General features: G+C 49.3%; 3 protein-coding genes and 1 long non-coding RNA gene across 17 annotated transcripts in view; 1 reads left to right on the top strand and 3 right to left on the bottom strand.

Moving 5' to 3' along the window:
* Nucleotides 1-14,478: 14,478 nt before the first annotated feature.
* On the bottom strand, nucleotides 14,479-33,421 carry LOC109259347 (zinc finger protein 416-like). 10 transcript variants are annotated; one of them, XM_019436908.2, is made up of 6 exons: nucleotides 33,345-33,421; nucleotides 26,596-27,113; nucleotides 23,006-23,436; nucleotides 19,099-19,137; nucleotides 17,115-17,241; nucleotides 14,479-16,324 (listed from the first exon to the last, which is right to left on the bottom strand). In XM_019436908.2, the coding sequence occupies exons 2-6, from the start codon at nucleotides 26,696-26,698 to the stop codon at nucleotides 15,012-15,014; spliced, it is 2,013 nt and encodes a 670-aa protein (XP_019292453.2). In that variant the 5' UTR covers nucleotides 26,699-27,113; nucleotides 33,345-33,421; the 3' UTR covers nucleotides 14,479-15,011. The 10 variants fall into 10 exon arrangements, with proteins under 10 accessions (XP_019292453.2, XP_019292458.2, XP_019292457.2 ...); XM_019436913.2 differs by having other exon boundaries at nucleotides 26,606-27,113; XM_019436912.2 differs by lacking the exon at nucleotides 19,099-19,137.
* Nucleotides 22,677-23,849, top strand: LOC128778070 (uncharacterized). Its single transcript, XR_008423457.1, has 2 exons — nucleotides 22,677-22,768; nucleotides 23,653-23,849. It is a non-coding gene; the product is annotated as an uncharacterized LOC128778070 (long non-coding RNA).
* A 3,845-nt stretch (nucleotides 33,422-37,266) lies between the features above and the next one.
* Nucleotides 37,267-47,435, bottom strand: LOC109259344 (zinc finger protein 548-like). Of its 2 annotated transcripts, XM_053906260.1 has the most exons (5): nucleotides 47,099-47,435; nucleotides 45,946-46,081; nucleotides 45,112-45,153; nucleotides 42,191-42,317; nucleotides 37,267-40,385 (listed from the first exon to the last, which is right to left on the bottom strand). In XM_053906260.1, exons 3-5 carry the CDS (start codon nucleotides 45,145-45,147, stop codon nucleotides 38,860-38,862), a joined length of 1,689 nt encoding a protein of 562 aa, XP_053762235.1. In that variant the 5' UTR covers nucleotides 45,148-45,153; nucleotides 45,946-46,081; nucleotides 47,099-47,435; the 3' UTR covers nucleotides 37,267-38,859. The 2 variants fall into 2 exon arrangements, with proteins under 2 accessions (XP_053762235.1, XP_019292450.2); XM_019436905.2 differs by lacking the exon at nucleotides 45,946-46,081.
* A 6,825-nt stretch (nucleotides 47,436-54,260) lies between these two features.
* LOC109259358 (zinc finger protein 547-like) overlaps nucleotides 54,261-70,211 on the bottom strand; it is a 16,354-nt gene continuing 403 nt past the window's right edge. The window contains exons 2-4 of one of the 4 annotated variants that reach the window (XM_019436955.2): nucleotides 68,409-68,657; nucleotides 66,437-66,563; nucleotides 63,596-65,290 (exon numbers count right to left, since the gene is read on the bottom strand). In XM_019436955.2, the coding sequence (XP_019292500.2) occupies nucleotides 63,843-65,290; nucleotides 66,437-66,563; nucleotides 68,409-68,441 (1,608 nt within the window). In that variant the 5' untranslated portion in view covers nucleotides 68,442-68,657 and the 3' untranslated portion in view covers nucleotides 63,596-63,842. Of the gene's footprint in view, nucleotides 54,932-63,595; nucleotides 65,291-65,886; nucleotides 66,017-66,436; nucleotides 66,564-68,408; nucleotides 68,658-70,211 lie in introns of those variants that run through there. The other 3 variants (XM_053906251.1, XM_053906252.1, XM_053906250.1) reach the window with 3 other exon arrangements.

Raw genomic sequence — 70,211 nt, 5'->3', positions numbered from 1 at the left:
CAGTGCTTAAAAGTGTCCAAATTCCCCTCTCTCCCTCCAGGATCAAAGCTCTCAGACACCAGGGAACACTACCTTTGCTTACCTGTACCATGACCCCAAGATCTGACCCTTCTCTCCCTCATGAACTCTGGATATGTTCAGAGCAGCAGAATTGTTTCATCGTGCCCCTGTGTCTTCATGTATATTTACCACACTTAACGATGAGCCCTTCCCCAGGCAATGTAGGACCCAGAGCTCTGTCCACATCCTCCCGCTCTCCAGAACACAGTGCTTAATGGGGAGAAAGGACGGGGGTCTTTTTTTTTTTTTTTTTTTTTTTTTAGATTTTGCCTTTTTAAAAAATATTTTCTAATGTTTTACTTTATTTTTGAGGGAGAGCATGAATGGGGGAGGGGCAGAGAGAGAGGGAGACAGAATCTAAAGCAGGCTCCAGGCTCTGAGCTGTCAGCACAGAGCTAGACTCGGGCCTGAACCCACAAACCACCAGATCATGAGTTGAGCTGAAATCAAGAGTCGGATGCTTAACTGAGCCCCCCCAGGCTCCCCAGGAGGACTTTCGAAGCACCCCAATGATAGCATCTTGAGAATAAGTGTATGGTGGTACCTGGGAAGCCCACGCTTAGCTGTGGCCACGCATAGTGGTTTGCCTGTGAGAGTTCCAGGAGCTTTACAACACTTCACAAAAAATTTATGAAATTAAGCAATGAGATTTCTTCTCCATGTTTGTGTTTTGAGTTTATCGGGAACCTTGCTCAGCTATGTGTTTCATTGTGGTGGTTGTAGCTGTGATTTGGCAGCTGGAAAACTGCTGAGGTTGACTTAGAAGCCCCCGTGTACTCAGGAGTAAAGCACCTGAGAAACACCAGGAGGAGGAAAGAATCTGGACTTGCCTGGCACGGCTGGAACTACAGCGTTCTCCCCAAGACTCGGGGGGAAATGCAAATCACCCAAACAATAGCTGAGCATCCACCAAAATGGCCCCCTCCCCAAACCACTCTAGGTCCACTATCCCTGAAGCCAACTCAGGCACGCCGACCCCTCCAGCAGAGTCTGTAACCACCCCCCACCCCTCGCTCTACCCCTGCCCCCTGCCAGCTTCGCACTGACTCCTGGGCCTTCTTGGCGGCATTTCCAAGTTAGGTTTTCTGCCACCTGCGCTTGGGCTGATTTGCTCCCATCATGTATCCTTCTGTGTTTACATTCAGGATTCAAACCTGGGTGAGTCTCCACGTTATGCCAAGGTGTTCATCCAGCTCCCGGTCTGACCAGCAGCAAAGCATCATCAAACCTGCGGGGATGGGGCCAGAATGGGGCGGGGGGGGGGGGGGACGGGGGACTCTCTCCAAGCCAGGTGGAAATCACCTTGTCACCCTCAGCCCATGGGGATTGTGTGATTGTGCGTGTGTATCTGCACACCAGGCTTTTGGGTGTCCCTGTGCCGTGGCTGTCTCACAAGTCTCCCCAGAGTATTTGTGCATCCGTGTCCTCATATCTGCGAGGGCGCATTGGCACCGCCCTCTGGGGCACAAGCCCCTGGTGCAAGTTGCACAAGCTGGCTGTGTGTCCCTTGTCTATTGCACCTGTTTTCTGCCAGGGCACGGTATAATGCGTGTGTGTGGCTTGTTGAAGGGCACCAGCACGCCTCGCTGGTCATGCAGGGTCCCTGGGATGTATGTAGGGGCTTCCGGGTTCTGCTGAGGGGTGTCCTAATCTCACACGTGTCACACTCCATGTATCTCCAGGAGTGTCACATTGCACAACTGTCCACCTGGCGTAGACCTGAAATACCCGTCTCACAAATACCTACTTTACAAGAAATACAGAGGAAGGTGTGTAGCAGTAAAAGCAAATTAAGGAGAAACCCTGGGCGCCTGGGTGGCTCAGTAGGTTGAGTGTGGGACTTCCGCTCAGGTCATGGTATCATAGTGCACGGGTTCGAGCCCCTCATCAGGTTCTGTGCTGACAGCTCAGAGTCTGGAGCCTGCTTCCGATGCTGTCTCCCCCTCTCTCTGTGCCTCCCCTGCTTGTGCATCTCTCCCTCCCTCTCTCAAAAGTAAATAAATAAATATTAAAATTTAGGAAAAAAAAGAAACCAATTCTCCTTGGTACAAAAAAAGGGAAGAGACTTCCCTAGTCTTCCCTTAGAGCATTGTAAGGGTTAAAGTGTAGCGTAGGGCTAACAGGTAGCTTGAAAAATAACAGCTTTGTTCTGACACTGAAGGTCAAGAGATAACAGCCTTGCTTTACTCTTGTAAATTACGCTTCACACTCTTGTAAATCAGGCTTCACCAACCAAGGAAACAAAAGCTCAAAGAAAAGAGCATCAGAGGCAAAGTCAAGGAGATCCACTGGTTGCAACTTGGTGGCAGAAAGTCTAAAATAATCACCTCATCCGGCAACTGTTTCTAACTTATCTGGGAACTATTTCTAACTCGTCTGGGAACTGTTTTTCTGTTCTGTTCCCAGGTGATGATCAGCCATAAAAACTCTGTACCCCGGCTGTTCAAGGCCGCACTCTGATCAAGAGTGTTGGTCCCGATCTGTCGGCCTTGCCTCTCATTGCAATAAACTTTGTTGTGACTGTCACTGGTGCCCGTAGCATTCTGTTTCAGGAGTCAGGTGGATGCAACATTTGGTGCATTGGCCAGGAAAGTTAAAGGTCTGAAACAGGGCCCTTTCCTCGGATTGCTCCGCCAACCCCTGGGAGGAGGCTCGGGATTGGGAGAGGTAAGGAATTCTTGGGGCGCGCCATTTGAATGACTCACGAGGGTCTGCCGGACGCAGCTATAGACCCAGGGTCAGGGATCCTACCGGGACACCGGTGGACCCCATTAGGTTTGGTGTTTGTCAAGAAGGATCCTATTTTCAGGTGGCTGCGATGGCCTACTGGCCTTGAGATCTCGAACTTGTGTTTTCTTCGTGTCTTAATTGTCTTCTTCCTGTTGACTGGCTGTGCGTCCTTGTCAGTTTTGCCTATCTTTGTCATCGTCCTTGTCAGTTTTGCCTATCTTTGTCATCGGTCAGAATCAGACTACCCCCACCCCGCTGAGTCTCATACTAACCCATTTCCAGGAGTATAGGAGAGCTGCCTCAGTTTTCGGCCTCCACGTTAAGAAGCCAGTCCTTCGAACTCTCTGCGAGGTGGAATGGAACAGCTTTCAGGTCGAATGGCCTCCACAGGGGACATTTAACCTTACTTTGGTATATAAAGTTCGTGATATTGTCTTTTCTAGGCACGAAGACCAAATCCCATACACTGGGGCATGGAGAACCCTCATCGAAAACCCTCCAGATTGGTTAAAACTTCTTCCCCTTCCCCCTCGCCTCCCTAAAGTACAGGCTTTGCCACTCAAAGGTCGCCCATCTGGAGCTCAGAATAAGAATCTTGATGAGACTAAGCGGCCGCCCCCTCTATCACCTGCACAGGAGGGGGGTAAAAAAAAAGGAACTTACCACCCACCGCCCTATAGTTCTCGCCCAAAGAATACAGGTCAAGATGCTTCAGATCTGGAGACGAGCCCGAGTCGGGACACTCCCCTGAGCCCATCTCACACCCGGTCAGGGACTCCCTTCCATCCGCCTCCCGCTGCCCTATCCCTTCTTCCAGGGCCACCCCTGCACCCCTGCAGGGTGATGTCCAACCCTTTATGACTTATGTACCCTTCTCCACTAGCGACCTTTATAACGGGAAGCTTCAAAACCCCTCGTTCTCAGAGAAACCCCAAGCATTAATTTCTCTTCTTGAAACTCTATTTGTGACCCAACAGCCAACCTGGGATGACTGCCAGCAGCTCTCGCAGGTTCTCTTCACCACTGAGGAGCGGGATAAGATCCGTCGCGAGGCCCGGAAATTAGTGATGGGGCTAAACAGGCAACCCACCGAGGATCCCGCTGGATTCAAGGAAGTTTTTCCTTCCTCGCATCCTGAAAATTGGGACCCAAACGCTCCTCACGGTAGGCGATCATTGACCCTATTTCACCAGACTCTACTGGGAGGTCTCCGAGCGGCCACCCGCCGGCCCACAAACATGTCTAAGGTAACAGAAGTAATTCAGGGGACCGAGGAAAGCCCCTCAGCCTTCTTAGAAAGGCTCACGGAGGTGTACCGCACCTTTACCCCGGTAGACCCTGAGGCACCTAAAAATAGAAGAGCATTAAATTTGGCCTTTGTCTTACAGGCAGCCCCAGACTTGTAAATGGACATTCATCCCACTGTACCCAACCCTTATACTCTCCTTAGTTTGCTTCCCCCTTCTCAGGTGTATTATACAGTTCTGGAATTAAAAGATGCCTTCTTTGCCATCCCGCTGGCCCCACAAAGCCAGCCACTATTTGTATTTGAATGGACTGATCCTGAAAAGGGACAGCTCACCTGGACGCAACTCCCCCAAAGATTTAAAAATTCTCCTCTTTTTAATGACGCCCTGCACCAGGATTTAGAGCCATTTCGAATCTCCAACCCGCAGGTAGCCCTATTGCAATATGTTGATGATATCTTGCTGGCGGCCCCCTCTCATTTAGAATGCCTGAGTGCCACCAGAGAACCCTTGAGTCTTTTGCAAAAACTGGGGTACCGAGTGTCAGCCAGAAAAGCGCAGATCTGTCGTACTGCGGTGACCTATTTAAGTTACAACCTTAAAAAGGTAAGTGCTATCTCGGTGAACAAAGAATTCGGGCTATACTCGATATTCCTCAGCCTAAAACTCGCAAACAAGTTCGCGAGTTCTGGGGGCAGCAGGCTACTGCAGAGTATGGATACCTGGTTTTGCTGAACTGGCAGCCCCTTTGTACGCCACTCTCAAGGGGTCTCCGCAGTCCTTCACGTGGGGGGAGACTCAAACTAAAGCCTTCCAAGCCTTACGAGAGGCTCTCGTGACCCCACCGGCCTCGGCCCTGCCAGATCCCACCAAGCCATTCCGTTTGTTTGTAGCCGGAAAGGGGGGGGGGGTAGCCGAGGGAGTTCTGACTCGGAGCCTGGGACCTTGGCGCCGACCGGTGGCCTATTTATCCAAGCGGCTGGACCCAGTTGCTTCCGGGTGGCCCCCACGCGTTCGACAAATTGCCGCCACCGCGCTCTTAGTTGAAGACGCAGACAAACTAACTTTGAGGCAGGCACTGTCTGTCACCGGGCCCCACGAAGTGGAGGCTTTACTGCGGGCTCCCCCAGAGCGACGGCTGTCAAATGCTCGGATTACCCAATATCAAGCGTTGCTACTCGACCAGACCTGAATACGTTTTTGTGCCCCCACAGCCTTAAACCCAGCCACTCTGCTGCCCGAAGGACAAGGTCCCCCTCTGCACTCCTGCCCAGAAACCTTGGCGACGATCTCGTCCCTCCGCTCCGATCTTATGGACGTTCCTTTACAGGACCCTGATATCAGCATGTTTTCAGGCGGCAGTAGTTTTGTGTTTCAAGGGCAAAGGCACGCCGGGCGCTGCAGTGACGACGGACCGCGAGGTTTTATGGCAACAGACCCTTCCCCCGGGAACTTCAGCCCAGCACGCAGAGCTCATCACGCTAACAAAAGTCCTCAAACTCGGAAGAAACAAGCCAGTTCATATTTATACGGACAGCCGCTATGCTTTTTGCAACCGCGCATGTACACGGATCCATTTACCAAGAGCGCGGTCTCCTCACGGCGGAAGGCAAGGCCATCAAAACTGAAGCTGAAATTTTAGATCTTCTAGCAGCCATCTGGGAACCTGCGAGGCTGGCAATCATTCACTGCCCGGGACGTCAGAAAGGCGACTCCCTAGAAGCAGTCGGAAACCGCCTGGCTGATGCAGCAGCCCGAGAAGCTGCCCCAACTAAAAGTAAAAGTGCCTTGGAGCTACCGATCTTGACCGAGGGAGCCCAGTTACACTCCTAAAGATTTGGAGTGGGTTTCAAGAAAAGGGGGAAGTGTGACGCCGGGACAAAAGTGGTCTCAGGATCCTGAAGGTAAGATCCTCTTACCCGCGGCACTCGGGCGGCGCATGGTGGGTCAGCTCCACCAAGGGACTCATCTGGGAAAAACGAAGATGGCGGAATTAGTGCGGAAGAAGTTCAGGGCGCAAGGGCTGGGAAAAGAGATCGAAGAGGTGGTTGAAAGGTGTGCAGGTTGCGCCCAAGTAAATCAGGGTGCGAGTAGGAAGGTTTCAGAAGCTAAAAGAGATAGAGGAACTGAGCCAGGCCGGTTTTGGCAAGTAGATTTTACTGAAATTAAACCAGGGAAATACGGATACAAATAACCTGCTTGTTTTTGTAGACACCTTCTCCGGGTGGGTCAAGGCGTTCCCCACTAAATCAGAAACGGCTCAGGCGACAGTTAAGAAATTATTAATGAAATAATTCCTAGATTTGGGCTGCCTCTGAGCATAGGATCGGACAATGGCCCGGCCTTTACGGCGCAGGTGTCCCAGGGTCTAGCCCGGGCATTGGGACTAGATTGGAAATTACATTGTACATATAGACCTCAGAGCTCGGATCAGGTAGAAAGGATGAATCGGACCCTAAAAGAGACCTTAACCAAATTGTCCCTTGAGACGGGCGAAAATTGGGTTGACGTCCTGCCTTTTGCCCTTTTGCGAGCGCGTTGTACTCCATTTGTCAAGGGATTTCCCCCTTATGAAATTTTATTTGGCAGACCTCCACCTATCCTGCCGAGGCTAGGAGGCGACGTAATGGAACAGTTGGAACAGGACCGCTTGCTGGCTTCACTCGTGGCCCTGCAACATGTACGAAAGGAAATAACCAGGGCCTTAAAAGAAGCCTTCGCTCATCCTCCTGTTCTTCCCCACCCCTTTCAACCAGGAGATTTAGTCTGGGTCAAGAGGCACGAGCTTAAAACCCTGGAGCCGCTCTGGAAAGGACCACACGCCGTGATCCTGACTACGCCCACGGCCGTGAAGGTAGATGGTGTCCGAACCTGGATTCATCACTCTCAGGTTAAAAAAAAAACAACCTGTGTGAAGGCAGGAACACCCGAGACTGATACAGAACCAGATAATGAACAGCAACGGAAGGTCCGAAGGCACTCAGAGGATCCTTTAAAGGTAATACTGATGCGGGCATACTAATAATAATTGTCCGGGTTTGTATAATGATAAGCGTGGGGGACTGTACGGAATCGCATCCCCTATCTTTTTGGCCATACCAACGGGAACTCAGGGACACTGTCACGGGGAAGGTGATAACATCTAATACCTCTTCCACTGTGCCTTGTTTTTTGTTTGCTTTATGCGACTTGGTGGGGGACTCATGGGGGACTTTTAATTACTAATTATAAACAGCCAACGGGCTTCGCTCCTCCGTCCCCGAAAACCCCTATATGGTTACCTATGGACGTGGACACAGGGATCAAGAACAAAAATTGGCTAACATACCAGGGTTATATGGTTGCCCTGCAAATAGAAAGGTCGAATGTGAAGGAAAAGGCCAGCAATAATTGGTATCAGAATTTATTCTCTTGGTCCCCCTGGCTCACATCACTGCTCACCACCATAGCTGGGCCACTGCTATTATTACTTCTCGGGTTAACCATCGGCCCATGCATTATCAACTGGTTAGTACAGTATGTCAAGAGGCGAGTTGGTGAAATAAAAATTATGATGATTAGGTCCAACTACGTCCCCTTAGTTCCTAATGATGAATCAAGGGATTGATTCACTGACAAGAAAAGGGAGAAATGTAAGGATTAAAGTGTAGTGTAGGGCTAACACCTAGCTTGAAAAATAACAGCTTTGTTCTGACACTGAAGGTCAAGAGATAACAGCCTTGCTTTACTCTTGTAAATTACGCTTCATACTCTTGTAAATCAGTCTTCACCAACCAAGGAAACAAAAGCTCAAAGAAAAGAGCATCAGAGGCAAGGTCAAGGAGATCCACTGGTTGCAACTAAGCGGCAGAAAGTCTAAAATAATCACCTCATCTGGCAACTGTTTCTAACTCATCTGGGAACTGTTTCTCTGTTCTGTTCCCAGGTGATGATAAAACGATGTGATCGGCCATAAAAACTCTGTACCCCAGCTGTTCGAGGCCGCACTCTTATCAAGAGTGTTGGTCCCGATGGGTCGGCCTTGCCTCTCATTGCAATAAACTTTGTTGTGACTGTCACTGGTGCCCGTAGCATTCTGTGTCAAGAGTCGTGTGGATGCAACAGCATTTCCCTTGGCAAACTTCTAATGGTAAGTCTTCTGAAAAGCTAAGTAAGCTTCTTGCCAGCTTTACCAGTGTGTAAAAATGTGCCCGCGGGATTTTAATTTACGGAGGTAACGGAGTGACAAGAAAGGCTAATGCCTTAACCTCTTACTACTCGCAGACCCCCTGGAAAGGAGGCGCACATCCACGCCATCCAGGGCGCACGAAGCCGGTCACATGCAGGATAAGGAAGCAGAAAGAGAGGAGCTGGGACTAGGCCAAGACGTGGTGGCCGGGAAGGAGGTAGGCGGGAATGCCCCCTACTTGGCAGGAGGCAAAATCTCACATCGTACGGTCTACGAGTCCGAGGTGGGGAGGGCGAAGCCTGGACGTCGAGGCGGCAGGCAGCGCGCCCTCGACGGCCGCGATCCAGATGCGTCTGGGGACGTTCGCGCCGGTTGTCGGGCGCCATCTGGTGGCTCCTCTTAGACGTTCCTCCCTCCGGAGCTCCGGCGAAATCGACAAGGGGTGGGATTTGGCGGCGGTACCCGAGGAAGGGTTCCAGGAGGCCGGAGGCGCTGGCGGGATCATCCCGGGGTCGCCGGCGCGTCGCCGCGCATCAGTTCGCTGGAGATTGAATGCGCCGTTCTAGTAGGGAGTGGCTGTAGGCCCTCCCGGGGAAAGGGGAACGTCGACCGGCACCCGCTGGTGCGTCTCTGCCTGCGGGAACCCAGTGTGGCGCCGCGGGGGAAAGGGAGAGGGTGCCCCGCGCCTAGAGGCCGGCCCGGGACGTTCGGGGAGGCCGGGGTAAGGTGCCCGGGGCCCGGCCGCGGCTCCTCGTGGGGTCCGGTGGTCGGAGGCGCCTCCGCCGAAATTCTCCCAAGTCCCAAACGATAGACGTGGATGCACCGGCCGCGCCCCGGGGGCCGGGGAGGGCGGACCCCGGCTGCACTTGTGCTTGCCTGGTTTCTTGCGCTCGATTTTTCGGAATCCTGCTCCGGAGGCGAGGAGCGTCACGGAACGTGCAGAGTGGCGGGGATAAGGTGCTCAGGGTCTGGCCGCGGTTCCCCACGGGGCCCGGCGGTCGGAGATGCCTCCCGGAAGTTTCTTTCAAGCCCCGGGCTTCTGTCCCGGACGGGCAGCTGCGCGTGGGGACAGACGGGAGGACGTAGCCGGCCCGCGGCGGCCCCCGCGCGTTCCGAGCGCCTCACAGACACGACCGACCGTTGAGTTGGCCAGGTGGCCCCAGGAGCTCCGGGGTTGCAGCGATGGGATCGTGTTGGGGGGCCAGTAGTTGAACCCAGGAGGCCCCCGTGATCCGTAGAGTCCTTACCCGGACCCGTAATTTTTTCACTCGAAGGCTAGTATTTTTTTTTATTTTAATTCTTTTAATTTTATTTATTTATTTTTGCTGCCAGGAAAGGGCTGGTATGGTTTCCAAAGCCCGTGCTTTGAAGTGGGAGTGCGGATTAGCTCAGAAGGTTGCTTTGTGGACGGTAACGCAATTTCCTTCGCTTGGAACCCTGGGTCTCTGCGGCAGTAACCGCGCATGCGCGAGCCCCGACCTCGAGGCTGCTTCGGTCCTCAAGCGCCTAAGGGCGTCCTCTGGCCCGTGTGATCCCCGCCGCAGGGACCAGGCAGCGGCCGAGGCCGGAGGCCCAAAGCAGGCCCGGAGGTGTTGTCCGTGCAGGCTCCCCTTGGAGCTCCTCGAGCCGAACTCCGTGGTGAGCCCGCTCTCCCGCGCTGGGCTCGGCTCCCACCAGACGCAAAACGGATGTTCCGGTGCGGGGAGCTGCTCCTCCCCCTCCACTAGCTCCTTCCCTGCAGGCGGGTGCGCGGTGCGCAGGCAGGGATGCGGAACCCGCCTGGCCTCGCCCTGCTCCACGGCTCCGTTTGGGCCGGGGCCGCTGGCCCCGCGGACACTCCTTCCTTCTCCGCGGCTTCGTAAGCGGTTCTCCCCACAGTGGAGAGGCCGTCCCTCCGCGCTGTGCGCCCCCGGATCACTCGAGGTCAGCCCCCAAGTGCGGGTTCGCCTTGGCCCCTGAGCGTCCGTCCACCCCAGTGCGCCCGAGGAGCCGGGGTGGAGTTGGGGAGTCGAGTGGGGGAGGGAGGCGCGCCCGACAGCGACGGTGGGGGTTCGAACCTGTGATGCATCGCAGCGGTGCGTCCCGGAGCAGCGCAGACTCCCAGGCCGACCAGTGGCTGCTCAAGGAGCCTTGTGCTTCCCTTCATCTCCAAGCCCCTGCCCGCGTGTCCGGGCATCTCTGCAACCCCGGCGGGCCAGGATTGGGGGAACGAAGTTCTGCGATCAAGGCTCTCCCCCGACGGCCCTGCCGCCGCTCATTTCTCGAGCGGAGTAGCCCTTGCGAGGCGTCCCAGCGCCTCCCCTCGGCGTGGAGCCCCCTGGTCTCTCCGTGGGGCCGAGCACCGCTTCCCGCGTCGTGAGCCGTGCGATAGCCTCCGAGGCAGGGGCGGGTCCGACAGCGGTCCCGCGATGGGCGCGGGCACGCGTGCGGGGCTCTTTTCCGAGACCTAGGAGCCCGTCTCCAGCACCCCGAGTCCCCTGTGGGTGCCTCTCGGCAGCTCACAAATCCTGAGATCATAACCGGAGCTGAAGTTTGGACGCTTAAGCAGCTGAGCCACCCAGGCGCGCCCCAATCCTCCTTGACACCTCCGACGAACTTTCGGCCGTGGAAGCAGGTGCCTCAGAGGGTGCTCGCCAGGGGCTCCCTGGGACCCGCTGTTCTGCCGCTTTGTGCACCCCGCACTCCTGTTGGCGGATGGTCGTGCCACAGGGTGGTGGTCCTCCGATCAAGCGCAGACCTGGTGCCTCCTCCCGCGCGCCCAGCTTCCCACGCCCACTCGAGGAACCCATCTGCTGGGAAACCAAAGATTTTGGCCGTGTTTTTGCTCTGGGAGTCTGGAGACAAGAAGGCGGTGGGAGTGGCAAGCCGAGCGGCCGCTGAAGGAATGAAAAACAACGCCAAGAAATCTGTTCAAAGCCGGGTGCCATTTCCATGAGAACTAAGCCTCGGAGAAGGCAGCGAACCCCTCGTCTCTGAGCGGTTTAATTTGGCGTCTGGCTGTAAGCTGTGACTTGCCCAGTTGCAGACCGAGGAAGGGTTCCATTCCTTCGGATAGAAGTGGTGAAGGGCCAACCCCACAGGGGACCCAGATTACCAGGTGCGATCAGAGGGTAAACGCTGTGAAGCAAGGGCGGATCGAGGAGCAAGGAGAAAGAGGTCTCGCTGCGAAGACCCAGGTTTTGCTGCTGATCTTGAGAACGCGTGCGTAGCCTATCATATTGTCTATCATAGAGACAATAGGCCGTCTCTATTGTCTGCTGTAGTTCTAGAATAAAGTGGTTTCCTCTACCTCGGTGTGTGGGGGAGTTTCTGAGGTGGCAGAACCCACAAGGGTTAGCACCCCTAACATATCGGCAGAGTTGCAATGAGCGAGTTTTAGAATGGGGGACATCGTAGATAATTTGGCAGTAACTTCAAATTAAAATAACCAAGCTTTGTATATATTACATATATAATGCTTTATTTTTTATATTATATATATTTTATTTTTTATATCTTACATATATATTTAATTTGTTATATACATAGATTGGAATGTGAATGTTTTAAAGACCTGGTTAGGCCTAAAAACACCGGGAGGTGGTGGCAGCTGTTCTAACGGCCCCTGGAAGGTGTGTGCTCATTCCTTGACCCCACGTAAGTGTTCCCTTTGACACACGATTTGGCAAATGTGGAATTTTTTTTTTTTTATTTGATGAGCTTTTTCTCTCTTTATGCCGGTGAAGGAGAGGTGTCCTTCTAGAAGTTGTAGGAAGAGGAGGGGGAGATTACTGCCATATAAGGAAGTTCTATCTGATGCCCGGAGACAAAGATGCTCCACAGAGGCCTTGCTGCCTTTTGAAGGTAAGTGCAGAAGTGATCTTCGGTCAAGGAGCAGGAAAGGAGGCAGGTCTTGGGGGAAAGGTAGAGGATGAGCATTCAACCCCAAAACCTGTGTCCGGGCCTGTGCCCCCATAGGGAGGGAGGGATGTGTAGATTTACCCTTATGTGAACAGACTGTTGTGACCTTTGTAATTAAGACCAGTTAATGGTGGTCTTTATACCACCACAAATCTGCAGTAACTGTTTTCAGCAGCTTCTAGGTAGAGAAGTAATACAATTTATACTTGTTTTGGTGATGGAATAATGAAATGCATGTGTTTGTTTTCTTTAGGTTTGCTTATTTATTTTGAGGGAGAGCATGAGTTGGGGGGAGGGGGCAGAGAGAAAAAATCCCAAGGCTCTGTGCTGTCAGCCCAGGGCTGACTGTGGGGGCTTGAACTCACAAACCCTGAGACCGTGTGACCTGAGCTGAAATCAAGAGCCTGAACCACCTACGTGGGCCCCATGAAATGCATTTTGAAAAATATTATTCCAATTTTAAGAATTCAGTGACATTGATAGGATGTCCCTCAGGATCCATGTACGTAAGTTGGCTGTGGGTGGAGGTGGGGTGGATAGAAAAGACCCCAGAAGAAAACAAGGATGGAACGTTGATTAGGGTTACATCATTGTATGTAATTATATATTTAAATAAGCTTATATAATTGAGTTTTAAGTACAAAATCTTGCTTAGAGTAGGAAGTACATGTGGCAAAGTGCTTAATTCTCTGGGTTTTTGTTGTTGTTTATCGGTATCCTGGGGCAAGGAGCCCTTGTGGGGCCGACCTTAGTCTCCAGCTGTTCCCCCACCACCTGGAAGTCACATTATTTAGCACAATCTGATAGGGGGCCCCAGGCCCCAAGTAGACAGAGGCATTGTTTATCAGGCAGCGCTGTGGAAGGGGGAGAACTAAACTGATTTTGAAGTTTAAACTGATTTACTCCTTTACTGCAGGGTAGTAGTAATATTTAAAACCTGTCCTTTCCTATTCCCGTACAGTATTGCTGGGAAAACAGACCTTTACCGCCTCTCTTCTCAAAGGCAGCACATCTGGTTGGCAACTTTCACGTTCGCAGCTAGCGACGGGGAAAGGTTACGATGGCTGGACTAATGCTCCTTTCAACAGAGAACCACACTCTCAAGTGCAGGGTGTACGTGGCCAACACACGGTCAACAGCACAGATGAGGGAGGAAACACGTGTAAGAACATTTTAAACGTTTTCACTGAACGTTTTTATTGCACTAGCGAGGTCATCAGCACCCACAACAAGTAGACTTGGCAAATACATACGGGTGGCACACAGTTCTCAGGGGAAATGCATGATTCGAGCAGGGGGAGATTGCACTCACACACCTTTGAAAACCACTCCTGGAAAAGACGGAACAAGTATGACCAGGCTTCTACTGGTGAGGACGCCGGCAGAACTCAGAGCAACCATTTCCCCCTTGGGAGAGCTTGGCCTGTTTCAGTTCGCTGGGGCTCAGGCCTCGCACTGCTAGGGGGATGGAGATGTACATTTGGCACAACTGTGCCTTGTGATGGCCAGGCTGGCAACAACCCCCAAACCCTATTTCGTCCTTTTTTTTAGATGAGTGGATGAGTGAATAATGGTGTCTTCTACTTGTTTAAAAAAAAAAAAAAATTCCAACTATTCAATGGTGATTGTCGAAGTAATTATATACTACTATGTACCCGTAAAAAGGAGCCACAGTAAGATTCCAACATGTAAAATTCTAGAGAACACAAACTAGCGAAGGTACGAAAAAGTGACGGTCTGCCTGGGAATCCAGGCAGAGGTTACAAGACAAAGGACCTGTGGTGGAGGACGATGGTTTCATGAGTGCACGTGCAGTAAAGTCTACCAGCAGCAGTTTTCGGTTTTCAAGTACACTTGAAGTCTATCGCATGCTGAGTGGAAATGCTTTTGCGGAAAAATCTGAACATCGGGAAAACCTTGGAAAATTGAAATCTCCCCCCCAGGACACAGCCCTGCGTCCCACCGGCCAGCAACCGCACCGGAGTTTACAAGCCACGCTCCGTGGGTCAGGAAGATCACATGCCTGCTGCCTTCATGTCTGCATTCCCAGGAGTTTGGTTTTCAACCCCCCCGCCCCCAACACCTTCTTTAACTGTAGTGCAATAGAACCCCGGCCACAGGAGCGCTGTCAGGTCTATAGGGCCTCAGAATGTCGTCCACAAGGCCCTTACCTGAAATTGGCTGTAGCCCCCAGGGCATTGGTGTAGGCATCGCAGCCCCTCCACTTTCCAAGTCCCCCCACCATTTTGCTAAGTGTGTCTGTACCGCACAGATGGCTCCTACCTGGTGCCTGGAATCCATGATACCAGCCCAGCAGATGTGATGGCACAGGGCTCTGTATTGCGAGAGCACTACTTCTCAACAGCGCTGGGGCACTGTCACATCCTATGTGAGAAAGAGAAGCTGATCCTTGGGGCGCCAGGGGGCTCAGGTGGGTAAGCGTCTGACTTCAGGTCATGATCCATGGGTTTGAGGCCCACATGGGGCTCTGTGCTGACAGCTCAGATCCTGTGTCTCCCTCTCTCTGCCCCTCCCCCACTCATGCCCTGTCTCTCTCAGAAATAAACATTAAAAAAACAAAAACCCACACGGTTCCTCTCAGGGAAACCTCCAGACTCAACCACAAACCAGTACATCTGGGACACAAGATTAGTCCCAAAAAATTGGGACTGCCCTTCATTCTATCGTAGGAGGCCTTGTGCCCAAAACTCTAGAGTGATAGCTACCCTGTGCCATGAAACCATCCGCACTGAGGCATACAGTGTTTGGGACACACGTGGGAGAAACCTGCACTGGCCAACACGAGGGTTCTGGACAGGTTAGAAAGTACAGCCTAGCCCCCTATGCCCCATGGGCTCAGACTGTGGTGAGGATGGGCTCTCGACATGGTGCAGCCCCCGCTCATTCTAAGGCCCTCCTCCCCTGTGAACTTTCTGGTGTCGCAGGAGGTTAGACCTGCGGCTGAAGGCTTTCCCACATTCAGTGCACTCATGAGGCTGAGCGGGGCTGTGGAGTTTCCGGTGGTCGATGAGAGCCGACCAGTGGCGGAAGACCTCTCCACAGCTCCTGCACTGGGGAGGGCTCTCTGTGGTGTGAACTTTCCGGTGCTGAGTAAGTTGTGTGCTGTGGCTAAAGGATGCCCCACACGCACGGCACTCGTAGGGCTTTTCTCCTGTGTGGACTCTGTGGTGTTGAGTGAGGCCAAAGCTCTGGCTAAAAAGTTTCCCGCATTCGTTGCACTTGTAAGGCCTTGCCCCGGTGTGAACTCTCTGGTGCTTAATGAGGGTGGAGCTTTGGCTGAAGAGTTTCCCACATTCGCTACATTCATAAGGCTTTTCGCCAGTGTGAATTCTCTGGTGTTTAATGAGGCTGGGGCTCTGGTTAAAGAATTTCCCACACTGGCTGCACTCATAAGGCCTTGTTCCGGTGTGGACTCTCCGGTGTTTAATCAGGTTGGAGTTGGAGGTGAAGAACTTTCCACACTCACCACATTTATAAGGCCGTGCCCCAGTGTGAATCCTCTGATGTTCACTAAGGCTGGAGCTTTGGCTAAAGAATTTCCCGCACTCGCCGCATTCATAAGGCCTCTCTCCAGTGTGAATTCGCTGGTGCCGAACGAGTGTGGGTTTGTTACCGAAGGCTTTCCCACACGCGCCGCACTCGTAAGGCCTCTCTCCAGTGTGGACTCTCCGGTGCTGGACGAGTATGTGTTTGTAGCTGAAGGTTTTCCCACACTCGCTGCACTCATACGGCCTTTCTCCCGTGTGGACTCTCCGATGCTGGGTGAGTCTGTATTTCCGGCAGAAGGCTTTCCCGCAGTCACCGCACTTGTAGCGCCTCTGCCCGTGGTGAAAGGGCTCTGCACAGCCGGTGTCCTCAGTGGGTGTCCCCCGACCGTGAGCGAGCCGGGGGAGAAGGCCTGGGCCAGCAGGGACGGGCTTCTGCGGTGGGGGGTGGTTGGCATGGCTCTTCGTGTTCCTTCGTGGGCGTCTTTCTCTACTGTGCCACTTCTGGTGCTCCTCAGGCTTCCCCCCCGTCCCACACGCTTTCTGTCCAGGGCTCGCTCCCGGGCTCTCGGCTGGATGCAAATCCCCTTTGGAGTCGGGGCTGTGCACCTCGTGGGGGGACAGAGCTGCCTTGGCGCTGCTGACCTGTGACACTCCTACGGGGACGCTCTGCTCGGAAGGTGACTCCTCAGCCCCTGCTCCGTGCCAGCAGCCTGAAAGCAGAGAAGAAATGCTGAGCAGCTCCGGCAGCAGGAGGAGGCAGTTCTGTGCTTCACACGGCAGAGGGGACTCAGCAGGTGAAGACACGGGGACGGGGACGGTGTGTGGTGCAGGGAGGAGAGGCTGGGTCCACAACTCACTTCTGGGGGGAGTGTGTTTTCACCAGGGCCTCGGTGACTGGCGTTCAAGTATTATTTTAAGGATACGGGCACAGACAGACCGCGTGGTGGGTCAAGCGTAGGCCGGGGGTGGCGAGCACAGCAGAAGGAGCAGTGATCTGGGGGCGATCCCAATGAAGGGTAGAAGACAGGTGAGGGAAGGGGGCAGAGTGTCAAGGAAGGGCAGGGAAGACACGAGAGCCTCTGACCTTGGCCTCAGAGCAGTGTTGTGAGCCCGGGACATGTTCCTGTCAGGATCCCCAGCCATTTCACATCCTCTCCCTGTCGCCAACTTCCACGCGCAAGTGTCCCCCACTTGGAGGCGTACCCACTTGGTCATGTACCCCGTGTCCTCCCAGCTCCAGCTGGATAACAGGGGACCTAGAAGATGCAAGTCCTTAAGGCAAACTCGGGACAGCTAAGTGGTCAGTGCAGGCCCAAGGCAACCAGCCCCCAAACCACCTCAGGAAACAAAAATGTCCCAGAAACCTTGACCGAAGGCCCCTCTGAACAGCTGGTGTTGGGGCTGCTTGTGAGGTATCGCCACGCCCCAGCCTCTGTGCCCAGGATGAAGAGGAAAGCCAGGAGCCAGCCCAGGATGTGGGGGTTGGGGGGAGGGCCTTACCCAATGACACAACAAGTGCAAAGACCTCCAGCATCACGTCCCGGTACAGGCGTCGCTGAGCCTCGTCAAGAAGCCTCCACTCCTCCTGGGAAAAGTAGACGGCCACGTCCTCAAAGGTCATGGAGCCCTGTGACGATGGGGACGGTTGCATCCATAAGCAGCCTCTCCCGGCAGGACCTGGTAACTGCCCCGAAACCCAACCTCCAGATTCACTCACTCCCTGCTCCTGACCCCCGCTCCCCCTCCCCCACACTGAGATGCAGGACTCCCGTCCCTTTCCTGCAAGACATCTGAGTCCCCAGCATCCTGCCTCCCAGATGTAAGCAGCTGGGGCCTAGCATTCTCTCTCAAGCTCCTACTCACACAGCTGGTCCCCACCATTGACTTGTGTCTGTGTGTGATGCTGAAGAAGTGCTGGGCAAGTGTGATCATAGATCCTAACCTCCAAGGGAAGGGCCTTCCCCACTTGACCTTGCTGCTGGTTTAGATCACATGCAGATCTAAATACCCTTGGTAACATTCTGCTTCTATAGGTATGTTGTGTCTCTTCGCCAGTCATTTAGGTCCTGGGAGGTCCTGTAAGTTCATCTGATGACCTTCTGAGTCAAGAGCCACCACAAGAGCCTGGTGGGAGGGGTGCATACACAGGTGAGCAAGTACCAGTCTACTCTACCAACTCACCCCCATTATTGCTCTGATCTCATATCCACTCCCATGAAAATCCGGCTACCTGTTGGACTTTCCCCTCCCCATACCTCCTTCTACATTCCTGGTAACAACTGTTATGCTGTCTTGTCTATGCACTGTCCACAGCTCTCCTCCCTTGTCCCCCAAGGGCAACGCCACTATGACCGGAACGTGCCCCCACCATATCAGATCCAGAGTTCAGCCTTGGTGTGGATGTCCTGAGAAGTGGGGGACCAGCTCTCCAGTGGTCACCTATACTTGGAAGTCTCTGAAACATTTGAGAATCAACATGGCCAAAAGAGAATTCCTCATATTCTTACAAAAGTTACTCCTACAAAAAACCATGGAGTCATCTGTGACCCCTCCACATCAGAAAATCTGCTCAGGTCATGATCTTGCGTTGCAGTTTGTGGGTTCAAGCCTCGCGTTGGACCCCCCAGTGGGTGTGAAGGGCCAGCTTGTGTTCTCTCTCTTAAAATAAATAAATATATTTTTAAAAAGAGAATCTGATCAGCCCTAACTTTTTTTAATGTTTATTTATTTTTGAGAGAGAGAGAGAGACAGAGACAGTGCATGCAAGTGCAGGAGGGGCAGAGAGAGAGGGAGACACAGAACCCAAAGCAGACTCCAGGCTCTGAGCTGTTAGCACAGGGCGTGACACAAGGCTTAAACCCACAACCTGTGAGATCACGACACAGCCAAAGTCGGATGCTTAACCAACTCGAGCCACCCAGGTGCCCCTGGTCAGCCCTACGTAAAGCCAAATCCTTCTCCTACCTCTGCATCTACCAGCTATTTGGCCCAGCTACAACCAGTACTGACCGATCTAGAACACTGTACTACACGAGCTTTGTTCGTGATCTCCTTGTCTCCCTCTCCCCCACTGTGGAGTGCACTCTAGCCAGGGGCAGCTTCTGAAGACCTGAGCCAGCTCGTTTTCTCCTCTACTCCAGAACTGTGTGGCCATCACACTCACTCTCAGAACAGAACCCCAGCTCAGCCTACACCCCAGGCCTGACTCTAGCCTCCTTGTCCTCTGTTCTCACCAGACATAACAGTCCTAGCGGACCTAGAACATTCCCCACCCACTCTCATCTCTGTCTCTCCTCCAAAGCCATGGCTCTGTACACACCAATTCCTAAACCTAAGACACCCTTTCACACTCACCCCATGACTTGCCACAAGTGGGGATCCCTCTGCATATAACCTCTGACCTGGACTGAGGGCTTAGCTAGAGGCTCTAGACACCAAGGGCAGGAAGGGTGGCAGCAGGAGTTCCAGGACACCTGACACTCACCAGTGCAGGGTCCATAAGTGCTTCTGCTGAAAGCAGAACCTGCAGGAAGAGCAGGGCCACGTTAGTTTAAGTCCCATCGCGGGTAGAGACAGAAAAGTGAAACACAGTATTTTTCGGTACAGAGGAAAGCCAAAGGGGGAAAATCCAGCCTTTATAAAAGAAGGCAGAGAGTGTTCAGTTGTGCCCAAAGCACGTGCATCTTGACTTTCCAGGAGAGGGAAGAAAGGAGTGAAAAGGCTGATGGGGTCGTGTTGTGTTGGAGTAGCTGCCCTCAGGCCAGCGAGCAGGAAGAATAAGGGATAAATTATGTCCGTGTCTCAGTGTGTTTCCGACCATTCCATTTTTATTCCTTCGTATTCTGCTTCTTCCTGTGCCCAAAATACACTCTTCTCTCACTGTATCTTGTGGTTTAGTTTAGCCCTAATAGCTGGTCACGGATGTGACTCTTTACACTTCCTTTTCCAGTTTTTCCATAAATGTTCAGAAAGAAATGGTGCAGATATATTCTCTCCACTGGGTAAGGTAACATATCAAACCACCGCCTACGTGATTGTGTGTCCAAAATGAAGCTCTGATAAAGGAATTGGTGCTGGGAGCCCAGTAAGGGTGTTCGGCCTCCAGCAGGTTGGGGTAACTGCATTTCTGACCGTTTCAACTTAAGAGAAAGGAAAGAAGCGAAGGCCTAGTTTCTGTTCCATCCCCATTCTATAAAACTGCTGACGCTGAAACATTACTTTTTATCCTTACAATGACTAATTCCTGCCTACTTTAGCAGAGTATCTTACTTGAAACATCCTATCATTTTCTCTTGCAATACTAGCAGAGGATGATACAGGAGGATAGCCAATCAAAAAACCACAAACCTTGTGGGCATGTATCCTCTAAAAGTTTTATGTAATGTTAATGTAAAATTAGTAATGGGGCACAAAATAAGATCAGAAAATGAAAATGTTGGTTTAAGCACAATAATTTTATATTAATTTTAACAAATATAAATCACAATTTAAGAAAACTACATCATGAGACAGAATCTCAAAAACTACAAACAAAAGAAATGACTATATACTTAAAGAGTAACACTAAATTTTTTTCCCCTAATGTTTATTTTTGAAGGAGACAGAGCATGGGTAGGGGAGGAACAGACAGGGAAAGAGACACAGAATCCGATGCAGGCTCCAGGTTCTGAGTTGTCAGCACAGAGCCTGACACGGGGGTTGAACTCATGAACCGCGAGATCATGATCTGAGCCCAAGTCGGACGCATAACTGACGGAGCCACCCAGATGCCCCATAAAGGGTGAGATCAATGATGAGGGAAGAATAAATCTGGACAACGTGCATCTAAGAAAAAGAAAGAAAATGTGGAGAAAAGACAACACCCCTAGATTTCATTACAACTGCAAACCCAATAGTACTAAAAGATTCAGAGCAAAGCCAAAACCTTGATATTACGCATGTTATAACCTTGATATTACGCATGTTATAAACACACGCTTGGTGTTACTGCAAATACAAAAGGACTACACAGTTTTGCTAAAATCCTTGAGTTTTCCTGAGAGCAGACCAAGTCATAGCTGCAAACATAAAACTCCCAAGTATTTTAGAACGTGAGAAGCTATTTCTAAAAAGTGACAAGGCTGGGGCGCCTGGGTGACTCAGCTGGTTAAGCATCCAACTTTGGCTCAGATCATGATCTCGCAGTTCGTGAGCTAGAGCCCTACTGTCAGGCTCTGTGCCGACAGCCTCCTTCGGATCCTTTGTGTCCCTCTCTGCCATCCTGAGCTCTCACTCTCTCTCAAAAAAAAAATTTTTTTAAGTGACAAGATTGTTGTAAATAAGAATAAACGTTAAACATCACTTTAACATACAAGAGTAATTGTTCCAAAAGATTAGCACATTATAAAGCTGTTCTAGTAAGAAAACGATTGTCATAGGATTTAGGTTGGAAAAACTACAGAGATCATGAAGTGGGTCATGCATGTGTGCATGGATCTGGATGCTTTAGTGGTGCTACAGAGCATTAAAATAGTAGCAGCTTATAAATTGTGTGGCAACATAAAAATTTACACCTCTACTTCAAACGAGGCACACAGGGACACCTGGCTGGCTCAGTTGGTAACGCGTGACTCTTTGAGTTCAAGCCCCAAGTTGGGTATGGAGCCTAATAATCTTTTTAAAAAATGACGTAATTTCAACTGGATAGGCTTAATTTAGAAGACAAAAAATTATGTCTCTTACAAGTTAACAGAAGAACAGATTTCTCAAACCAAAGTATCACAATAAAGAATCCCACTACATTGAAACAAAGGGCTCCTGGGGGCTCCTGTTACATTTTTTCATAAAAACTGAAATGACCAGTTACACAGTTGAGCAAAAATTACACAAATTCGTGAACCCTCCGTAATCGTTAAATTATTTAAAATTTTAATACTTAGTGAATTAAAGAATCTTGTGTATGTAAATGAGAATTCCAGTAAGCGCTTTTTAAAAATGCAAATGTAAAGTTAACAGTAATGAACAAAAATAAAGCAAAACTCAGTAAGGTGTGGGGTGCCTGGTCAGACTGTGGCTGACAGCTCAGAGCCTGCCTCAGATTCTGTGTCCCCCTCTCTCTCTGCCCCTCCCCCATCGTGCTCTGTCTCTGTCTCAAAAATAAATAAATGTTTAAAAAAAACCAAAAAACCAACTCAGTAAGGCTGACATCACAAGCCTGACGTTGCCCACTGCTACTAACACTATAGAAATTAGCTAAATATTGTAAACTATTGTATGTATGTAGATTGGTAACATTTTGAAAACCAATCTGGCATCATAAATGAAAAAAAATTTTTTTTACATTCATTTTAGAGGGAGGGAGACACAGAATCTGAAGCAGGCTCCCAGCTATCAGCACAGAGCCCGATGTGGGGCTCAAACTCAGAAACCGGGAGATCATGACCTGTGCCGAAGTCAGATGCACAACCAACTGAGCCACCCAGGTGCCCCTGGAATCATAAATTTAAACCTACGACTACTTGTGGAAAGTGGGCTATCTTTAATACAGAATGCTAGACAACTGTATGCTTGTATAGCCCAAAACATGTGGCTACAGTACCAGTGTTTATAAATGCAGAAAACCACGGGCAGAAACATATAAAAACATTTTGTTTATATACTCATATCCCAGAATACTACGCAGAAAAATGAACAGCTGTACAGTGCTGTGACTGCAGTAACCCATCAATCTTTCATCTAAACTACGATGCTGAGGACTTCCCACAGAGGTGCTGAAGCTCTCGGAAAATAAAGGGTGCTTGCTTGAGACATCGGACAACAGCTTAACCTTGGAGAAGGCCATGGTGGCCGCGGAAGAACCGCGGAGCTGGGTGCTGGGGTGCTGTCTAGACACCAGCTCTTCCCCGGCCAGTGGGAACGCGAGAACGGAGCGGTCGGCCGGCAGGGGGCGCGCTCACACCCTCGCTCACCTTGTCCTCCAGCTCGCAGGAAGACGGTGGCCGCGACCAGAGCTACCACCCTCAGCCCCAGCCCGGCCCACGAGCAGCCACTCCATTTGCCCCAGCGGGCTAATGTTTAGAACAGCCCTTGCCAGCTTCCCTCTCCCTGGAACGGATCAGGCTTTGGCGAGCGCAGCTGCACCGCGACGCTCGTGCTACTCGGGAAGAAACCCAAAGGTAAGAGGTTAACAGCAATGAGTACAAGCAATAAGCTCCTGGCCGTGTGCAGGTTAGCACTAATCTTACAGCCGGCTATTCAGCTGCACACGCATTCTGTGCCACTCTCCTCGGGCAGGCGACATTCCAGAATTCGGAAGACCAAGGTAAACAGGACCCTCGTAAGAACAAAAATATGAAATTTCAATGAATAAGAAGAGCTGAGGGGGTGAGGGCCCAGAGAAACGCAGCATTTACCTGGATGGGAACCGCCACGGCGACCGTGGCACCGCAGTGCTCAGCCCGCACGACAGCCACGCTGAGTCTCCGAGCAGCCGGCCCTGCGCGTCCCCGCTCCGTTACCTTGGGCAGTCCCAGCAACCTCAGCTTCCGAGCGCTGGACAGAACCAAATTTACAAGATGTCGCTGGAGGCCAACGCCGGAAGGCCCGCCTACATGCCGTCCGCTGGGCGGAAGTGCCTCGCTCCTTGAGCCCTCACTGGCCCAGTGTGGCGCACTGCCTTCTGGGTAACGTAGTCCTGATGGAGACGCCAGCCTCCGCCTGGGTCTCCATCCTGACCTCCGGCAGCTGTCCCGCACCATGAGGGGTGCTGGGAAGGGGTGTCTGAACGTTCTGAGTGGGGCTCCGGCTTCTTGGAGGCGGTCACACCCAGATTTTCGTGGAGTGTCTGCTGATCACAGAAATTATTTTAGATGTCCCCAAAGTGCAAACCCAATTGTCACTCAGACATAAAGTACGTCCACCCAGAGCTGGGATCTAAAATACCATCTTACTGCTTTTCATGTTAGACTGAAACTTTAGAATCAATTGTAGGAGTTTCACTGTTAGAAAAAAGGGCTAGTGATGTCCAACTCTTAACTCCATGCATTCCATTCTTTTTTAGAATTTAACACCCGATCTCAAAAGTGGGAGCGACTTACCACATTGGGACAGCGGGCTTCTGAACACGGAGACAGAGAAGCGGCAGGATTGGATTTTGTGATTTTTTTCCTTGCTGGGAAGTAAATATAATTCCACGTGCGACTGCAGTGACAATGCATGGGCACTTGAGATTATCCCAGAAGAAATGAAACTACTGAATATTCACCCGTGGCCAAAATAGCTCTTGGCCATCTGCACGAGGTTAGAGCTCACTGAAGTCTGAGAAGTGAGGGAATTAAGGTGAGCACAGGCTTACAAAGGAAATCGGAGGTTATGACTAAATCGGGACTTCTTTTTATCGTATTTAAAAATCACTGAGAAATACCAGCTTCAATGAAGCTGTGAAGACATAGCTTTGCACTTGAGGTATCTGTACATCATAACAAATACCCCGTAAGTGCCGGTAAGTCAGGGGAGACTGAGGAGCTATATTCCTCAGCAATGCCTGGAATATGGGACAGCCTCTGAGTACAAATGACCCAACTCATGCTGCTGCTGAATGCAAGGACTGCCAGGGAGACTGCCCTACCCCACCCTCGAGTAGACTAGCAGACTGGATAACTACAGATATTCTTTGCACCCCGAGTACAGAAGTCCTATAAACTTTCCAGGGATGCATCATGTAGCAATGCAAATTGAGCCAAATCTGGAGAGTTGTTCTTTATCCTATTTCCTCTGAAGCACACAAAAGAGAGGCCCCCCAAAACCCGTTCATTCTTTCATTCCATCCGAGTCCAATTCTGTTCTCACCCACAGCGAATACAGTAAATATAGTTTAAAGAATACTTTTAGGGGCACCTGGTTGGCTCAGTTGGTTAAGTGTCTGACTTTGGCTCAGGTCATGATCTTGTGGTGTAGCTCAGAGCCTGGAGCCTGCTTTGGATTCTGTGTCTCCCTCTCTCTCTGCCCCTCCCTCCCTCATGCTCTTTCTCTCTCTCAAGAGTAAATAAACATTAAAAAAAAAAAAAAAGAGTAAGACTTTTATTATCACAAAAGCCAGTGGGGTGACCAGGGAGTTCCTGTGTTGGGTAACCTAATGGCTAGAAAAATCCATTACAAGTCTCATGAGACAGTCAGAGACAATGCCCCCAAAGAAGGGAAACGTTGGGAAACCTCTGTGAGCTGGGAGGTGAAGCCAGCTCAAGTCCCCTTGTCCAAAGTTGGGTGATGTCCCCACCCAAACTGATAGGAGGTAAGGTGTAAGGAATGAGGCCTCACCAACCCTGGTGACTACTCCAGATGAAGAGAGCACAGCAATCTGCTGGGCTCCCTGACACCTGGTAGAAGAGGGATGGCTTCTCGGATAGAGAGGGGCAGTGCCACCCCAAGCAGCTCTGAAAGTGGAAGAGTTCATGAAACCAACCCACATATTTAGCCCGGGAGGTGCAATTCTGGCTGACTTCTAGCCTCTCACGATGCTGACATTGTGAACTTCCTGGTGCACAATGAAGACAGGCTACTGGCTGAAAACTTTACAACATTCACCACACACACAGTACTCTTCTGGGTGTGTAGATGTTGTGTAAGACTGAAAGGTCTTTAAAATTTTTTTTGTGTTGTTGAGGATGATGATGGCAGGTGAGAACAAATACCACTCACATAGATAAAAGGCAAAGCTCTTTGTAACTCACAGCTGGGAACAAGAGAAGGTCAGACAGAACCCAACAGGGGCTTAGTGAGGGGCAGCGTGACAGCAAGCTGGAGCTGGAAGGGGCAGTGTGTGCATAGCAAGGTAGGTGTCCCAGGATCTGGGTGGGCTGAATAATTTCTTAGACTCCAGGGCACAGGGGCATCCTTAGCTGTCTGGTACCTGGTTCTTAGGTGTTCAGGCCATCAGGACTGGTATGGGTGAGAGCCTGATATGGGGAGTATTTGGGGATGTGGAATTAATCAGATACTCCAAAAGGGGAGCTGACTGGCTTCATGCCAGGCTTCAAAGTGGAATTAAGACAGTATTTTATAAAAGTATATATCAAAACACTGTGATTCTGGTATGAGACAGTGATACACATACACCTATGAAATAGAATTCAGAGCATAGAAATAAATTCTCACAGATGGTCAAATGATTTGGACACGGCTGTAAAGGACTTCAATAGGGAAAGTCCAGTCATTTGAAAAGGCGCAGGGAAAACTGGACATACCACATGTGAAAACTGGGGGTACATTATAGTGTTATACAAAAATGAACTCAACATGGATTAAAGACTTACACATGGTTCTCAAACCATGTAACTTAGAAGGGAAGAAAGCTTTCTCACACTGGACTTGACAATGATTTCCTAGACATATAGCACACATACAATGAAAGATAAAAATTGACAAAGTGGACTATATCAAAATTTAAAATTCCTGTGCACCAAAGAAAACAATCAACATACGGGAAATGCACATATGAGTGAAAATGCAACATGCGGAATGGGGGAAGGGGAGAAAATATTTGCAAATCTGATAGGGGATTAATATCCAGAATATACAAAGGACTTGTATAAAAAACTCATAATTCAATAACAAAGAAAATACATTATCCAATTAAAACATGAGCAAAGGACTTGAATAGATATTTCTCCAAAATAAATATGCGCAACACCCACACATTAATCATTAGAGAAATGAAAACTAAAACTACAAAATATATCCTTAGAATAGCTATTATATATATATTTAAAAAAATCTAGATGTTGCAAAGGATGAAGAGAAACTAGAAACTTCACACACGGTGGGGCAGGTGCACAGGAACATAAAATGGCATCAGTATTATGGAAAACAATTGCTCAAAACATGACCATAATACCACATGAATCAACGATTCTACTTTTTTGGGGTAGGTGCAAAAGGAATTGAAAGCAAGGTGTCGAAGAAATCTGTGTTTGAAAGTTGGAGTTGCGCCTACAAAGCATCCTACCTTCACTCACCGGTCTCCTTGGTCTCATCCAGGGTGGACTTATGGCTGCTCCACAGTATGTGCTGTGGCTGAGGCTTCCCATGCTTAGTGCACAGACACCCATTCTGTCCACTTTCAAAGGCCTCCCTGCATCAGTGTCCCCGTGTGGCTAGCCACTGCGTGGCCGGAGGCAGGAGAAAGACTGCGAAGTCCTTCCTACCCTCCCTCCGGGCCAAGGTCAGATGAACTGTGTGGCCCCTAACAAATGAAGGGCTCTGCTCGTCCTTTATGCCAAGCTTCTCTCCATTCTGCTTTGTCTGATGCAGGTGTAGGTCTGCCCCACGAGCGTACAGGCCATGCTCAGGGTAGGTTCCACCCTGCTCAGCCGAGTGCAAAGTGTCTCTCCAGAGCAGGACACACATCTCACAGGGCTGGGCCTCGTGGACCGACGGACCTGGCTTTGGAGTCCTGACCCATGACGCTCCTATAGACACCTTGCTCTGAAGGGGCCTCCTCATCCTGGGCTCCATGCCAGCAACCTGTAGGCAGAGAAATGCTGGTCAAGCATAGGCAGCCTTGTCCGGAATGCCTGTCAGACACACCCACGGATAAGGCCAGGGGACTGCTGACAAGTCTGGGGGACTCGAGACGGTGAGAGGAAGGCCTTCTGTGCAGAGCTCAGCCTGGCCAGCGCCCACAATGGGACTCTGGGCAAGGAAATGAGAAAGGGGTGAGGGCAGGGAGGAGAGGTGGGCTCCCCAAGTGTCCTCTGCAAATGACTTTCAACAAGGCCATGGCTGCTAGTGACTGGTGAGCACTGGGTAGAAGACTGAGTCCAGACCCAGAAATGTGTGCTTGCACACTGGAAACTATAGAAAGAAATTGAAGAAGACACAAAGAAATGGAAAAAGATTCCATACTCATGGACTGGAAGAACAAATATTTTTTAAATGCCAATACTACCCAAAGCAATCTATATATTCAATGCAATCCCTATCAAAATAACACCAGCATTCTTCACAGAGCTAGAACAAACAATCCTAAAATTTGTATGGAACCAGAAAAGACCCCGAATAGCCAAAGAAATGTTGAAAAAGAAAACCAAAGCTGAAGGCATCACAATTCCAGACTTCAAGATGAATTACAAAGCTGTAATCATCAAGATTGACAAAGCAGGAAAGAATATCCAATGGAATAGAGAAGACAGTCTCATCAGCAAATGGAGCTGGGAAAACAGGACAGCTGGGAAAACAGGAAGAAAAATGAACCTGGACCACTCTCCTATACCATACACAAAAATAAACTCAAAATAGATGAAAGACCTAAATGCAGACAGGAAGCCATCAAAATCCTCGAGGAGAAAACAGGCAACAACCTCTTTGACCTCGGCCATGGCAATTTCTTACTCAATATGTCTCCAGAGGCAAGGGAAACCAAAGCAAAAATGAACTCTTGGGACCTCATCAAAATAAAAAGCTTCTGCACAGTGAAGGAAACAATCAGCAAAACTAAAACACAGCCTACGGAAGGGGAGAAGATATTTGCAAAACACCTATCAGATAAAGGGTTAGTATCCAAAATTTATAAAGAACTTATCAAACTCAACACCCAAAAAACAAATAACCCAGGGAAGAAATGGGCAAAAGACATGACTAGACACTTCTCCAAAAAAGACATCCAGATGGCCAACCGACACATGAAAAAAATGCTCAACATCACTCATCATCAGGGAAATACAAAGCAAAACCACCATGAGATACCACCTCACATCTGTCAGAATGGCTAACATTAACAACTCAGGCAATGACAGATGTTGGCGAGGATGCAGAGAGAGAAAGTCCCTTTTGCACTACTGGTGGGAATGCAAACTGGTGCAGCCACTCTGGAAAACAGTATGGAGGCTCCTCAAAAAATTAAAAATAGAACTACCCTACGGCCCATCAATTGCACTACTAGGCATTTATCCACAGGATATAGGTGTGCTGTTTCGAAGGGACACATGAATCCCAATGTTGACAGCAGCACTATCAACAATAGCCAAAGTATGGAAAGAGCCCTGTTCATCAATGGATGAATGGATAATGTAGATGTGGTGTACACACACACACACACACACACACACACACACATACATACAATGGAGTATTATTTGGCAATCAAAAGGAATGAAACTTGCCATTTGCAACTACATGGGAAGAACTGGAGGGTATTATGCTAAGCGAAATTAGTCAGAGAAAGACCAATAGCATAAGAGACAAAACGGATGAACATAAGCAAAAATAATATAAAAAGAGGGAGGGGGACAAAAGAGAAGAGACTCTTAAATATGGAGAACAGAGGGTTGCTGGAGGGGGGATGGGCTAAATGGGTCAGGGCCATTAAGGAATCTACTCCTGAAATCACTGTTGCACTATATGCTAACTAACTTGGATGTAAATTAAAAGAAAGATTGCATTACAGTAGCTCGTGTTCAAGGACCATTTAAGGATATGTGCAGACTTCACACCATCTGAAACGTTAGTCCTCCAAGGAAGCAGCGGAAGGGAAAGGATGAGAGCCGAAAGAACTGAAATGTTAGTGGGAAAGAAAAGGTATAAATAAGGCGGCCACTGCCCCAGGCATCATACAGTGATGGACACAGAACAGATGCTCCGTGTGAGGGCCACATTTTTTTGAGCATCTCTTGATGTTGCGGAAGTAACGTTCCTCTGTCAGGTGCCTGGGGCTCTACTATTGCTTAGTGCGAGCAACCACCGGGGCCTGGAAGAGGCATGTCCAGGGGAAAAGACAGAGAAAGAGAGTACCGGACATCCACCCAGAGTGACCCACACCACATCAACATCCCACCTTCTAAGTTTATGAGACCTTCAGAGGAAAGTCTTAAAACAAACCCAATGGTCCCTACAAGTGGTGATGACACGATCAGTGCCTGAAGTTGCTGGCATAGGCAGGCCCCAAGTACGTGAGCAAGAGGACAGGAAGGCCTGGGGTACCTGACCTCGGACAGGGAAGACAATGCCACCGTAGCCCCCAGGACCACACGGTAGGCATTTCTTTGACCCTCCAACATGCCCAGTCCGCACACGGAACCCAGGCAGTGCAAACGCAGCCGGCCTCCTAGTCTGCCGGAGTCTTCTATCATAACACCAAAGTATCCTCGCCCAACTGTTTCTTGCTTTAGCTTAGCCACAGAGACCTGTGTGAGGGTCTCACAATCTCAGAAGCGATCCTGACCTCTCACCACCTCTCGTTCAAAGCCCCAGACTTGCAATGAATCTGGCCGATCCCATTTCCCCCATCCAACTAATCTACCAGCCCAAATAAACAATCCAGGTGAGGGTAACCAGAAAAGCTTGCCGAGGCCACAGAGGGGTAACAGGCCCGCCCGCCCTGGTGTCTGACCTTCACTGTGGGCACCTCAACAACCGTCTTAAGTCCACTGCCTCCTCAGAAGGCTTTACGACCCTCCACCTCACATGCACACCCCCCCCAACAGCCCTGCAGTTCCTCCCGTGTTTGTGATCCCCACCCCCACCAGCCTGGCACCCACCTGAGACACAGATTTAGCCCCTTCTTCCCCTAACGGATCCCCAATGGCACTGCCACCATAACACAAAGATGCCCCGTACGAAACCAGAAGCACAGCTTTACTGGGGTCCACACGCCCCCATCCATTGGTGCAGGTGCAGAAGGAGGGGAGCCATGAGAAATGGGTAACGACGGTTAAGGTCCTACAAGTTGAGCTGAACCACCAGGACTGCTCTGCCCTCCAGCAAAGCAATGTCAGTATGATGGTCCCAACCGAGTTCCTCAGGGCTCACTGCTGCCTCTTACTAGCCATGTGACTCTGGAGAAAGAATGACCCTCAGGGAGGTCTTTGTCCTTATCCCATACAATCGGAATAAGACTATTCCCCCCTCACAGGGTGATATTGATATCACACATCAGTAGCACACTATGTATCAGCTTACAGTCCAGAGCATCCAGGGTTTTGTCTGTTTTCAGTGCAAATGAAGTGGTAGGACTTTAAAAGTTTGGGAGTGTATTTTTCCCACTTTGTAAGTTTTTAAGAGGATGTGATGCATGAAACTTACATCATAAGCAAATGTTTAAAAATAAAGTAACTCTTACACCAATTATTAAGTGTGTGGATAAATTTAAGTAATTCACTGCGCTCATTTCTAGTTGCCTGCCTATGCCTATGTATTTGGAAGGATGCTGCTTTGTTAGTATTCAAATCAGTAGCTGTTTCATACGTTCTGAAGTTAAGGGGAGCGCTGAAAACTACTAGTCCTCGTGCCATCATCTCGGAAGACAGTATGTGGGGAGCCCTGGACTGCACAGCAGAGGGGAGGGGAGGCAGCAGTGCCCTGGTCTGGGGCTCGGCTGACCCTGGCTTTGTTCCACAGGGAGTGGTCTTGAGTGGCTGCTTAGCCTGCAGGGGAGGAGCCACACCAATTCACACCTCAGTCACCCTGCCAACACCTCACCTCCTCTGGACCTCCCTCTCTCCACACACAGGCCAGAATTCACCTCATCTCTGAAAGACAATCAGCGATACACATGGGTCCCAGGCCTTCCCTACCCCACCGCAGGACCCATCTGAAAGAACCTCAAAACCCTCCTTCTTCAATCTGATCCCCAGGCTCTGACCTGATCCAGTCCGAGGTCCCCACCATTTAACATTTATCTCCAGCCCTCTTCCCTCACCTCTAAACCTTCAAGCCCACCTATCATGAGAAGTCTCATCTCCATCTTGAGACCTCTCAGAATCACATGTCTAAGATGTAACTCAAAATCTCTGTGAAACCTGCTCCCTGCACTGACTTCCCCACCTCCTTTCTTTCAAATGTCCAGGCAAAAATAAAAACTGGATGGTCTTTCACTCCCTTTTATTCACAGACATGCTGGATGGAGCAGGAAATCCTGTTGACCCTAACTTTATGATCCACCCAAATTCTTTTTTTTTAATTAATTAATTTATTTTGAGAGAGACAGAATACAGAGGGGGAGAGAGAATCAATCCCAGTAGGCTCCACACTGTCCATGTGGTTCTCAAACTCAGAACCATGAGATCATAACCTGAGCCGAAACCATGCGTCGAATGCTCAACCAACTGAGCCACCCAGGTGTCCCTGATCTATCCAAATTCTTTTTTTTTTTTTTTAATTTATTTATTTTTGGGACAGAGAGAGACAGAGCATGAACGGGGGAGGGGCAGAGAGAGAGGGAGACACAGAATCGGAAACAGGCTCCAGGCTCCAAGCCATCAGCCCAGAGCCTGACGCGGGGCTCGAACCCACAGACCGCGAGATCGTGACCTGGCCGAAGTCGGACGCTTAACCGACTGCGCCATCCAGGCGCCCCTGATCTATCCAAATTCTTACCACATCTCTCCTCTACTGCCGCTCCTCTGGTCCAGCCCCCACCATATAATCTCCTGGAGTCTATTGCCGGGTTGTCCTCCTCGCTAGTTTCCCATTCTCTTTTCAGTAATTTTAAACTTCAAATATGGATATGCCCCTAAATTAGGTCCCTGGAACCAATGCCAACAAGTGTGTGTGTGTGTGTGTGTGTGTGTGTGTGTGTGTGTGGAGTTGGGGGGAGGTCCCTGGGGTTCCTCACACAACATCAATTCTTAAAAGCCAGAAGGATGTCCAAGAATTCAAGTCTGACACTATGTATCAGGAATTAGCATCAGATTCACAGGTTAAGGGTTCAGTCCTACAGGACGGTACCCCCACCCTCAACCCCCTGCCATTTCAGATGCCAGCTGCAAGCCCAGGCTGTTACTGGTGCTTCCCACTGACTGGTTATAAATCAGAGGTTCCCAAGACCCCTTCTCCTCAGGTTTAACTGATTTGCTAGAATGGTTCACAAAACTCAGAGAAACATTTTTCTTCCTAGATCACCGAATTATTACAAAAGGGTATTAACTCAGAAACAGCCAAAATGGAAGAGACGCACACGGCAAGGTATGAAAACGGCACAGAGTATCCTTGCAGTCTCCAGGTGCACCACTCTCCTCAAATCTCCAGGTGCTTACCAACCCGGAAGCTCTCTGAACCCTGTCCTTTAAGGGTACTTTGGAGGCTGCATCATATAACCACGGCTCATTCAATCACTGGCCACTGGCTATTAGTTCGACCTCCAGCCCATCTCCCTTCTCCCAAGGAGTAGGGTAGGGTCGGGTAGGGTCGGGTAGGGTCGGGTAGGGTAGGGTAGGGTCGGGTCGGGTCGGGTGGGGCGGGGTGAGGTCAGGTTGGGGGGAGGGGAGGGACTTAAAGTTACAACCCTCTAATCACCAGGTTGGTTCTCCAGGCAACCGGCTTAGGTGCTTCCAAAACTCACCCCATTCGTAGGACAAAACACAACTTTACCACTGTCAACACTTAGGAAATTCCAACAGTTTTGGAAGCTATGAGCCAGGAACTATGCACTAAGACCAGATATATAGCAGAAATACATTTTGGTCACCTTAACAAATACGTATTTCTTTAAGTCACCAAATCGCAGCCCCTCCCATCCCCGCCCCTTCACGGATTTCACGGCTCACGCCGTCCCTGCCAGCGACCTCCCCCTCACCCCTCGGCCCCGGGTCCCGACTCAGCAGCCCCTACGGGCGGGCGGGACCGGGACCAGAACAAGAACGCCCTCTGCTCGCGCCCTGGGGGCCTGACTGCGGGGAGCTAACCGGGCGCTCCTCCATTCTGGCCTCGGCCCTCCGGGCGGGGGCGGGCGGCCGAGGGCCCCGGGGTCGCAGCACCCACCTGCACTGGCTTCACGCGCGCGGCCTCCTCCTCCGACCAGTGGGAAGAGCGGGGCGGAACGCGGCAGGCAACCCGGCAACTGGCAGCCGCCTCAGCGACGGGAACATCACCTCCTCTGGAACACTGCATCCACTTCGAAGGAACCCAGCGCCCCCAAGACCCTGCACCAGTCAAACGGCCCAAGTACTCGAAGATGCGCAACACCAGGGGAACGCCACCGGAAGTCCCGCCCCACAGGCGCCGCTACCGGAATCCATGCTGCGTTTTCATTGGCTCGGCTCTCACAATGGCCTGCCGCGGAGCCTTCTGGGTAGCGTGTGGTTCCCTGGCGGCTCCCCGCCCCGTCGTGGGGAATGAGGTCCTTCCTGATTTCGGGATGGACGCCGCGGGACAACGTGAGCCTGCCCGGGGAAATGGAGTTCCTGGACTCCTGTGATGCAGCGTGGGGTCGCTGACTCTTACAGCGTATACCCAGGTTTCCTCTGAGTGCAGTCTAGGCCAAGTGTCCCAAATAGAGGTCTGTTACTACAGACTCTGGGAAGCACAGGAAATTCCCAAAGGCTACACCATCAAAGGGACACACCAGACTATTGTTAAAAAATAAAATTCAACAAGTAATTTTGCAAATCTAATTGGCTTTACTAAATACCTCATCAACAGGCTGCGTCCCATCTAGCAAGTAGAGGGGATCTCCGAGGAGTTGTACAAAATGGAAGATTTTATAGGGAGGAGGTTGGGGGCAGAAAGTTATTAGCAAAAGGATTTTCAGGCAAGGTTGCTTTTCCTTAGGGGGACAGCATGCAGATGACTTTCATCTTCCTTGGAGCATGGATGAGGGCCCATGTAGCAGATTACTACATCAGCACTGATCAGAAAATTCCTAACTGGTTAAGTCTACATTTCTGGAGGAGGTTGAAATTGCAATTAGATTAGGTATTAAGCCCCAGTTTGGGGACTCAGCCTACGTGCACCATTTTGGGTCTGTGATTTTCTTTTTAACTTCATAATAATAATCAGCAACCACTCATATTGATTGCCAAATACATGTCAACTGTTTTATGACCTTCAATATGCAAGGTGAGGGACGAGAAAGAAAAAAACCCTAGACAGGGCATGATGGGGAGTTGGAGAAGGGATATTTCTCTGGCCTGGATAATCAGTGTTCAGACTGTGTTCCAACCTACCAAGTAACACTTTTATTGAGATAATACTTCATTTCTTAGATATGTTCCATTTCTTTTGTTAACCTTAAAAGTGCCAGTTATTTTGCCAGCAAAAGATGGGTTTGAGACCAGCTGAGAATTGTAACCTGGTACAAGCAAGATTTGGCAAAGCCATAGGCAAGTCTGGAGAACAAAGAAGGAAACCTCTCTTTTACAGAGGAAGGGAGTTGGGCGGAGACGTTATAAACTAAAAGTCCATCGGAGTAAACTGGGAGTTATAAATATGGATTCTCATCATCTGAGCTATGACTGCCTCTCATTGGCTGGGCTGTTGAGGGTGGGAGTAGAGGAAGAAATCTTTCTTCCGACTGATGGGATAGTAAAGAGGACTGGACTTGCAGGATCCACCTTTACTCTTCTTGTTGGGTGTGAGTTTGATAACTAGTGGTGAGAGTGAGAGCGGGGCTCGAACTCACTAACTGTGAGATCATGGCCTGGGCTGAAGTCAAATGCTTAACCGACTGAGACACCCAGGTGCCTCATTCATCCATATACTTTTAATCTGTACAGATATGTCTTTATATTTAAAGTGGGTTTCTTGTAAACAACATATTGTTGAGTCTTGGGTTTTGATCCACTCTGACAATCTTTCTTTTGATTGGTGCATTTTGACATTCAAAGTAAGTCTTGATATAGTTGGATTCATAATCTGTCACATTGGTTATTGTTTTCTGTTTGTTGCCCTTGTACTTTGTTCCTATTTTTGCCTTCCACCCATTTTCTCCCTTTTGTAGTTAAAAAAAAAAAAAATGTTTATGTTTGGAGAGAGGGAGAGAAATAAAGAGCAAGCAGAGGAGGGGCAGAGGGAGGGAGACAGAGAACCCAGGCAGGCTCAGCACAGAGCCGGACTCAGGGCTTGAACTCACCACATCATGACTTGAGCTGAAATCAAGAGTGAGGTGCTTAACCAACTAAGGCACCCAGGTACCCCTCCCTTTTGTAGTTTTAATTGAGCATTTTATGCATTCCATTTTCTCTCCTTTCTTAACGGTTGTACTCGTTTACTTTGGGGGTTGCCCTAGAGCTTACAGTATACATCTACAGCTAATCTAAATCCACTTTCAGATAACACTACCATTTCACAGGGAGTGTGTGTGCCTCAATATAACAAAATATTACTAATTCCTGTCTCCTTCCTTGCATCGTGCCTGTTATTCATTTTAATATATTCACACACATATATACTCTAATACATTGTTGCTGTTTTTTGACAAATTGTAATCTGTTAGATAATTAATAATAAGACAATTCTTTTTTTTAATTTTTTAAAGTGTTATTTATTTTTGAGACAGAAACAGAGCATGAGCAGGGGAGGGGCAGAGAGAGAGACACACACACACAGAATCTGAAGCAGGCTCCAGGCTATGGGCTGTCAGCACAGAGCCCGATGCGGGGCTCGAACTCACGGACTGTGAGGTCGTGACCCGAGTTGAAGTGACGCCCAACCAACTGAGCCACCCAGGTGCCCCAAGACAATTCTTATTTTACCTTCACTTCTTCCTTTTCTGATGCTCTTCCTTTCGTTGTAGATCTCAGATTCTGAGCTATATACCATTTTCCTTCTCTCTAAAGAACTTTTAACATTTCTTTCAAGGCAGGTCTACTGGCAACAAACTCTCCATTTTCGCTTGAGAAATTCTTTATTTCTCCACTTTTGAAGGATAACTTCACGGGGTACAAAGTTCTAGATTTGTGGTTTTTTTCCTCTCTCAACACTTTAAATACTGCACTCCACTCTTACATGGTTTCTGAGAAATTGGATGTCGTTATCTTTGCTCCTCTAGAAATAAAGTGTTTCCTTTCTCTGACTTGTTTCAGAGTTGTTTTTTTTTTTTTTTTTCTCTATTATCTGTTGTTTGAAAATACTATTTCTGGGTGTAGTTTTTTCTTTTAGCATCTTTCCTGCTTGGTGTTCTCTTAGCTTCCTGGATCTGTACCTGGATGTCTAAATTTGGGTAAATTTGGGGGAAATTATCAGTCGCTATTGTTTCAAGCATTACTTCCATTCCTTTTGGTCTTTCTTTCCTTCTGGCATCGTCATTATGTACCTGTCACACTTTTTCAGTTGTTCCATAGTCGTGAGCTTTATGAAACAAAGTTTTCAATGTAAACATAAATTTATATATAATTACCTTAATTTTGGCATTCTTTTGTACATGGTGAGGTTTGAAAGATACAGAGTGGAGTCTTGAATCATTTCCCTCCCACGTATCACTCCCAAACTGTTCTCTTTCCGTTTCCTATTCTATAATGCTTGTTACCCTTTCTAAAGTTCAAGTTTCTCAATGAGCCACCTGGTTTGAAGATTACATGATGAAAAGATGACCTCAAGCAAGAAATCCTACCAGCAGACTGCCTTTGGACCTGAACTGCAACTCTTCCGTGGTCCCCAGCCTGTTGGCCTGCTCGGTAGATTTTCCACTTGCCGGGCCATCACAAATGCTTTAGCTAATTCTTTAAAACACATATACACTCCCAGCCCCCCACACCTCTCTCTACACACACACACCCTGATGCTTCTCTGGAGAGCCCAATACACCACAGAACTGAACACTTAAAAATGACAAGATAGTAAATTTTATGTGTACTTTACACAAAAACATTTTTAAAATGCTTTAGAAACGTTTATGATACAAAGATATAGCTTAAAGACACTACTAGAAAAAAAGAAGCCAAACAAGAATTTTCCAAGAAAGGTGTTTCAGATGGTTCAAGATTTTTTATTGATAATGAATTCATATGAAACTGAATTTAAATTTATTTTATCTAAACTTCATTTTCCATTCTAAACAACTCTTACGCTCAGTGATTATTAGCACCTTTGTTGTTTATGAACAGTGCAGCTCTAATACATAACACAGAGCCTTGCCGGTTATCCAGTGCCATGCTTGCACACACAACATGGACAATACTAAAAATACATATATGCGCTTAGTAAACACAGCTATACAAGAGTAAGCGTAGGATTCTATTTAAATAAAATTCTAGAAAATGCAAATGACAGTGCCCACCTGGGGACGGCAAGTTGCGTAGGACTGGGAGAGAGAGAGTACAAGGGGCCAATGGAAACTATATATAGGTGTTATGGATTATTCATTATCATGGCTCTGACAATGCTCCCATTGTGCATACTTATATGAAAATATATCGTACACCTTCAATAAATGCAGTTTAACGTATGTCAATGCCTCCATAAAGCTGTTAAGAAATAAAGATACCATATAAAATCTGGATCTCCTCTTCCTCCCGAAATATCACATCTGGCAAAGCTGTACTGACTCCATTGACACCCTTCCCAGTATCTTATTAACTCTGATTCTTTCTCAAAACAGAAGGAAATGCTGACAAATGAGGAAACTATGCTAAGCAAAATAAGCCAGTCACGAAAAGACAAATACCGTATGATTCCACTTACATGAGGTCTCCAGAGCAGTCAAATCCATAGAGACACAGTATAAAAACATAGCTGCCAGGTGTGGTGGGTGGCGGGTAGAAGCTTGTCTCGTGGGTCTAGTTTCAATTTTGCCAGATGAAAGGAATTCTGGAAATAGGTTGCACAAATGTGTGAAATTTTTAACACTACTAAGTGCACAGAGACAGGGTAAGCTGTGCTAGGTGTGCACAACACACATGTAAAATAAAGAACTATATTACAGTGGTTCCCAGGGATAAATGAGAGCCAGTATTTGGCTGAAGTCTTTCCTCCTTTGCAATGTTCTCTGGTGTGAACTTTTTGGGGCCAAGAGGTTGGACTTTTAGATGAACAAACACCCATATTTGTTGCACAGATAAGGTCTTCCTCCATTGTGAATTCTCTGAAGTGGGATGGGGCTGGAGTTGCACCTGAAGACCACACTGACTACACTCCAAGGTCTTCCCCAGTGACCTCTTGATGTCTAATGAATGGCGAACTGCACCAAAACAATTTCCCACGTTCACTACCCAGCAAAACCTTAGATTGTGAGTAACTTGTTCTGCAACTATTGCTCAAGACGAGCAAATATTTCTCATGAATGTTAACTTGATAAATGAGCTGTGTCTCGCAATACAAGTAGTAAGTGACGCCGAACATCCCATGATCACAACTGGGCCAGTGGTTCTTGAAATTCGCTTTGATAGATGGGTGCTCCAGGTTGCAAGCATGTTTCTGGAAGGAATTATACTCTCAAACCAAGGTTTTACTGTACTTCTAAGGTGCTTCTCCAGGGTAACGAGTTTAAAGTGGTACCTAAAAGATTCACCATATTCTCTGCATTTACATTTACAAGTTGCTTTACGAGTGTAATTCTCCGCTAATGGGTTGGAGTTGTATCTAAAGCCTTCTCCACATTTATGGTGCTCATAGATCTGTCTTCATTGTGGATTTTCTGGTGATGAACGAGGTGGGACTTTCTAATGAAGGCCTTCTGACATTTGCCACACTCATACGGCCTTTCTCCAGTGTGGATTTTCTGATGCTCAACAAGTATATGCTTGTGGCTAAAGGCTTTCCCGCATTCGCTGCACTCATAAGGCCTCTCTCCAGTGTGATTCCTCCAGTGTTTAATAAGGTTGGAGTTGTACCGAAATAACTTCCCACACACGCTGCACTCATAAGGCCTTTCTCCAGTGTGAACCCTCTTATGTCTAATGAGTCTGCAGTGGTACCTAAAGGATTTCCCACACTCGCTGCACTCATAAGGCCTTTCTCCAGTGTGATTTTGCCAATGTTTCATGAGTTTGGACTTGTACCTAAAGAATTCCCCACACAAGCTGCACTCATAAGGCCTTTCTCCAGTGTGAACTCTTTGATGTCTAATGAGCGTAGAGGTGTACCTAAAGAATTTCCCACATTCCCTGCACTCATAAGGCCTTTCTCCAGTGTGAACCCTCTGATGTTTGATGAGTGTGGAATTGTACCTAAAGAACTTGCCACATTCATTGCACTCATAAGGCTTTTCTGCAGTGTGAACTCTCTGATGCCTAATGAACGTGGAGCTGTACCTGAAAAATTTCCCACATTCGCTGCATTCATAAGGCCTTTCTCCAGTATGAACCCTCTCATGTCGTATGAGTCTATAGTTGTACCTAAAGAATTTCCCACATTCTCTACATTCATAAGGCCTTTCTCCATTGTGAAGTTTCTGATGTTTCATGAAGTTGGCATTGTACTTAAAGAATTCCCCACATTTGCTGCATTCATAAGGGCTTAATCCAGTGTGAACTCTCTGGTGACTAACGAGTGTGGAGTTGTACCGAAAGAATTTCCCACATTCACTGCACTTAAAAGGCCTTTCTCCAGTGTGGATTTTCTGGTGCTGAACAAGGTGGAACTTTCTAGTGAAGGCCATCCCACATTTGCTGCACTCGTAAGGTCTTACTCCAGCGTGGATTTTCTGGTGCTCACCAAGTACCTGTTTTTGCCTGAAGGCCTTCCCACACTGAATGCGCTTGTAATCACTCTGTCCGCTTTCAAAGGCCTCCCCGCACTCGGGGTCCCTGTGTGGTTTCAATGCACTGCGAGGGGTCAGGTGCTGGGGCAGGCCTGTGCCGGCCGGAAAGTCCTTTCCGTCTTTGCAGCACGTGCAGCTACTCTCTGCCACGTGAACACTGTCGTTCGTTGCAGAGGAAGGCCTCCCCTCCTCCCTTCTAGAAAACTGGTCTTCAATCCATTCCTTTTGGTTTGCCTCACAAATATATAGTTCCTGATCAGAGTACATTCCATCCTGCTCAGCCGAGGGCAACATGTCTTTCTCACACTGGGCCTCCTGGACGGAAGAGTCTGGCTTTGGAGTCCTGACCGGTGATGCCTCCTCGTCCTGTGCTCCATGCCAACAACCTGTAAGCAGAGAAATGCTGGTCAATCGCAGGCCGACTTTGGGATAAGACAGCCTCATCGGGAATTCGTGTCGGACACAACCACGAATGAAGCCATGGGACTGCTCATGGGCCAAGGGGCCTCGAGACGGTGAGAGGAAGGCCCGCTGTGCAGAGCTCAGCCTGGCCAGCGCCCACGATGGGACAGCCCTGACTCTGGGGAAGGACACAAGGGAGGGGGGCTGTCTCAGTCCATGTGGGCTACTATGACAAAACACCACAGACTGGGTGGCTTATTATAAACAATAGTGATTTATTTCTCACAGTTCTGGAGGCTGGATCAGGGTGCCGGCATGGTGGGGTGAGGGTCCTCTTCCGGGCTGCCAACTTCTCACTGTGTCCTCACATAGCTCAAGGGGCTGAGGGGTCGGTGGGGTCTCTTCTACAAGGGCACTAACTCCACCCATGAGAGCTCTGCCCTCACGACCGGGGCGCCATCTCCTAACACCACCACGCTGGGCACGAGATTTGCAACACAGGAATCAGTGGTGGGGGGTGAGAGCACAAACACTTAAAACACAGCAGGTGGTGTGTAGGGAGGGGAGGCAGGGATTCAGGTCACTCCTGGGCAAAGGGCTATGTCTGCTGGTGACTGGTGAGCACTGTGTAGGAAACGGTAGACAGACTAGAAATACCTACCTAACCACAACAGAGACACTGTAATTCAAAACTATTTAAGGATACACACAGACCTCACAATATCCTACGTACAGTAGGATGTTGGAGAGCCTGTGAAGGCAGTGATGAGACAGAATTAGAGGTGAAGGCTAACAGGTGTTGGATTGTGGCAGAAAGGGGATCAGAATTCAGAGTAGAAGTGAAAATGGGAAAGAAAAGGTAGAAATGAGGTCTGGTGGGGCGCCTGGTTGGCTCAGTTGGCTAAGTGTTCAACTTCAGTTCAGTTCATGATTTTGCACTTCATGGGTTTGAGCCAGTGTCGGGCTCTGTGCTGACAGCTCAGAGCCTGGACCCTGCTTCGGATTCTGTGTCTCCCCCTCTCCCTGCCCTGCTCGCACTCTGTTTCTCTCTCTCTCAAAAATAAATAAAAGTTAAAAAAAAAAGAAAAGAAAAGAAATGAAGTCTGGCCTGTCCTGACACCAAACGATGGTGGACAAAGGACAGATTGCCAGCTCTGACACACATCTTTCCCCAGCCCCATGGCACCAGGGCCACGTGCTTTTGAGTGCCTCTTGCCACTGATGTAGTAATGCCGGCCTATTAGGTACCCAGGGTCCTCCCCATGGCTCAAGGTGAGCACTGATGTGGCACCTGATACAGGCCAGTCCTCAGTGAAAGAAAGGAAAAGGAATGGCCAGCACACGACCAGAGCAACTCAACACAGGACATCTGACATCTTAAAATTCCAAGAACTTCACAGGACACACTGTAGAAACAACCCAGTGTGCCCTCAAATTAGTAACTAGGTTGGTGCCTGCCATTCCTGGCACAGGCAGGAGGACCCAAGAAATGTCAGCAGGAGGAAGGGGGAAAGCCTGGGGCACCACGGTTCCAAGCATCTAGACTAAGTGACCACATCAGGGACAAGCCAGGTCTGAGGGATCTCTCAGACAAACGTGAACATCTCTGACTTCTGAGCCCTGGGACCTGCTGGGGAGGAGCGGGTGCAGGGCACACAGCCCAGTCCTGCCAGGAGACCAGGAGAGGAAGAAGGACCCTTGGTCTTGTGGGAAGGACAGAGCTACCCCTGGGGAAAAGGGGCAGAACAGAGCCCAGCCCAAGACGCGGGGCTCAGTGTGAGGGCCTTACCTAGGGAGGACAGAAGCGCCAAGTTCTCCATCATCACAGCACGGTACAGGAGTCTCTGAGCTCCATCAAGGAGGCCCCACTCTTCCTGGGAGAAGTGTATGGCCACATCCTCAAAGACCACGCGGCTCTGCCAGAAGTGGATCGGTTTGGCTCATGAACAGCTTCTTAGGTTGACTGTGTCCTGAGAATTCTGCATTTATCTATTGGCCATCCACTAACTACAGGGCTAAACTGACGGTCAAATCTGTTTGCATCTCCTCTGATACCCAGAGCCCACACTCTGAGCCACCTCCTTCACTGACTCACACAAGTCAACACCACCCCCGCCCCCCGCCCTAAATCAACCAGGGCCAGGTACCGGACAACCAGGGCCATCTCTTCTACCCCAGATACACTAAAATTATACAGAATAGCCATCCCTGGGGCGCCTGGGTGGCGCAGTCGGTTAAGCGTCCGACTTCAGCCGGGTCACGATCTCGCGGTCCGTGAGTTCGAGCCCCGCGTCAGGCTCTGGGCTGATGGCTCGGAGCCTGGAGCCTGTTTCCGATTCTGTGTCTCCCTCTCTCTCTGACCCTCCCCCGTTCATGCTCTGTCTCTCTCTGTCCCAAAAAAAAAAAAAAACCAAAAACAAAAAAAACAAAACAAACAAAAAAAAACCGTTGAAATAAAAAAGAAAATTTTAAAAAAAGAATAGCCATCCCTAAGCTGTTTGCCCTACCCTTCCTGCATTTCTCCCACAAAGTCAAATAAACTCTGCTAAAATGATTCCCTTTGCTGGTGGTTATGCCTCCTAACCAAATCTGATGCTCCCGTGTGGCCCTGTGTTACAGCCTCCTCGACAAATAGAATAAAAAACCTTTCAGCGTCATCGGTCTCCACGTCATCGCTCGCCCGCTTCCGTGAACTGAAATCCTGTGAGTGCCATGCCTGATATACTTCTCTTCCCTGGACCTTCGGTCCTCCCCGCACACAGCCATCCCTGCTCACCCTCCTCCCCGACTTCCCAACGTCGAAGACTCACCAACTGCTGGCGGCACTGGCGCCTGCTCTCGTCACCACTGATCGCTGTGTTCAGAGCACGGCATGAAGGGAGGAAGACCCCACGTAGCCTGTGGGCTCAGCGATGTGGGCCTCTCCCCATCTCCCGCTGGCCAGTTTCCCTGGGGTTCCCCGGGTCTGACTCCCCAGTGAACTCGGACTCGTCCCTTTCCCTTAAGCACCTGGAGCTATCCACACTCCTCTTCACCTGCATATCGCTCCTGGGATTCCTCTCCCTCCCGACGCTGACCCCTCCACAGACACCCCCCAGACACCCCGGGCCCACGCTGGCATTTCCTTCACTTCCCCAGAGGCCATTCTGCACATGGAACCCAGGCAGTGCATGGAGATGCATCCAGGATCCAATTCAGGCCCAGTTCTGCCCCTGAACACAGGGAGTCCCCAGGTCCCCCAGCGCCAGGCCAGCCTCCAGCCTTGCTTTAAAGGTCCCCCTGCCAGGCCCTGCTTCTTGCTTCATCCTCAGCCACCCTGCCCACGTGAGGACCTCACATACCTTCAGCCCCTACACCTTCTCTATTCCACCCACCGCCCCGTAACCAACTGTCCCGTAAGCAGTCAGAACCTCCCCGTCTCCTTTGAAGGCCAGGGACACTCATGTCGCACCCACACACCCACCCACGTTAGGTCTGGCAGCTCTTCAAACTGATCCACCGCCCCCTTAACATCTAGCTCATGTGCACGCCGGTCTCAGAAGACTTTCTCGCTCCCACCCCACCATCTCTCCCTCTCTGTTCTGTCTCTGTCTCTCACACACACTCACACACAGACACTCGGATTCCTCAGCTTTAGGGGGCCTGGAACCCCACCCAGGTGCCCAATCAAGGAACCCCGTACTCAGGCCACACCCTTTGTCCCATCCCTGCTCCCCTAATGGCATCGCCCCCACGACCTAGCGATGCTACCTCCCGGAGCTGGTCCACAGCTCCTCCGAGCCCACACCCAGCCCCCACACTGCGGCTGCCTCCAACCTGAATCTACCCCCGGAGCTCCAGACCTCCGTGTCAAAGTGCCCACGTGACCCCTCCCCTTGGGGCCCCTGGAATATCTGAGACTAGAGAAAAATGGAGTCTTCACATTCCACCTGGAAAGTCCTCATACAGCTGACTTCCTCCATTTTAGTTGAAGCACCCATCCTTGGAAACAAGGCCAAAAACCCGGGGCACCCCAACCCTTCCCTCTATCCCACCTCCTCATCTCCCCGAGTCTCTCCGTCACAAAATATGAGCAGCCCTGATTCAAAATACACCCAGAAACCAGCGACTCCTCTATTTCCACAGCCACCAGTCCCATGTAGCCATAACACTCACCCGCACTGTCGCCCGGGCCTCCCTACCTGCACCCACACCCCCTCCCCCCTGTGTTTTCCACTCCGCAAAGGGAGCCTGTTAAAATTGGGGTCACACCACCTTCCTCTTCTGTTTTAAACCTTCCCTGCTTCCCACCAACCTCAGATTGGAGACCCCAAACCCCAGCTGTCACTGAAGGTCTGGTACCCGTGCACCCCTACCTACCCCCAACCTGGCTTCCCATTCTTACCAGGTATGAGAGACCTGTAGTTTCCCCAACATCCCAGCTAAGTCGCACCTACAGGCATGTGAACATTCTGAATCCTGCAGCCAGGATTCCCTGCCACGTCTTACCACATCACTTGTTAGAAACGGGAACTCCTCCACATACAATCTAATACCAAATGTAGGATCCCGGGCCTGAGGGAAGCACATGGTCCTCAGGCTCAAGAGAGCGAGGACAGGAGAAGGCTCCTGTGACAGGACACTGCCACTCCCTGGGGGCATATACACAGCATGCCAAAACTACCTGGGTGACAATCGGGATGGCTGAAAGGTGCAACACCCTCCACTCACCTGCACGGGGTCCATAAGCATTTCTGCCACCGCCATGGGACCCTATGGGAAGGAGACAGGAGACCATGAAAAATGGGTAACCATGGAAGGATCTTATAAACTGAGCTGGACCACCAGCTGTGCCCTGCCCTGGAGCAAAGTGATCTCAGCCTCATGGTCTAAGTTCAGCTCCTCAAAACAGGTTGCCTCTTATGGATGGGGTAACTGAACATCCATGGGAAACCCTGAGCATCCCTGAGCCTAAGGGGGAAAAGAGCTTATGGGGATAAGAATGCTTTCGACCTCATTGGGTTCATATTGGTACCGAAACGTCAGGAGTACATACTATGTAACAGATCTTACTGTCCATAGAATCCAGTTTTGTGGATTTTCAGGGCAAATGAAGTGCTAGGATTTTGAAATTTAAGGTCTTTATGTTTACTGCTTTTTATGATTTCAGGAAATGTACATCAAACTTTATACTGTAAACAGATTAAAATTAATCTCAAATAAATTACGAAGTGTTTGCATAAGTTTAACTTGTTGAATAGGTTCATTTCTAATTATCTACCCATGTATACATATTTAGAAGAATTTTTTTAATGTTTTGTTTAGAGACAGAGAGAGAGAGAGAGTGAGCAGGGGAGGGGAGGAGAGAGAGCGAGACACAATCCAAAGCAGGCTGCAGGGTCCGAGCTGTCAGTACAGAGCCGGACACGGGCTAGAACTTACAAACCGCGAGATCATGACGTGAGCCGAAGTTGGATGCTTAACCGACTGAGCCACCCAAGTGCCCCATACATATTTAGAATATTAATTAGTGCTTAAGTCAACAAATTTTTTATACATTCTTACGTTGGCCAGTTGTAGGAAAAGGTTGGGTACGCAGACAAGCCGCTGGTCCACACAGCGACAAGAACTGCTGCTACTTAATCCTCAGAAGGGGGCTTGTTGGAGGCCCTGGACCGGACAGCGGCTCATCCCACTGGCCCTGAGGGGTAGGGCTGACAAGCATGCCCTGTGTGGGACCCCGCCACTCCATCAGCCTGGAGGACATTTCCCTTGCTCCACAGAGAGTAGTCCTGAGGGTCGGCTGAACCCACAGGTGTAGAGTCTACACCGGTACACACACTGCTCCACCGAAGGGCAGTTCCTCACCCCACCAAGGCCTCCCTTCCTAGAGATGCAGAAGGATCTCTCCTACAGCAAATCTCTTTTCCGGAGGAAGCATCAGGGATGCCAACGCCTGCTTCCCATGCCCTACCCGCCAACTCTCAGCCCTCAACTTCCTCATCATCTGAAATCATCTTAAGACTCCCTCCTTGGTCGGGTCCTCAGGCCAGGCTCTGGAGCAGTGCACACCCTCCACACCTTGGACAGCTCCAGCCCAGCTCCCTTCCCCGTCCTCCAGACCCTCACTTCTACGGACCCACGTCACGTCTCCACCCTCAGATATCTCAGCATCAACATGTCCAAACCGAACTCAAGATCTCCCCGAAACCTGCCCGCTGGGCTCGCTTCCCCACCTCCGTTCTCTCAGATGTGCAGGCAAGGAAGCCCTGACCTGGTCCTTCACTCCCCACTTGTGCTCACAGCTACAGGCGACGCAGCAGGAAACCCCGTCGGCTCTGTTGCCCGAGTCTGCAGAATCTCCTCGCATCTCCCTCCACGGCCACCGCCCTGGCCCAACCTCCACCATGACTGCCCGGGGTGGTTCCTCAGCAGCCTCCCCGTCCTGCTCTCCCCTAGCCTAACCGATCTCTGGGCGCGCACCTCCCACCCCCGCCCTGGACCCCCGACCCCGGAAGATCCCAGCCGCGCACGCCGCCCCTGCAGGCGACACTCCGCCCCGACCCCTGGGCCCCGACTCAGGAGCCCCTGCGGGACCGGGACCCCGAACCAGGACGCCCTCCGCTCCCGCCCCGGGGGCCTGACTGCGGGGAGCCGAGCGGGCGGGGAGAGGAGGGGCGGGGCGGGCGGCCGAGGGCCCGGGGGTCGCAGCACCCACCTGCGCCGGCTTCACCGGCGCGGCTTCGGCCTCCGACCAGTGGGAAGAGCGGGGCGGGACGCGGCGGGCGACCGGGCGGGGGCGAGGGCGCCTCGCAGCCGCCTCAGCGATGAGGACAGCGACTCTCTCCGCGCCCTCCCACTCCGTCACCTCTGCGCCAACCAAGCACCTGAGAAGCCCTGAACCCGTGAAACCGAGAGCAACTAAAACGACACCGAGTGGACGCCGGAAGTCTCGCCCCCCACCCAGTGCGCACGCATGCCAACGTCACCCTCTCGTGTCTTCATTGGCTCAGCCGCCGCCGACGCGCACCGCAGACTTATGGGTGATGTGGTTATCCGCCGCCACCACCAACCCACCGCGCAGACTAACGCCCTCCTCCCAGCTAGCGGACGAAGTGCCGGAGGCTAGTGGGGGGCGCTGGGAATTGGAGTTCCGCTGCTCCGAAGGAGGGGCGGGGGAGGGGGGGGAGGTGTCTTCGCCTGCTTTTAAAGGGGACGGACCCAGATTTCTCGGCGCACAGTCCGGCAGTCACAGAAAGGTTAGGGACCTGTTACTTCATATGCTACGATGCAAGGGAGGTTCCCAAAAGCTACAATGCAAAGGGACACACCACATCAGGACAACGGGTCCACTCAGCGCTGCCAACTACCTCGTCGCTTTTCAAATACAGGCTGAATCTCTGGAGTCTGTTTTAATGAGCCTTGTATTTGTCCCAGGACAAGAAAGAAAAGGCTTCGGACAGAGCCATGGAGGGGAAGGTGGGGGAAGCATGATGGGGCATCACCCAGGTGGGGAGAAAGGGCCAAGCTCTGCCTCGGTTTCCTGGAAAAACCTCTTTCCTACCTGTGCAGTCAGTCACTGGTTGTGTTTGAACCCAGTGAGTAACACAGTTCTTCAAATACTACTGCTTCTGACACATTTTTCAATTTCAGATTAAGAATCTGAAATCTGGAAAGAATAGTAACTTAATACACGCCATCTTCTGCCAGGACGGTGTGGCCCCTTCCGTAAGTCGAGGCACCTGTAAGAAAGGAGCAGCCTGTCCTACAGACAAAGGTGACGGATCCACTCTCCTGTCCTTGCTGGGAAGTGATTCTCATTTCACCTGAAATTTTACCACTGGTGTCCTTACAGGACGTCGAAATCATCTGTGAAAAACACTTGTGAAACGGAAATTACTGAAAGGTATTAATAATGATCAGTTATTCAAAGAGAGTAGCAGAAATACAGCTGGGAAGACATAACTTGTTCACATTAAAAAAAAAAAAAAAAAAAAAAAAGGAAAGTTGAGATCTTAAGGAAGTTTGCCAGAACGTGAAATCTGAAAAGCCAGAGAATGAAGCTACGCTTATGGCTCTGCTTGAATCTGGCCACACTTCAGGTTTTTGTCTTTTTTATACTTGAAAACGAGGCTATTAACTGCTTGGAGAAAGAGAGACACTATTTTGAAAGGCTTGCCTAGATGGTGAAAATGAACAGGGAAACTGTGCTGTGGGGGGTGTATTTACGTATCTGAGATGCACAGTACGCACCCACTGGGTTTCAGGCTCTCCGGTAGGTGCACGGGACACATCGGGGAGAGAGCTGCCAGCCGCTCTCTGTATCCCGACTGTTCTGTGTTTTCTCCATTTGTCTCTTTAGCGTTCATCTGAAGGCCAAACTAACAAAGGTGTGTACTCCTGTCTTCCTAGTCAGTTTTACAGGCTTGCAGAGCTCTTACTGCAAACAGCTCAAGAACCAGCCCTAATGTGTGTTTCTGCTTCCTGCCCCACAAAGCATGTCCCCACCTGGGGACTCCCTGACACATCGGTCATAAAGGCATAATCTCAGTGCCCCCTCCCGCCCTGTCCTTCCTGCAGGTGACATGGTTTTGTGCGGACCTCCGAGGTGTGCCAGGCCTCTTATTTCTGGGTATGTAGAGTGTAGCTAAGCTACTTCCTGGTGTCACTGTCTCAGCATCCATTTTGTTTGGCCAAGCGGCCTGCAGGGGACTTTACACTGACATCCACTTCCTCATGGAAGTACATGTCCTAGATTACAGCCTGAAGAGTCACAAGCAAATGTAAGTTCCTGACAGGACTTCCCAAAGGCCCTTGTAATGACCCCACCATTCAGCACCCTGTGCGGTACTTAATAAATGTTAATCTACCAGTCACAACACAGGAGACTGTTGAGTAGCACAACTTGCCTTCCAATGGCATCGACCTCTCCATGTTGCACTCAGTCACCTTTATAAAGACCCTGGCGCGATTCAAAGACATGTCCTGTGTTTAATGATTTGGTCTTGATTCCTATACTGATTTTGTCAGGACACCCTAAATATCCTGTATTCAGGTTTTTACAATACGTTACTAAAAAAGTCAGTAGTTAGGAACTTGATTAGTTACTAGCACCTTCTGTAATTTTTGCTCAAACTTCCCACTTAAGAGCAACCGGAGAAAGTCAAATATGTATACTTAACAAATCACACAGGATCCCCACTTCTACTTACCCCACCCCCACCCTGCCACTGCACCCTCACACCAGCATCCTACAACCAGGGCACTCCTGAAACCTTACCTTTTTTCCATTACAGAGCATTCCCCCTCTTCTGTGTGCCTCTTTCTCCCAAAAGCAGGAGATGGTAAACACACAGATACTATTTATAAAGATTAGAACAAAACTCATTGGAATAGAAAAAAGAAAAACACTAGAGGGGCACCTGGGTGGCTCAGTCAGTTAAGCGTCCGACTTCGGCTCAGGTCATGATCTCACGGTTTGTGAGTTGGAGCCCCGGGTTGGGCTCTGTGCTGACGGCTCAGAGCCTGGAGCCTGCTTCAGATTCTGTGTCTCCCTCTCTCTCTACCCGTCTCCTACTCCCACTCTGTCTCTCTCTCTCTCAAAAATAAACACTTAAAAAAAAAGAAAAAAACACTATAAAAATTGATGAAAATAAAAAGCTGGTTCTTTCAAAAAATTATTGAAATTGATAACTTTAGGTAGGTCAAGAACATAAGAGCAACTAAGAAAACCAGGTATGAAGGGGAAATATGATTACTGACCCTGCAGAAATTAAGAGCATCATAAGGAACTATCATGGGCAACTTTACCCATCAAATTTAAACAATTTACAGGAAATGTACAAATTCCTTAAAAGATGATTAAATATGACATAAGAGGAAAACCTAAAGAGAACTACACAAAGTAATAGTAACTGAAAATCTTCCCACAAGGAAATCCCAAGCCCAGATGCCTTCAGTAGGGAATTCTACCATTTAAAACAAGAAATGCCACTAGTCTTCACAAATTCTTCCAGAAAATAAAGAAGAAACATTTCCCAACACATTCTATGAGCTTAAGATTCTTTTGATCTCAAAGTGAGATAGAGACAACACAAGAAAACCACAGACCAATTAACCCTTATCTATAAAGATATCAGATACATGAAAATTATCAGAAAAGGGCATCTGGGTGGCTCAGTAGGTTAAGCATCTGACTCTTGATTTCGGCTCAGGTCATGCTCTCACAGTCATGAGATTAGGCCCTGCACTAGGCTCCATGCTGGGCTTGGAGACTGCTTGGGATTCTCTCCCTCTCTCTCTAATCCTTCCCTGCTCATACATTCTCTTTCTCTCTCAAAATAAATAAACATTAAAAAATGTATGAAAATTATCAGAAAATCTGATTTTGCTGCATATCTTGAGAATAATACATCATGAGCAAGTGGGATTTGTCTGGGGAATGCAAGATGGGTTGATTTAACATCTGAAAATTAAAATTAATCAATGGAATACACCATATGAAGAGAATAAGAGACAAAAAAAAAAAAAAACCACCACATACATGATCATCTCAACAGATGCAAAAATTGAAACTCAGAGCCCAGAAATAGGTCAACACAAATACCATCCACCTATCTCTGACAAAGAAGCAAGGACAACTCCATGGAGAAAGGATAATCTTTTCAAAGTGTGGTGCTAGAAGTGAAAAGCCACAAGTAAAAACAATGAATCCATATATAGAACTTTCACTTTTCACAAAATTTCACTCAAAATGGGTTATAGATCTAAGTTTAAAATACAAAACTTTATGACCCCTAGAAGATACCATAGGAGAAAACACGTGACCTTATGCTTGGTGGTAAATTTTGAGATACGACACCAAAATCACAATTTATTAAGAAAAATGCGATAAGCTGCAGTTGATTAAAAAAATGTCTTCATGGGGCGCCTGGGTGGCTCAGCTGGTTGAACATCCAACTCTTGATTTCGGCTGAGGTGGAGATCCCAAGGTCATCAGATGGACCTCAATGGAGCCTGGCTTCAGGCTCCGTACTGTGTGTGGAGCCGGTTTAAGATTCTCTCTCCCTCTACCCTACCCTGCTAGTGCGCTCCCTCTCTCTCCCTCCCTCTCAAAAAAAAAAGTCTTCTCCATAAAAGACAAAGTTAGGGGAATATGAAAAAATGCTCCACATTTGTCATTAGAAAAATGAGATGGGGCACCTGGGTGGCTCAGTCAGTTAAGCGTCCGACTTCGGCTCAGGTCGTGATCTCACAGTTCATGAGTATGAGCCCCGCATCGGGCTCTGTGCTGACAGTTCAGAGCCTGGCACCTGCTTCTGAGTCTGTGTATCCCTCTCTCTCTGCCTCATCCCCACTTATGCTCTATCTCTATCTTAAAATAAAATAAAAACATTAAAAAAAAAAGAAAAATGAGATAAAAAACAACAAAATTTTAAAAGTTACGTTCCATTATGTATCTACTTTAATGGCTAAAATCAAAAATAATGACATCGTCAATGCCTGGAAACAAAAACTCTTATTCTTGCTTGTGGAAAATAGTAATAGCACAGCACTTCCGGAGTGCAGCTTGGCAGTTTCTCATAAACCTAATATACTGTGACCATGGAATGCGAGAATCATGCTTCTTGGCATATACACAAACGAGCTGAGAAGTTACGTTCACACAATACCGCCACTTGGATGTACAGCATGTTTATGCATAAATGCCCAAACCTGTAATCAAGATGTCTTTACAAAGGAAAATGAATAAACAAATTTTGGTAGATTCATACAAGCAAGATTATTCAGTGATTAAAGAAAATATGCTATCAATTTGAAAATACACAGAGGAAACTTAAATGCATAATACTAAATGAAAGAACCCAACTGGAAAGGCTACGTGGAGCAGATGATTCCAACCGTAGGACATTCCAGAAAAGGCAAAACTGTGGATAATAAAAGATCAGTGGTTACAGAGGGAACAGACAACCCAGGATGGGAACAAATATTTGCACCTATATATCCATCTGCTGCAGGGTTAGTCTCCAAAATCTGTAAAACTCCTACAACTCAATGATAAAAAGCTAACAACTGGATTAAAAAAATTTTTTTTTAATATTCATTTATTTTTGAGAGAGACAGACAGAGTGCAAGCAGGGGAGGGGCAGAGAGAGAGGGAGACACAGAATCTGAAGCAGGATCCAGGCTCTGAACTGTCAGCACAGAGCTCCACGCAGGGCTCGAACCCATGAAGAAGATCATGACCTGAGCCTAAGTCAGAGGCTTAACTGACTGAGCCACCCAGGCGCCCCTAATAACTGGATTTTTTCAATGGGCAAAGGACTTGAACACACATTTCTCCAAAGACATACAAATGGTCAACAGGTATATGAGAAAATGCTCATCACCACTGATCATTGAGTAAATGCAAATCAAAACAGCAATGAGCTATCGCCTCACATGTGACAAAGCAAAACACAGTCTTGCCAATGACGTGGGAAAGCGGAACCCTTGTACACTGTCGGTGGGACCGCAAAGTGGTCCAGCTATGGAGCACATGATGGATGTTCCTCAGAAAAACTAAAAACAGAGTTACCATAGTGGATATCAAAGTCATAATAATACTACTAATAACAATAATAAAAGTAATAAATCCGAGGACTCGGAGAAACTGGAATCCTGCGCACTCTTGGTGGGCATATGAAATGGGTACAGAAATATGTAAACAGTTCTGCAAAATATTTACACCGAACCAGCACTTTCACTTCTGAGTATTTACCTATAAAGAACGGAAGGGTCTCAAACGTTCTCAAAGGGACCTTGGTACACTCACGCTCATAATAGTATACGTAACAGTCAATCACTGCTTTTCCAGTGTGAACTCTTCAATGCCCAGCGTGGAGCTGCATCTCAAGAACTTCCCAGGATGGCTAAACTCCAAAGGACTTTCTTTGTTCAGTGTGAATTCCCCAGGGTCTAGTGAATGTGAACACCCAAGGAATCTCCAACACGCCTAAGGCCATTCCCTGGTGTGAACTCACGCACACTGAGGTTAGAGCTATACTTAAAAGCATTCCCACATTTGGGGCACTCAGAAGGCCTTTTTCCAGGGAAACTCTCCTATTTAATGAGATTGGCATGCACCCATGGAATTTTCCACCTAAGGCCTTTATCCAGTTTGATTTCCTCAAACAAGTTTATGTTTGAGGAAGAAGGCGTTCCTATAGTCACTGCACTCATACAGCCATTCCCCAGTGTGGGTTTTCTCACAATCAACAAATATACATTTGTAGCTGAAGCTTTTCCCACATTCACATTTCTAAGAATTTTGTCCACTTTTTTTTTTTTTTTTTTTTTTTTTAAATAAGCTCCATGCCTAAGGTGGGGATTGAAGTCCCAACCCTGAGATCAAGAGCTGCACGCTTGGGGGGGCGCCTGGGTGGTGAACCCAGTTAAGTGTCAATCAGTTAAGTGTCTGATTTTAGCTCAGGTCACGATCTCATGGTTCATGGGTTCAAGCCCAGCGTTGGGCTCTGTGCTGACAGCTCGGAGCCTGGAGCCTGCTTCGGATTCTGTGTCTCCCTCTCTCTCTCAAGAGTAAATAAACATTAAAAAAAAAATTTTTTTTTTTTTATACTTGTATGCTCAGGGCACCTGGGTGGCTCAGTCACTTAACTGTCCAAGTCTTGATTTCAGCTCATGATCTCATGATTCGTGGGTTCAAGCCCCACTTCAGGCTCTGCACTGACAGTTCAGAGCCTGCTTTGGGTTTTCTCTCTCTCCCTCTCTCTCCGCCCCTCCCATGCTCTCTCTCTCTCTCTCTCTCAAAATAAATACATAAACTTAAAATAAAAAAAAAAAAGAGTTACATGCTCTGGGGCACCTGGGTGGCTCAGTCGGTATTTGACTATTGATTTCCCTCATGGTTCATGGGATCAAGCCCCGTGTCAGGCCCTGTGCTAACAGTGTGGAGCCTGCTTGGGATTCTCCCTCCCTCCCTCCCTCCCTCTCTCTGCCCTTCCCAGGCTCAATCACACACATGCTCGTGAGCACACGCTCTCTCTCAAAATAAACTTAAAAAAAAAAAAAAAGAGTCGCATGCCTTACTGACTGAGCCAGCCCGGTGCCCCAGTTTTATTCACTTCTAAAGTTCCCTGCACCCACCGAGTCCCTGTGTTGTTCCCACTCACTATGAAGGGCCTGCTCTTGGAGCCCACCTGGGCTGCCTATAAATCCCTTCACATTTTCAATGCAGATACAGATTCTGTCATGTAACCTCTACAGTTCTTCACAAATGAAGGCCTCCCCTCATCACTCCTGGAAAGTTCCGCTCTAATCTGATGCTTTTGGTGCTGGCAACACTCTCCCCCACAGGCGTACAGGCCTTGCTCGGGGTGTATACCGTCCTGTTCAGCCAAGCGCAAAAGGTCTTTCAAGAGTGAGCTACACGTCTCACAGGGCTGGGCCTCCCGGACGGACGGGCCTGGCTTTGGAGTCCTGACCTGTGATGCTCCTACAGAAACACTGTGCCCTGAAGGGGCCTCCTCGTCCCGAGCTCCATGCCAGCAACCTGTAAACAGAGAAATGCTGGTCAAGCGCACGCTGACCTTGTTGGGACGAGGCAGCCTCCTCGGGAATGTGTGTCGGACATGCCCACGGATGAGGCCAGGGGACTGCTCACGGGCCAGGGGGACTCGAGACAGTGAAAGGAAGGCCTTCTGTGCAGAGCTCACCCTGGCCAGCGCCCATGATGGGACAGCCCTGACTCTGGGCAAGGACACCAGGGAGAGGTGAGTGCAGGGAGGAGAGGTGGACTCCCTAACTCTCCCTCTGCAAATGACTTTCAACAAGGCCATGGCTGCCGGTGACTGGTGAGCCCCGGGTCGAAGACTGTGTCCACACCCAGAAACGTTCAAGGACCATTTAAGGGTATGTGCAGACTTGCAGGCCATCTTAAGCATAGTTGAAGTGCTGGAGAGCCCTCCAAGGAGGCAACAGAAGGGAATGCGTGACAGGTGGAGGTCACAGAAAGGAGCACATGGGGGACACCAAGAGCTGGAAGTCAGAGTAGAAATAACAATGCGGAAGAAAGGGTGTACATGAGGTGTGGACACTGACCCTGGATCAAAAGTGGGGGACACCAGACAGTTTCCCAATGTGATTTGAATCCAGCTTCAACATATACCCTCACAGCTCTGATGCACTAGGCCCACGTCCGGCTGAGCGTGTCCCATCCAGCCCTCAGGCACACAGGGCCATCCCTCTTACTGAAGGTGACCAGCTACGTGCGATCCGGCAGAGATCAGAGCTCAGGGAAAGACGGCGCATGCCCACAACAACCCAACCCGTGCCTTCCTACATTCCAGAATTACAAGAGCTTCAGAAGAGGGTCCTGCAGAATCAAGCCAGGGGTCTGCACAAGTAATGACCGTATTTGTGGCTGAGATTCCTGGCACGTGGAGGCCCCCAGCATCATAAAGAGAGGGGATGACCTCGGGCACAGAAGTTGCACTCATCTTGAGAGAGTAACGAGACAAGGGACAGGAGAGGCCACGGCAGTGTCCCTGACAGACTTTATGATTTCTAAGCCATACTTTTTGAGGCTTCAGGGCAGCGGAGAACGGGGCGCGTGGGGAAAGGTGGTACAGGGCTCACAGCCCAGCCCTGCACCCACAACAAACGTGCCAGGAAAGGAAACAGTACCCACAGCCTTGACAAGATAAGCCCCGATGAGCCCTGGAGGGAGAGGGGGACAGAGCAACGCCCAGCTCAGGAGCACATCTGAGGGCCTTACCTAGTCGTGCGCGAAGTGCAGAGCTCTCCAGCATCACACGGCAGTACAGGCATCAGAGTCTCATCGAGGAGGCCCCGCTCCCCCGGGGAGAAACATCCGGCAGAGACCACACAGCCCTCGGCAACCGCACCAGTTCAGTCCATGCAACCTCTGCGTCTAGGGTCTTCGGTCCTCCCCGCTCCGCACCCTCCCCCCACCGTCCCGAAGCGGAAGAGGTGCCAGGCCGGCCGGCACTGGGCCCGCTCCCTCCCTCCCGCTGTGTCCGGCACAAAGTAAACAGGTGGAAAGGGAACAGGAAAGCAACTGCTAAGCTCTGGGCCAAGCACGGGGGACCCCCACCCCTTGGGGGTCTCGCAGATCTGGCCTCGCAGACAGCCAAAGTCCGAGTCACCTGTCTGCCATAAATGACCAGCACGGGACCTAGAGCCAACCACTCACACTCCTCCTAGGCTGCTCGTCACCGTAGGGACTGTACCTCCCGCACGTCTCCCGTCCCTCCGCTGATGTACCTATTCCCACCCGCTCTGGCTCGCGCTCCATGCATTTCCGCGCTATGGTTAAGAGGCCGCTCGGCACGTGACATCCAGACAGCGCATGACAAACGCACTCGGCAGTTCTCTTCCCCAGATCACCAGTCTCCTAGGACCAGAAAGCACCTGGCCCTGCGCCTTGCTTCACCCTCACCCTCCGAAGTCTACATGAGGACCTCACAGACCCTCGGCCTCCCATCCTTCTGCGCCGCAGACGCTGTCCATTGTCTCCACTCAGAGAGAATACGCGGAGCTATTCCCAGCTACGCGGAGACCTTCACCCCGATCGTTTCAACATTCTGGATTCTGTGCCAGGACACCCCTCTGAGTCCTACCCCGTCTGTTCTCAGACAGGAAGTGATTCATATACTCCAGCACCAAGTCTAGACCCTGAGTCTGGTGAAACCACAGGCTTTCCAGACCCAGGGAAGCAGAACAGTAGGGCAGACAGAGTCTCAGGAGAACGGAGTGGCGCTGGGAAGTGGGGCTCCTGGGCTCCAAACCGGGAGGGGCTGTGATGGTCCAGAAGGAGCCCTACCAGACTTCCTTGAGGAGCAGTCCAGGATGTCACAGAAATGTTCACAGGGGCGCCTGGGGGACTCCGTCAAGTGTCCGACTTCAGCTCAGGTCATGATCTTGTGGTGAGTTCGAGCCCCTGTGCCGACAGCTCAGAGCCTGGGGCCTGCTCCAGATTCTGTGTCTCCCTCTCTCTTTGCCCCACCCCTGCTCATGCTCTGTGTGTGTGTGTGTCTCTCTTCAAAATAAATAAACATTAAAAAAAATTAAAGAAATGTTTACAAACCCATTCTTTCAAAATGTGTGAATCACCGCAAATTTCTAAAGGACACACCAATCATACATCATGGTGCCGACTAGGGACCATGAAGGCTGGGCCACCCCTCACATACCTCTGCAGGTGCCAGAAGCATTCCTGCCGATGCCACGGGGCCCTAGGAGAGGGAGGCCAAGAGTAAGAGGTAAACAGGACGGGATTCTACAGCCTGGGTTACGCTGCAGCCTCTGCCCGGCCCTGGAGCAAGCTGACCTGAGCCAGAGGGTCTAAGCGCAGCTCCTGGTAGCTAAAAGCTGTCTCTTACCTGCTCTGTGAATCTGTGGAAGAACTGAACCTCCTTAAATCTCAACACTTTATCTGTAAGACGTGGATAAGAAAAGGGCTGATGTTGGTATCAAATATAAGTAATACATGCTATGTATGAACTGTATGGGCCACATGATAAAGTTTCGGACGCGTGTCCAATACAAATGAGGAAGCAGGGTTTGAAACGTTTTTAAAAATATTTTTTAGGGACACCTGGGTGGCTCAGTCGGTTAAGCACTGGACTTCAGCTCAGGTCATGATCTCACGGTTTGTGGGTTCCAGTCCCATGTCGGGCTCCATGCTGACAGATCAGAGCTTGGAGCCTGCTTCAGATTCTGTGTCTTCCTCTCTCTCTACCCCTCCCCTGCTCACACTCTCTCTCTCTCTCTCTCAAAAATAAACATTAAAAAAAATTTTTTTTAACTTTAAATGTATTTTAAATGTTCATTTATTGAGAGAAAGAGAGAGAGAGAGAGAGAGAGAGAGAGAGAGAGAGAGAGGGAGAATATCCCAAGCAGGCTCCTCACTGTTAGCGCAGAGCCTGACACGGGGCTCAAACTCATGAACCAGGAGCTCCTGACCTGAGCAGATATCAAGAGTCAGACGCTTAATGGATTGAGCCACCCAGGTGCCCCGGGTTTGAAACTGTAAATGCTCCTACTTTTAAAGGTTTCAAGAGGACGCTACATATAGTTTTCCACTGTAAGCAAATACACATAAACGAACATTTCAGCCAACCATAAACGGTTTGCACATCCAAATATGGATATGAATACGTTTCTAAGTGGCCCTCTATGGACATCTTACAGGGGGATACTGGTTACCTGGTGTATAAATCAATAGCTATTTCATACCTTCTTACCTGAATGAGTTGTCTGGAGGAGCTAAGCAGGCACGTAAGCCACCGGCCTGCTCCCTAATCCTCTCAGGGATGAACTTGACGGGGGGTCCCCGACTGTAGCAGTGGACCATTCCTCTTGCCTGGACAGGCGAGGGCGGCCCGGAAGGGGCAGGGCCCGCCCCAGGCCCCAGCTCCGCTAACCTAGCTTTCATTCCACAGGAAGTGACCCGGAGGGTATGGGGACCTGCAGGGCAAAGAGTCTACACAAGCTCACACTTTTGTGTCTACACACACAACTTCCGAACCACCCCACCTACTACAGACACAGTCCAGAATTCCTCCTAGGGCAAATCCGCTCCCTCGTGAAGAACGCAAGGAGGCCCAACCCCTTCGTCTCATCCAGTGTCAGCCCCTCCCTCCCTCCCTCCCCAGAGCCCTTCGGAACCCTAACACTCACCCTCCTCATCCGGATACCCAACACCACGAGGACGCCGCCGGAAGTCCCGCCCCAGGCAGTGCGCACGCGCACAAGCGCGCCCGCATTCATTGGCTCACTTGGTCGCCACCGCGCGGCGCCTTCTGGGTAGTGTAGTTTGGGAGCCCGTGGAGCGCGCTGCCTCAGAATGAAGGTCCTCCCAGACTTTGGGGATGAAGGGCCGGAACGTGAGCGGCGCCGGGAAATGGAGCTCCGGGGCTGTAAACTGGGAACGGCGGCAATGGGGCTGTAAGGAGCCCTACCGGATGTCCTTGGGATGCAGTCTAGGACGTCACAGATATGTTTACAAACCCATTCTTTCCAATTGTGTGAATCGGAGCGAATTTCCAAAGGGTATACATGCAGTGGACACCGTATACCATCGTGTCACTTGGCGTCCGCTCATCCTGGTCAGTTCTCTTGTCAATACACGTAGACTGAAACTTTGGAGTCATGTTTATGGCCTTCAGTAGGTTTGGTCAGGGACAATAAGAAAAGACCCCGGACATGGTCATGACAGGAAAGCCAGAAGAGAGATATCAGGAGAGGCACTGGTTAGAAAGGGTGACGCTGTACCTCCTTTCCACTGAAAACATCTTTCCTACCTGTATATCAGTGATAGTGTTCCAAGATACTAAGAAACATTATTATTCGTATAATACTTATTACTCCGTATGTGGAATATGTTTCTCTCCTTTTAAAGTCTAAAGCTAGGGGCGCCTGGGTGGCTCAGTCCGGTTGTGTCTGACTTCGGTTCAGGTCATGATCTCGCATTCTTTGAGTTCCAGCCCCGCGGCAGGCTCCGACCCTGGAGCCTGCTTCAGATTCTCATTCTCTCTCTCTCTCTCTCTCTCTCTCTCTCTCTCTCTCTCTCTCTCCCCTTCCCCTGCTCATGCTCTGTCTCTGTCCCAAGAATAAACATTAAAAAATAATAATAAAGTCTAAAACTTATCTGAGAGAAAAGCGACTCATACTACATTTCTTACCAGGACAGGGTGTTCTATTCTAATAGTCCAACCATATGGCAAAGGGAGCAACTTATTACCGTTGTAAAGGTTTAGGAATCCATGATCCTTTATCCCTGTTGGTAAGAGATTTATCATTTCCGATGTAATTGCTGCCCCAGTATCAGCAATGGGAGTTGAGATGATCTCTGCAAAACACCCGTGATATAGTAGTTACTGAAAGCTGTTAATGATGATTACTTTTCAGAGAAATCTAGTATAAATAGTTATAGAGACAATGATCTGTGACAGGTGAAAAAATGTTAGGATCTCAGTGAAGATTGAGCCAGAGGCAGTGAAGTTGGAGAAGTCAGAGAATGAAGCTGAACCCACAGCTGTGGTGAAACCTGGACCACACTCAGGGTTTGATCTCCAAAATGCGGCTCTTTTTGAAATTTGAAAACATGAACAGCTTGGTAGTAGAAATAATTACGGTTTCTGGAAATATAAAAATGAATAGGGAAGCTGTATTTTCATGTGCTGCTTTAACAAATATTCAATAATCACCATTTGGGTTTTAGACACAAGAGCAGATACATAGGATGTGGGGAATAGGGTTGCTCTGTGTATACTGTGCATGTCCTGTATTAAATGACTTTGTTCTGGGTCCTGTATTTATCTTGTAAAGAGATCATAAATCCTATATTTGGGTTTGTTTTTTTTTTTAATACAAGAAGTGGCATTTAGAGCTGTGTCTCTCCTACTCTACTTAGCAATGAAAACACAAAATGACAGCACTTGTTGAAAATCAACACCCCATAAATAAAGGACACCAGTCTTATGGTTCTTTATATATTTTGGATATTAACTCGTGTGTGCGTGCGTGCGTGTGTGTGTGTGTGTGTGTGTGTATGGCAAATATTTTCTCTCAGTCCATAGGTTGCCATTTTGTTTCCTTTGTTGTGCAGATACTTTTTAGTTTAATGTAGTCCCACTTATTTTTGCTTTTGTTTCCTGTGTTTTTGATGTTGTTTTGATGTTTTTGTTTCCTGATATATATATATATATATATATATATATATATATATATATATATATATATATAATTTCTAATACCAATGTCATGGAGCTTTCTCTTTATGTTTTCTTATAGCTTTACCGTTTCAGATCTTCTGTTTAAGTCTTTAATTCATTTTGAATTTATTCTGGATATGGTGTAAGACATGGGTCCAATTTAATTTTTTCATGTGGATATCCAATTTTTCCAACATCATTTAATAAAGAGACTATCCTTTCCCCCACTGGATATCCTTGGTGCCTGTCAAAAATTAGTTGACTTCATTTGTGTGGGTTTACTTCTGGACTCTCTCCTCTGTTTCACTGGTCTATGCGTCTGTTTTTATGCCAGTGCTTTATTGGTTTGATTAGTATAACTTTGTAGTGTAGTAGAAGGCAGGAAGTTTATAGCCTGTAGCTTTGTTCTCCTTTCTCAAATTGAGGTAAATGTCTTTGTGGTTCCATAAAAATTTTAGGATTTTTAAAAAAATTTCTGTGAAGAGTGTCATTGGAATTTTGATAGGGATTGCATTCAATCTGTAGATTACTCTGGGTAGAATGGACATTTTAACAAATTGATTCTTCCAATCAACAAACATGGGATATCTTTCCATATATTTGTGCCTGTGGCTTCTTTCATCAATATTTTATAGTTTTCAGCGTTCAGATCTTTCACCTCTTTTGTTAAATTTATTCTGAAATATTTCATTCTTTGTGTTGCTATTGTGAAGGGGATTGTTTTAATATCTTTTCTAGATAATTTATTGTTAGAGTTAAAAATGCAGATTTTGTATGTTGATTTTGTATTCCTAAACTTTACTGAATTCATTTATTAGTTTTTACAGTTTGTTTTGGTACAGCCTTTCAAGTTTTCTACATTTAAGATCAGTTCATCTGCAAACAGAGACATTATTCCTTCCTTTCCATTTTGGATGACTTTCAATTATTTTTCTTGCCTAATTGCTCTGGTTAGGACTTGCAGTACAATGCTAAATAAAAGTAGAGAGTGTCTTGTTTGTAATCTTAAAGGAAAAGCTTTTGGCTTTTCAACATGGAGTATGATGTTACCTATGTGTTTTTAGTATATGTCTTTTTTTTATATTAAGGTAAATTTCTTATCTACTTAATTTGTCACAAATTTTTATCATGAAAGGATGAAGTTCGTCAAAAGCTCTTTCTGCATTGATTGAGATGAGCCTATGATTTTTATCCTTTGTTAATGTGGAGTATTACATTTACTGCTTTATATAAGTTGAGGCATCCTTGTACCCCAGGGATAAATCCAATTTAATCATAATGTATAATTCTTTTAAGGTGCTGCTGAATTTGGTTTGCTAGAATTTTGTCGAGGAGTTCTGCATTTATATTCATTAGTCTCCAAATATTTAAAGTTAAGAGAAACCTCTGCCTGAGTTGTTGAATTGCTATATTGTACCCCTGAAACTAACACTGTATGTTAACTACACTGGAATTTTAAAAAAATGTTTTAATTGAACAGAGAGGGGCACCTGGGCGGCTCAGTCAGTTAAGCGTCCAACTTCGACTCAGGTTATGATCTCATGGTTCTTGAGTTTGAACCCCGCATTGGGCTTTGTGCTGACAGTTCAGAGCCTGGAGCCTGCTTCAGATTCTGTGTTTCCTTCTCTCTCTGACCCTCTGCTGGTCATACTCTGTCTCTCAAAAATAAACATTAAAAAAAATTTAATTGAACAGAGAAAGTTCTGCCTGGAAGTAGAAGAGAGTGTTGTTACCAAAAGTGTTGGTTTGTGAGGGATTTATTCTTGCCAGCTTCAACCGTACTCAAGGGGCAAAAATTAAGGCCTGAACTCAATCTTATCCTCAGCATATGACTGGACAGATATTCCCCCAGTGGATCATAGCCTCAGAGGAAGGATTTTAGGAACCAAAAAAGTAAATCCATTATAAAATTTACTATATAAACCACTTAAAAGTATTTTTTAGAATTGATTAAAAGTTCTAAGGTATGCATATAAATTTTATTCAAAAATAAAAAGGACAACAGTAGAGTCATAGAAGTTAATGAGGATTTCAACTCGAAATAACTATAGGGGCACCTGGGTGGCTTAGTCTGTTAAGTGTCCAATTCTTGATTTCGTTTGACTCAGGTCACGATCTCACGTTTTGTGAGATTGGGTCCCATGTCTGGCTCTGCACTGACAGTCTGGAGCCTGCTTGGGATTCTCTCTCCCTCTCTCTCTCTGCCCCTCCCCCGCTTGCAATCTCTCTCATATTGGAAATCAGTTTGGCCAATTCTTAAAAAGTTAAACATTCATCAATGATCAACACTCCACTCTCAGGTATTTACTTATATATGAATGTTCACAGTTCTTTTGGTAATTGGAAACACTGGAAGCAACCTACATGTCCATTAATAGATAAACACACTGTGGCACATACGCCCAATGGAATATGACTCAGCAATCAAGAGGAATGAATGCAATAGGGATAAATCTCTAAACAGCCACACAAGGATATACTTTGGGATTCCTTTTATGTAAAAATGTAAGGAAAAGCAGTCACATAACAGTATACTGCAGGATTCCAAGAACATAAAAATTAAAGAAATGCAAATTAGTATATAGTGACATAAATCAAATTAACAGATTCTCCCGCATTCATTGCACTCATAAGGCATTTCTCCATTGTTGGAAATCTGCCAATGTTTAACAAGGCCAGAGATGTAGGTAGAGATGTCCCCACATTCGCAGTTCTCATAAGGACTCACACCGGTGTGAACTCTCTGTTGTGTAATGAGACTGAAGTTGTAACACAAAAATTTCCCACGTTAGCTGCACTAATAAGGCCTTTCTCTGCTGTGACTTGTCCGACGTCTAATGAGTTTGGAGTTGCAACTAAAGGATTTCCTACGTTGCTGCACTCATCAGGCCTTTCTCTAGTGTGAGTTCTCTGGTGTCTAATGAGTGTGAAGCGGTACCTAAAGAACTTCCCACATTTGCCACACTCATAAGGCCTCTCTCCAGTGTGGACTCTCTGATGAATAATGAGCGAGGAGCTGTCCATAAAGAATTTGCCACATTCTCTGCACTCATAAGCCCTTATTCCAGTGTGGATTTTCTGGTGCTCAACAAGTTTATGTTTGCGGCTGAAAGCTTTCCCACATTCACTGCACTTATAAGGCCGCTCTCCGGTGTGGATTTTCTGGTGTTCAACAACTTTGTCTTTGCGGCTGAAGGCTTTCCCACATTCTCTGCATTCATAAGGCTTTTCACCGCTGTGGATTTTCTGATGCTCAACAAGTTTATGTTTGCGGGTAAAGGCTTTCCCACATTCAAGGCACTCATATGGCCTCTCTCCAGTGTGAACTCTCTGATGTCTAATGAGCGTAGAGCGATTCCTAAAAAATTTTCCACATTCACTGCAACCATAAGGCCTCTCTCCTGTGTGGATTTTCTGGTGACCAACAAGTTGGGACAGTCTAAGGAAAGCCTTCCCACACTGGCTGCACTCAAAAGGCCTCGGCCTGGCGTGAATACCCTGGTGGTCACCAAGGCCAGGTGTCCGTGTAAGACATCCTCCACATTTTGGGTTCTCATAAAACTGACCTTCATCGTGGCCTTTCTGGTGCTGATGGAGGTGGGACTTTCTAAGGAAGGCCTTCCCACACTCTCTGTACTCATGACGCTTTTCTCCAGTGTGGATTTTCTCATGGTCAACAAGTATATGTTTATGACTGAAGATTTTCCCACACTGAGTACATTTATAATAATTCTGTTCATTTTGAAAGTCCTCTCCACCAGCTGTGCCCCAGTGTGGCCGTCCTACAAGCTGAGGAACCTGCTGTTGGAGAAGGCCTGAGCTGGCTGGGAAGTCCTTCCCATCTTCACTGCACGTAAAGGTCATCTCTGCCATGTGACCTCTGCAGTTCTTCACAAATGAAGACCTCCCCTCATCACTCCTGGAAAGTTCCGCTCTAATCTGATGCTTTTGGTGCTGGCAACACTCTCCCCCACAGGCGTACAGGCCTTGCTCGGGGTGTATACCGTCCTGTTCAGCCAAGCGCAAAAGGTCTTTCAAGAGTGAGCTACACGTCTCACAGGGCTGGGCCTCCCGGACGGACGGGCCTGGCTTTGGAGTCCTGACCTGTGATGCTCCTACAGAAACACTATGCCCTGAAGGGGCCTCCTCGTCCTGAGCTCCATGCCAGCAACCTGTAAACAGAGAAATGCTGGTCAAGCGCATGCTGACCTTGTTGCGACGAGGCAGCCTCCTCGGGAATGTGTGTCGCACATGCCCACGGATGAGGCCAGGGGATTGCTCACGGGCCAGGGGGACTCGAGATGGTGAAAGGAAGGCCTTCTGTGCACAGCTCACCCTGGCCGGCGCCCATGATGGGACAGCCCTGCCTCTGGGGAAGGATAACAGGGCGGGGTGAGTTCAGGGAGGACAGGGGGGGTTCCCCAACTCTCTCCTCTGCAAATGACTTTCAACAAGGCCATGGCTGCCGGTGACTGGTGAGCACTGGGTAGAAGACTGAGTTCACACCTAGAAATGTGTGCTTGCAACACAGCAGCTGGTGTTTAGAGACTATTTAAAGATAGGTGCAGCCATCACAATACCTCAAGGGTAGGTCATATGTCAAGTGTACTGCAAAGGGAGAAGTGAAAGGATAATGGAAGGAAGCCACAAAAGTGGGGGAGCTGGGAAGTGCAAGGTTAGAAATGATGACAGGAAAGAACAGGTAGAACTAAGGTATGACCACGCTCCCTGGCATCACACGGTGGTAAAGCCAGCTGTGACAACACACCCATTCCCAACTCTGCAGCCCCAGGGCCATTTCCTGTAGCTGGTGATGGAGTAAGGTCCATGCTGTCAGGCACCCAGGCCCCTCCACCTCTTCAAGATGAGCACTTACATGGGACCTGGAACGGGCCACCCTAGATGAAACACAGGAAGACAGAGTAGACTGCACGGCCCCCAGAGTCAGTGATCCAACACATGACATCCCACATTCTAAAACCAAAAGAACCTCAGAGGAGGGTCTCATAGAACCAGTGGTCTCTATGAGTAGAGAGCACGTTGGTGGCTGGAAGTTCCAACACAGGGGTGCCCCTAAGAAACGCTGGCAAGGAGGGGAAGGCCTTGAGCACAGAGGCTCCGCGCTTCTGAACAGAATAACCTGACCAGGGACAAGCAAGGCCACTGGGATTTCTCAGACAAGCTTGGAGCAGAGGTGCGCGCAGCCGGACCTGGCCCCCTTAAACCTGTGGTTGTGGGAAAGCCAGAGCTCCTGACCCCCAGGGAAGGCGAAAGCCGGAGCTAAGCCCTGGACGCTGGAGTGGGTGCGAGGGCCTTACCTAGTGATGACAAAAGTGCAAAGGTCTCCAGCATCACACTGTGGTACAGGCGTCTCTGAGCCTCATCGAGGAGCCCCCACTCCTCCTGGGAGAAGCGCACGGCCACGTCTGTAAAAACCACAAACCCCTGCCAAAACAGGGAGGCTTCAATCGATGTGCAGCTTCTCTTTCCACAGTGTTCATACCGCCACCTCCTTCCATCCCCTCCTTGCCCTTGCCCTCGCCCTCCACCCCGACTTCCCAGTGTGGAGGAGATACAGGGTCTGGTGGCACTGGCGCCTCCCTTCTCCTCACTGCCACTGATTGCTGTGTCCAGAACTGGGTAAAACAAGCGAGGAGGGTGCAGGAAAGCCCTGCCCAGGCTCTGGGCCCACAGTGGGGGCCTCTCTGTCTCTTTCAGCAGTAAATTATGCTGAGGTCCCCCAGATCCTACGTCCCGGCCAACACAACTTGAACTTACCTCTCCCACATAAGCACCCCTCCTCCTCCTCACCTGCCCATCATTCTTGGTCTGAACCTCTCTCCATATCCGGTCCCTCCACTTCTGCAACTTGGTTACCGAGACCGCAGCCCACTCTGCGGGTAATTGCTGTGCCTTCCCAACACACCGCTGTTGCACACAGAATCCAGGCAGGAGCGTGCAAGTGGAATCAGCATCCTATTTTGCCCTGTCTTGCCCCAGAAACCCAAGTTCCCCGGTGCCAGGGTCCTTTTGTGGTTCTCCCCACGTGCCACCCGTGTCATACTCCCCCTCCCAAACCTAACGTGAGCACCTCACAGACTCCCAGGCCTCTGCTGCATCATCACTATCCTGCTGTCCTACAAGCAGTCACAGCCTGCCTTTACCTGACCCGCATGTGAAGTCCAGCGACACTGAACTCCGCACCCAAGGCCCAGCAATGCTCCTGGCTGCTTTGTTTTAACCTCAACTAACCTACCAGGTCTATCAGCCTCAACGAAGAAACACAGGCCTGACCCAAAGTCACCACCAAACACTGAGGACTCCATGGAAAGATCATGTGCCCTGGCCTGAGCTTACTAACACCTGACCTCCTTCGTGGAGATGCTTCAACACCTACTGCACACCCCCGGCCCCTCGGAAGCCTTCAGACTCCTCACCTGTATCCCACACGGGCACGCCCTCCACAGCTACTCTGCTTTTTCATCTGCCTTTGTGACGTCCACCACCACCAACCAGGCTCCCAGAAGAGATTCGAATCTCCTTCTTCCCCTTCCTGCCTCCACAACCTAACGATGGCCCCTCTGGAAACTAATGCCCGGCTATACCGCAGTGCACATGCCGGCCACTGTCTCTGTCTGCCTGCAACCTGGAAGCCTCCCCTGAACTCCAGACCTGTGCGTCCGACTGCTAAGTGGGTGCCTCTAGTCGGGAGTCTCTGGACCATGTGACATCAGTGGCAAAACCTGACTTCCTATTCCAACCGACTACTGACTTCCCCATCTCAACTGACAGGACAACCATTCTTTCAGAGAAAGCCAAAATCCTTGGGGCTGCCCCTGACGCCCCCTTCCATCTCATCCCCCCACACCCTTGCTTGCCACATCACTAAACGTGGGCTACTCCGTCTGGAACACATCCAGAAGGCAGCTGGTCCTCCACCTCCACAGCCACCAGCCCTGTGCAGCCATCAGCAGAGGTCACCTGCGCAGTCCCAGGAGGCCCCCCACTATCCCCACCTTCGTCGAGGCTCTCCCGCACACTGCAGCTGCACACAGCCTGTGAAGATCAGGTCACCTGGCTCCTCAGCTCAGAACCTTCTCCTACTTCCTTCAGATTAAAGGCTCACCACTTCAGGCTGTAACTGTGGACCTGGTAACTGTGTGCCCCCTGCTGCCCCATATTCCCACTGTAGGTAAGAGCCTCGCAGTTCCCTGATCATTCCAACTCACTCTCACCCCCATCACTTGAACATTCTGGATCCTGTGCCCAGGACACCCTTCCACATCTTACCCCATTGGTTGTCACAAATGGGCAATGCTCCATAGAATCCAGGGATGAGTTCAAGACCCTGGCCTTTGATGAGACCACAGGGACTTTAGAGCCAAGGGAGGGAGAACAGGTGAGCAATCTCAGGACACCATCATTCTTTACACGGGAGTGGCAAAACCATCAGGCGGACAACTGGGGTGTCCTCCAACTGTCACATCCTCCATGCACCTGTACAGGATCCATAAGCATTTCTGCAAATGCCACGGGAACCTGTGGGAAGAGGGAGGCCATGAGAAAGGGGCAACCATGGTAGGCAACCAACAGACTGAACTGGACCCCCGCTACCCCTGCCCTGCCCTGGAGCAAAGTGCTCCCAGCCTGATAACCTAAGCTCTCAGCCCCTCTGACATCAGTGCTGCTCTTACCAGCGATGTGGTTCTGTAGGAGGAATGAACGTCCCGAGCCTCAATTCCTGGCCCCCACCTCACAGAGCTGATAACAGTATTGAACAGAACTGATGCACACTAACTACCCACAGAGTTAACAAGCCTGTATGTTTCCATTGCAAATAAAGGACAGGGTTCATAAAATTTGGATTAGTGTTATTTCTGCTTACGATTTTCAAAAGATGTGTTATACAACGTTCTGTTGTTAGCAAATACCGCAGATAAATTAACTTTGCAATTTTCATAAAGTGTTGCTGCTCTTCATTTATCGAATGCATGCATTTCTAGTTTCCATGTGTACATATTTACATAAAAGTTGGTTAGCTGATGTCTCAATAAATGTTTCATACGTTCCGAATTTAATGAGTTGTAGGGAGAGTCTGAGCGGGCAGCTCAGCTACTCTTCCTTTCAGCAAACAAGCCTACCTGCTGCGTGGCCCCCTGCAGGGCGTTGGCAGGACCCCTTGACTGGAGCACTCCTGTCTTCCTCTTGCCCCCAAGGGTGGAGGTGGTGAGAGAGCAGTGCCCTCATCTGGGACCCAACTGCTCCACAAATCTGGCTATTTCTTTGTCCCACAGGGACTGTCTCCCAGGATCACCTGACGTGCAGGACTGAGAGTCTCTACCTCCGTCTCCACCCAGGCCAACAAACTTACCACATCCAGGCATTCTTTTCTAGACCCAGGTCAGAATACCTTCCACATCAGGTACGCTCCTTTAGGGAGGGAGCATCAGGGATGCTGAATCCCCCGGGGCACTCCACGCCTCAGCCCTCCTGACGCTCACTGCAGAGCCCACCAGTAATAACGACCTTAAGACCCCCTCCTTGGTCGGGTCCTCAGGCCAGGCTCTGGAGCAGTGCACACCCTCCACACCTTGGACAGCTCCAGCCCAGCTCCCTTCCCCGTCCTCCAGACCCTCACTTCTACGGACCCACGTCACGTCTCCACCCTCAGATATCTCAGCATCAACATGTCCAAACCGAACTCAAGATCTCCCCGAAACCTGCCCGCTGGGCTCGCTTCCCCACCTCCGTTCTCTCAGATGTGCAGGCAAGGAAGCCCTGACCTGGTCCTTCACTCCCCACTTGTGCTCACAGCTACAGGCGACGCAGCAGGAAACCCCGTCGGCTCTGTTGCCCGAGTCTGCAGAATCTCCTCGCATCTCCCTCCACGGCCACCGCCCTGGCCCAACCTCCACCATGACTGCCCGGGGTGGTTCCTCAGCAGCCTCCCCGTCCTGCTCTCCCCTAGCCTAACCGATCTCTGGGCGCGCACCTCCCACCCCCGCCCTGGACCCCCGACCCCGGAAGATCCCAGCCGCGCACGCCGCCCCTGCAGGCGACACTCCGCCCCGACCCCTGGGCCCCGACTCAGGA

Source organism: Panthera pardus, unplaced genomic scaffold (assembly GCF_024362965.1).
Source record: "Panthera pardus isolate Hobbes unplaced genomic scaffold, ASM2436296v1 HiC_scaffold_18, whole genome shotgun sequence".
NCBI classification, from domain to species: Eukaryota; Metazoa; Chordata; class Mammalia; order Carnivora; family Felidae; genus Panthera; species Panthera pardus.
The sequence above is the reverse complement of the archived record's forward strand: the minus strand, read 5'-3'. Positions and strand labels throughout refer to the sequence as shown.

Coding starts and splice junctions, on each gene's coding strand:
- LOC109259347 (XM_019436908.2), bottom strand. CDS start 26,698: ATGGGTGTCTGTGCACTAAGCATGGGAAGCCTCAGCCACAGCACATAC. Junction 19,138..23,005: donor CCGTGGCGGTTCCCATCCAG/GTAAATGCTGCG, acceptor CTCTTCCTGCAG/GTTCTGCTTTCAGCAGAAGC. Junction 17,242..19,098: donor CACTTATGGACCCTGCACTG/GTGAGTGTCAGG, acceptor CCATCGTCACAG/GGCTCCATGACCTTTGAGGA.
- LOC109259344 (XM_053906260.1), bottom strand. CDS start 45,147: ATGGCGGTGGCAGAAATGCTTATGGACCCCGTGCAG. Junction 42,318..45,111: donor TGCTTATGGACCCCGTGCAG/GTGAGTGGAGGG, acceptor CACTTCTGGCAG/AGCCGCGTGGTCTTTGAGGA. Junction 40,386..42,190: donor GGCGCTTCTGTCCTCCCTAG/GTAAGGCCCTCA, acceptor CTCTGCTTACAG/GTTGTTGGCATGGAGCACAG.